At 40.5% G+C, this 72,089-nt stretch overlaps 1 protein-coding gene across 1 annotated transcript; it reads right to left on the reverse strand.

Moving 5' to 3' along the window:
* Positions 1–8,614: 8,614 nt before the first annotated feature.
* On the reverse strand, positions 8,615–60,367 carry USP26 (ubiquitin specific peptidase 26). Its single transcript, XM_004587788.2, has 6 exons — positions 60,277–60,367; positions 59,684–59,772; positions 58,375–58,462; positions 54,625–54,679; positions 11,646–11,702; positions 8,615–11,516 (listed from the first exon to the last, which is right to left on the reverse strand). Exon 6 carries the CDS (start codon positions 11,438–11,440, stop codon positions 8,723–8,725), a length of 2,718 nt encoding a protein of 905 aa, XP_004587845.2. The 5' UTR covers positions 11,441–11,516; positions 11,646–11,702; positions 54,625–54,679; positions 58,375–58,462; positions 59,684–59,772; positions 60,277–60,367; the 3' UTR covers positions 8,615–8,722.
* Positions 60,368–72,089: the final 11,722 nt, after the last annotated feature.

Consider the following 72,089-nt stretch of genomic DNA (forward strand, 5'->3'; position numbering starts at 1 on the left):
TTGCCTTCTTCCATTTTGCCTGTCATCATTTTATACCCCAGGTTTCATTTAGAGGAAACCTCTGATCTTATGAATATTAGAATATTATACCAACACCAGGATTGTCCCTTCACTGATGGGAACATTCCTGAATAATGTCTTCTTAATGGAAAATTTCAAGTGCTAGCAGAGGATGAGCAAGCTTTTTTTTGAAGAACAAGATAGTAAATATTTTAGGCTCTGTGGGCCTTTTCACAATTACTCAACTAAAGCTGTTATAGTTAGGAAATATGCTAGTGAATTGATGTGGTTGCATTCTAGTAACATTTAATTCACAAAATAGTGAGACAGATTGGCAGAGAGACCCTAATTTGCTGAATCAGGCTTACAGTCTTTTTCTTTAAGATTTATTTTTATTGGAAAGTCAGATATACAGATAGAAGGACAGACAGAGAGGAAGATCTTCCATCCATTGATTCACTCCCCAAGAAGCTTTAACGGTGAAGTAGAGGCAATCTGAAGCTAGGAGCCAGGAGCCTCTTCCGGGTCTCCCACATAGGTGCAGGCCCAAGACTTTGTGCCATTCCCAACTACTTTCCCAGGCCAAAAGCGGGGAGCTAGATGGGAAGTGGGGCTGCCAGGATTAGAACTAACACCCCTAAGGGATCCTGGACTTCGGCTATTGTGCTACCTCCCTGGGCCCCAGGCTTGCAGTCTTAATTTTGGGCATTCCTACTGTCTACAAAATAATACAAAACCAATGGTCATTTCTCTCCAACTATCATTCCCTAATTATCTGTCTATCTATCTATCATCTATCTACCTGTCATCTATTATCTATCATCTGTTTAGATATTTTGAATTTGAGTGGAAGCTTTGACATGTGCAAAAAAGGCATGGGAGTGTGTTTTTCCATCTTGAAACTTGGTTACAATTTTAACAGACTGGCCTGGCCAACAAAACTGCAGCGGTAAATTAAAGAATCACTAAGAATGGTGACTCAGAAATGGAATGAAGTTAAAAGTGTCACATAAAACTACCCCATTCTATGAAAACTTGTGATTTTATGCAGCACATTTTAAGCTGCAAAATTGGTATAAAACAATGACAGTTCTTGCAAAAGTGAAACTGGATAGACAATTGAGAATTTTACTAAGTAGTCTGAGAAACAGTTTCCTAAAGAATTGGATTTGTGTGGGTTTTTTTTTTAGTCCTTAGAGTTGTACAATTCAAGTTTTGTTCCTATGAATCCATTGCTTATCCTATAATGATTTAGGATCATAACCAAAAATACAGTGTGACTTAATAAAATTGACTATTTGGCCATGGTATTGTTAAGTTTTTGAGATTAAGACATGTGGTTACTCTTATCTGTACACTTGTCTAGGTTATAGTCCTTCACTATTTTTTATCAAATGTTAATCTAAATGTTGATGTGAAGGTATTTTGTCATTGTTGGGTAAAAGCACTGCTGGGACCACCCTTCTTTCTGTCCCCCTTTCCTACTCTGTGTAAGCCTGTAACTTTCAAATCAATGGACATCCCTCACCACCAGTTTGTCTCTGGTGTTTCTGCCGCAGAAGAGTACTGCCACCTGGCAACCCTCGGTGGTCTCTGGACCTGCCGGACAGAAGACCCCCAAGACAGAAAAACAAATGCTTCTAATGATTCTATACAAAAATATTTTCACAGAGAAATCTAACCATGTTGATAGGAGCTGAGCATAAACATTAGCAAAGTCTGTCTAAAGTCCTTGTCATAGACATGTGAACCTGCCTGAACACAGTAATCTCAGGAACCGTCAGTAGTCCCTGTAACAGGTTACATGTCTAACTGGAGTATTTTGATTTTCAATAAAATACAAATATTATAAAATACAAATACAATAAAATATAAATATTTTACATTAAAATCTTTGGATTTAGGAGAGCCTGGCTTTGAGCCTCAGCTCCTCTGATGCCAGCGTTCTGATTTGCACTCTCAGAATTAACTGGAGATTCTCAAGTAATTGATTTCCTCTCCTCACATCACACCTGTATTGAGTTCCTGGAGATTTGGTGAATAAGCCAGCAGATGAACGCTGTCTCACTTGCCTCTTGTCTCTCAAATAAATTCAAAATCCTGTAACTGTACTGTTATAGCTAGAGCACTGCATATGTTCAACCCAGTCTATCAGCCTGGTCCAATTAGGAGATTATTTAAGCAGTACATTATGGTAAGAACATCTAAAGTGCAAAATAAAAATTTGTATTGCATCCTAGTGCTCAAGGAAGGAAAAATTTGGAAAGGGGCCCTGATCCACAAAGCTAAGCTTCAGATCTTGTTGAGTGTCCAGATGCAGCCTTTTGCCAGCAGTAAAGCTTTCTAGTTTGCCTGAGCCAGACCTGATCAGCAGTTACTGAACAAACAGAAAGCAGCTGTCTGGAGGGCAACTGGAGTGCAGTCAGGAGGCCAGCAAGCCCTACCCAATGAATGGGTACATGACCCCGCAGATGTACTGGAGTTCACATGGGTAAGCTTCCAGAAACGAGCTACCTGGACAGATTAGGAGTGCCAGTATGGCATGAGGCCTGGAGAGTACCATATTGCTGTCTGCAGAGCTAGGAATTAGGATTACAAAATACAAAATCCAGACTGACAGAGGAACAGACCAGGACACTGGTGCAGGTCAGGGTCACATGAACACAGTATAGTGTCTGTGCTGACACAGAAACAGGAAAGTGATTACCTGACCAAGATGAAGCTGCAGACAAACAGGACCACACATTCTGGGTTCATGGTGGGACACTTCATCATCCAGATACATTTACAACTGTACGACTAATCAAAAATGAACTGGAAGCAGGAACAGTCCCTTCTACTTGAGAAAGCTCATGGTGTATTTATGGTAAAGATGCTACCTAGAGCAATTCTATTTTAATTAAAGATGTAATGAAAGGAGAACTTGACGCTGAAGAGCCACAATGGTAATCTAATGAGGTAGTGAGGCAGCCGACATCTTGTGTTGACCTAGATGAGCTAGCAGTCTTGTTCCCTGTGTGCGTATGGGCATGTTGTCCTCTGCACAGGTATCAGCAACTGAGGAGGCCCAGTCCTCATACAAGCACTCCAATTTCAGACCACACATCCTGTGATTTTCCCTGTAGCTGGGGTCTGAGTTCAGTGGTCCAGTTGGGGAGGCCCTCAAGAAACCTCACTTGGGGTGACCTCAAACTTGACTCTTGTGCCAACCAGAGCAGGTTCAGGTTCTGTCTGTCATCTACACCAGCCAAGACATATACCACTGGTGGATGCAGCTGTCTGTCTGGTCAGTTCTTCCCCCAGTCCTTTATCTCATGCAACCCAACGGGTGCTGTGGCCTAATCAAACCCAGTCCTCAGGCACACCAATACTGCAGCCTAGTCGGGGTGACCCCCAATAACTTCCACCAGGTCTGCACCATGCCCAGCCCAGCCCTGGCTTTTGTGCATGCCATCCTCTGTTGTGGCTAGCCCAGTCCAGCTCGCATCCCATCTGGTTCATAGCTCAGCCTGGCCTGCCCCCAACACATGCTTAAAGGTGTTGCTGCCTTGTCCAGCCTAGACTAGCCCTCCCCCAGCCGTGGTTCTCGTGCTCATCAGTGGGAGGTACTGGAGATTGCCGCCACAGTACTCGGCCAGGCATGGCCCTAGCACTGGATCTTGCACCTGCCAGGGTGTAGTTCAGTTCAATCTGGCATGACTTGCAACCAATGCTAGCACTTACCAGGGGTTGCTGCAACCTAGCCCAGCTTCCCTGTCTGCACTGTGGCTTTCTCATGCCAGTGGGCATAGCAACATAGCTCAGCCCAGCCTGACCTGAGTCCCGGTTTTCATGCTCACCAGAGGAAGCAGCGGCCCAGTAGAAGAGCCCTGGTGGTTCCCTTGCTAGGCCTGCTCCCAGCTTTGAGTCTTGGCGTGTGCCAGAGGATGCTACAGCACAGTCTTAACATGGCTTGCTCCCATGTTGGCCTTCACCAGCAGATGCTGTAGACTGGCTCAGCCCAGTCTGCCTCCAGTCCAGCTCTCACCAGTGGGTGCGGCGGGGTAGCCCAGCCCACTCCCAGCCCCAGCTGTCATGAGAACTGGCAGGTGTTGTGGTTCAAGCTGGCTTGGCCTGCAGCCCATCCTTTTGCTTGTGCCAGTGTGTACCATGGACTGGCTCAGCACCATCCAACCCCAGACCTGACCCACAAGTACACCGAAAGATGCTACAGCCCAACTTGGTCTGACCTGCCTCCAACCTCAACTCTTGTGCTCACCAGCAGGACCTAGCAGGGGAGTTTCCTAAGTTCCCCTACCAGGTCTGCTCCAAGTGAAGGATTCCACATGTGCCAGCTGATATTATCACACAAACTGACATGGAGGACTGCCAGTCTTGACACTCAACAAGTGAGCACTGTGGCTTAGCCAAACTTGCCCACACTCATTCTGGCTCTCACTGATGGGTGATAAGGCCTGACCTAGCCTGGCCCATGCCTCACCCAGATCTCATGTGACTTCGCAGGTGCCATAGCCTAGTCCAGGCTATACCATACCCATTCTGGTACATACTAGGGCCAGCCCTGTCAGGCTCACCCCCAGACCCAGTCCACATGCATGCTGATGGGAGCTGAAGCCTTGCTCAGCCTGGCCTGCCCTCAGCCTCAGCTTTTGCATTCACACTTGGAAGTTGCAGCCTAGCAATGGACTACCCCTGAATTCCCCCACCCTGCCCTGTCCCCAGGCCTGGGTCTTACACGTGCTGACAGGTGTTTGACCCAGCCTGGCATGGCCCACTCAATCTCAGCTCTCACTGCTGGGTGTTACAGCCTATCCCAGTTGGGCACAGCCCACACCCTGTCCTGTCCCTCTCCCCAACTTCCACTAAACCACTCCATCTCGGTTCCCTTGCCTAACTTCGAGTAGAGTGGAACAATCCATGGAAGACACCAGAAGTCATACCTCTTCTGGCAAACATGCCCTCAGCAAGCAGCTCCCACTCCAATACACCCTCGTTCCCTGGGCAATCTACAGTCTAAGCCCCGCCTGGGTCTGGCATGGCATTGTCCCAGCCCAATGTTTCACATCTTTCCCACATCTTTTTTTTTAAGGCATGCTGATATTAACACTAATTTGGCATTAACCAGGTCCAGGATGCCCACAAGCTACTGGCTGATTTTGTGCCAAGTGTTAACACTTGCTTAGGTATAAGGCAACCTAGGCAGTTTCCTACAGCTGGAGAAACCAATCCTTCTTACAAGTAAATTCTCTTCTCCAAAACTAATGACTAGGAATATCAGACTTGCATCCATTTTGGGCTCTTAATTCTTCAAATCCCGTAAGTCTCCCAGCTAATAGAATACTTAACTTCAAACAGTATGTATAATATGTATATATATATATATATATAATATATATGTATCTATAATATATATGTATATATAATATATATGTATATAATATATATACACACACACACACACATACACAATTGAAAATAAGGATCAGTCTACGGCCATACCACCCTGAACGCGCCCGATCTCGTCTGAAAATAAGGATCAGAATCTATGAAAATGAGGATTAGAGGGCATATACAAATTGATGCACGTATAACATGCAAAGCAACTACTTGTTTCTCTAATTGGCCTTAAGATCTGAGTGCTCCAATGACTAACAATTCCCCCCTCAATCTCTGCAAAAATTTCAGTAGCTTTCAGTTCTTTACATGGTAAAGTGACCCAAATGTTTATTTCCCATTCATCTGAATGCTGAACATCTTTTTTGTCATGGTGGTAGTTTTCCATCTTTACCATCGGACATGCACAACATGCAGAATAATGACACTGCAAAGATGTTCACACCCCAATCCTTACAAACGGATTATGCCATTTGTTTAAGCCCAGTAATAATCACTTTTGACTCCTAACTACTTCTAAACTATGAGAAAATTGTATTGTAATACATTTGTGATGTTATTTTTTTTTTACAGAGGCAACAGGATATTAACACACTGAGTATCAAATTTTTATCTCCATGTCTTAGCTGGGAACCTTAAAAATAATGAATTTAGGGCCCAGTGGCGTAGCCTAGCGGCTAAAGTCCTCGCCTTGAACGCCCCGGGATCCCATAGGGGCGCCGGTTCTAATCCCAGCAGCTCCACTTCCCATCCAGCTCCCTGCTTGTGGCCTGGGAAAGCAGTCGAGGACGGCCCAATGCATTGGGACGCTGCACCCGCCTGGGAGACCTGGAAGAGGTTCCTGGTTCCCAGCTTCGGATCGGCGTACCGGCCGTTGCGGCTCACTTGGGGAGTGAATCATCGGACGGAGGATCTTCCTCTCTGTCTCTCCTCCTCTCTGTTTATCTGACTTTGTAATAAAATAAATAAATCTTTTTTAAAAATAATGAATTTATACCCATAAGAACAATCACTGAGCCACTAAAGAATTTTACTTTTTTATTTGAAGTAACAACATGTAGGTAATTAACATTCACTCATTGTGCATCCAATACTTTGCTCACAGAATGATGATTCTCCTTGACACACCTCCACCTTCTACATTTTTCAGCTTGCCCTGCATTTGGAAGTACCACATGAGGATGTAAACTTTTACACCTTAACATTTTTTAGCTACTAGCACATTTTCACTTTTTTCAAAACTAGCAAGTCCTTTATTCTTACCAAAACTTATGTTCTGAGGTCTCAGAAGTAACTATTCTAAACAGGTCCAGCATGTAAAATCTTCTAAACAAAATACTTCTTCCTTACTCTAAATGCAACTCTATTCTTAACTATTCTTACTATTCTTAACTACTCTTGACTATTCTTATTATTCTTAACTACTCTTGACTATTCTTAACTATCCTTAACTATGCTTACTATTCTTAACAATCCTTAACTTATTATTCCTAACTATTCTTGACTATTCTTAACTATCCTTAATTGTTCTTATTCTTAACTATCTGTAACTATTATTCCTATTCTTGACTATTCTTAACTATCAGTAACTATTAATCATCCTTAACTATAACTATTCTTAATTATTCTTGACTATTCTTATTCTTGACTATTCTTATTCTTAACTATCCTTAACTATAATTATTCTTAACTATTCTTGACTATTCTTAACTATCCTTGAGTATTCTTAATATTCTTAACTATCCTTAATTATAGTTACTCTTAACTATTGTTGACCATTCTTAACTATCCTTGAGTACTTATTATTAACTATCCTTAATTATTCTTGACTATAAACTGTTATTATTCTTTACTATTCTTGACTATTAACTATGAACTATCCTTATTATTCTTAACTGCTAAAGTACTACAGAAGAATTCTCTCTGTTGTGCAACTTCTTCAACAACAGCAATTACGATCTAGAACATTCCCCTCGCCTTAATACCTAAACACCCCTCATAATACCTCAACAAACTTCGTGTCTTATTCAGAACTGCTTCTAGATGAAAAAACTAAAGCTTTGCAGTAAATTTTCCCCTTACAGGACACTAACTTCCCTATACCACTAAACAGAAATTCAGATCTTTAAAGGTCCGAATATGATCAAAAGCTCTTCAATTAACACAGTTGTACAAAGGAGGTAACACTTAGGTTCGTGAAAGTGGTCAATGAAAACCAATCCCTCTACGTGATATGATCATAATCTCTTCATACCAGTCACTTATTCCTTATAAAGGGTGCAAACCACTACACATTTACCAACTATGAGACAAGGAAAGGCTGTATTACAGAGATGGTGCATGTCTGGTATCAGAATTTCTATTCAATCCCTACAGAATTGGATTATCCAAGGACATATGCAGACTGCATCAAAAGTAGAACATCTACAATATACAATAATTAAGATTTCCGTCTCTAAAGGTATTTAGAGGATGTACTGTTTACTCATTAAGTAACAAGTCTATCATAGCATAAAGAGCAGAAATATTAAAAAATAGAGATTAGTCTTGTAATGTTGATTTCAAAGAATTGTTCGAAGTTTCACAGATACAGTCCTGGTAAGCAGACATTCTAAAAATCAATGAAAGTACTCTTCTCTGGAAAACTCAAATCAACTTCTCCATCTTCAAGATTCTATCCGATGGTTGATTTTGAAGAAAAAGAAGAGTCTAGCAGTTAATCTAGATACTGGACTTGATGTTCATTATCATCTAGGTAAGATTAAGAGGATTCGAAAGTTATCAACTTCACTTAATATTTCTTGCCTACTCTGGTTAGATAGAGTTACAGGAACCCTGCAGTCATCTGTATGAACTCAACTGCTCATCACTATCAGCAAAGTGAGGATTTGATTTTAAGAATCTCACAAAGAAAAGGTGTATATGAACATAAAAATACACAAAATGTGTTCTGTACTTTCACAGAATAAGAAATCAACAATAAACCAGCATACGCTACACATTTCAATAGTGATTTTTAAGCTGTGTCCATTATCAGTCCACAGTAGATTGCTGTCTGCCTACACCAAATTTCTGAGTCAGAAGCTAGATCCACAGTGGAACCCAAGATTTCCATTTTCAATTAAGTTCCTTAACGCTCCTGAGCACACTCTCAAAATGACCGCGGTAGAACATGAAAACCACACTTCTAATCTAGTAGAATGATCATACTTGAAGCATCTATGTCTGAGTTATAATGGATTTTCCTGTACTTCTGCTTGAACTTCAATCTTTTCTCTTCTGGAAAGTTTAGAGATATCCTTCCATGGAGAGAGTGACACGGAGGAAGTTAAGCAGATTTGTTTAACAGGGGGATGTCTGTTCCTCTTAGTTCTGGGGAGAGCTTTTTTGCCTCAGTAGTAGGAGGTTGGGGGGCCTCTCTTTTCAACAATTCTTCAAAGATATCATTATGCATGTAAAAGAAGACATACCCAGTGCAAGCCCTAGACTTCAGCATCAGGTCCTCATGGATATTTTCCACGTCTAGATCATTGTAACAGAACCAGGCTTGCCTCTCAAAGTCATAAGCATCACTGATATAATGACCTGAATCTGTGGACACCCCAACATGGCTGATAACACCAATAAGACGATAGGTGTGATCTCCTTTTCCAATATTTCTTTTTGGTTCCTGACCTTTAGATTCTGTCTTCCCACCTAAAACACCTTGCCCAGGGTTCTTACGGGAAGCCAATTCACTTGCGGAATTGGTACTAACTGCCTGAAAACTGCAATTGGTATATCTTGTGTAGCTCTCGGTTTGCCTCTGGGTTTTTACATGTTCAAGGACTGAAGGATGCACCAGTTGAAAGGCTTGATTGCAGCATCTCAACTCCTCACAATTCAGGATCCGTTTGGTCATTGTGGAGGATCCCTCTTGAATTCCGTTTTTATAATCTTCATCAAAATGTCCTGAAGTCTTGGTGATATGATCAGAACCTAATTTCCCAGACATATTGGTTTTCTCATGTTTCTGTAGCTTTTGATTTTCAGGTAGTTCTTTAATACAAGGTTCAAGACATACAACTGGGTTTAAGAGGTGCTTATCTCTATTGGTAAAATTCAGCGAAAGGGAGGCGTCTTCCAGATACTTCACTGGGCCAGCTAACAATGCTTTTTCAGAAGATGTCCCCTCTCCCAAATGTACCGATTCCAATTCTACTTTATTCAGTTTAGACTCTTTTCCAAGGTCTTTTTGCCCCTTTCTTCCTTTTGACTTTTTAGAAGCTCTTCCATAATTTTTAGACCCCTTGTATGTTGTGATGTGCAAATCCAGAGACTTTTTCAGTTTTGATGTCAAACGCTTTGAAGGTGATGAGTTGATTATTCTAGAATTAATCGTTTGAAAAATTTTTAAGATTTGTAAATCTCTAATATGTGTATTCTTGCTCAAGGGAAGGGGTGGTTTGGTGTTTCTATTGCAATGAGAAGATAACGTTAAATACCTGGAAATAACAACTTCTTGGTCATCCTTTGTTATTGACCAATAGTCGGTAAAGCTATAGCGTTTCAGATGAAGAATTAGGACTCTGGGTAGCCTACTGAATTTATGAAGTGCAACAGATCCCCTGTGATTGCATTTCTCACATTTGTAGTCAATATCTTCTGGTGCAAAGAAAAAATTCAAAGCAGACTGAATGGATACAGAAAATGCTCTCTTGCTTTGAGGAAGATTGATGGAAAGATAATTATTTGGTTCCGTCTTCATAACAAAATGGCCACATGTTTTACAGATAATAGAGCACAGCAGCTCCGATTCAAAATTGTTGGTGACAGGACAAGCAAGGAATGTGCTGGCAGTATCATCAGAAACAGCATTCTGAGATAAATTTCCTTTCCCAGATCCATTTTTACTCATGTTCATCATGTTTAACTTTACTACATTATCCTTAATCTCCTCTAAACAATGACCTAGAAACTCATGAGCATCATTCTGTTGGTCACCAGAGAATATCTCTGAAACTGTTGAAATCGTTTTTTTAATATTTGCAAGCAACTTCTGCTTAACTTTTACATTATAAATATCTTTCAAAATAAGCAGCTGTGCCAAGAACATGCTAAGACCATTAAGAGGAACTATACCCCATGGGAAACGCTGATTGACTAAGTCATCAGTAAATGATGGAATTGCAAACAAGGACTGTAAAACTGCATTCATATAGCAGGTGTTTCCCAAATTGGGGAGGCCTTGCCATATTTTTGCTGGGTGAAAATTAAAGGATATCTCAAATTCATCCCAACCTGGGAAAAAGTCACTATACTTTTGTCTCAACCTAAATGCCAAAAACATTTCCTGAGTCAGACTTTCAAGAATCTCACTGCCCTTTAGGCAAAGGGCTTCAATACTGCTGGTCACGAGTGCCATTTTCTTATTCTCTGTTGTCTTCTGATTCTTTGCCCGTGTCAAGCGATTTCTTGTGGATTTCCTCTTTCTTCTGGAGTTATTTTGTTTCACGGCATTCCTATTCTCATCTATTTCCAAATCAGACAGTATTCTTTTCCTCTTTGCATGTCGACTTCCCAACAATTGTTTGCAACTGAGTGTTGATTCGTTAGGTATTTCCTGTGAGATGGAGGATCCACAAGCTGAATTCTTAGAACCCCTCTGTACTGACCCTTTATTAGTTACATTCCGTATTGCTTTGCTGACACGGACACTCTTGCGTTTTTGAGCTCTCACGGGTGGTGGAGACTTGGTTTGATGGACTTTATCCAGATATAACTTCAATTGCTGGGCATCTGAGGAGGAATCTATTTCAATGAATATGAAGTTGTTATTTTTGAATGTCAAATGTAGGTGATTTTCATCTTCTTCATAGGATCTAAGGACCACATTTCTAATATTGCCACTTAGCTGAAAAGTTTTCATTTCATCCTTACGAAAATAAATCACAAGTTTATGTTTCTTTCTTCCTGGCACTGTTTCAATGAATGCTTCTCTTGACTTTAACATTCCAATGTTCCTATCCCATACTTTAACAAAACCGTGTACCATCATGGAATCCATCTTTTCTTGGCAAATGAAATCTATATATACTGGATCACTGACAAGACCGAAGTTTCAATTTGGTTGTCAAGTTCACCTACAGAAACAAGGACCAAAGAAACGAACCTTTAATTTTTATATTACATTATCGTGTTTCTGTTGTTGCTTTTATATTACATTGTACTTAGGTTCAATGGTATCTAGATCTCTAGTGACAGAAAAATACCTTTTGAGAGCTGTCTGCAATCAAATGTAAGAGGTCTTTATTCCACAGGTAAGACCACTATGGGAAAAATGAAGAAAAAGTTATGTAAACTTACAGATAAAGGCATGGATAAAACACAAACTAGGGGTAGGTATTGGGGTGCAATGCATTAAACCACCACTTGGATGCTCACATTCCATAATGTAATGCGAGTATTAAGTCAGGCTTCTCTGTTTCCCATTCAGTCCTTATTAATGCACCTGGCAGACAGTAAATGATGACTCTAGTACTTGAGTTTTGAGTTCCAGCCACTTGTGCGAGAAACCCTGATAGAATTCCTGGCTCCTGGTTTGGCTTGACCTAGCTCTAGCTGTTGTGACCATTTGGTGAGTCAACCAGCGGACAGAACACCACCCCCTACCTCTCTCCCCTTGCCTTTAAAAGACGTACATCTTTTTAAAAACCTTAAAATTGTATGCTTATGCATTAAATTTGCTTTTTGCTGCAGTACTGGACAACCCATTTCAATTAATTTCTCCACTTCAACTGAAATCATGACACACCAAGAAAATTCTCAAAACATGGTTGAAACATAATATGCTAATCTTCTTGTTACAGGATGACATCAGGAAGTAATCACAGAAGCAAATAAGGAAGTAGAGGCACTATACAACCTTCAATCCAGTAACAAATATCCTTTAGTGACTAGAGTATTTTGTACATAGGTTACTTTAAGTAAATCAACCTACTTTCTTAGAAATCTGGCTATTCCTTTCTTTCATTTGGCACCAAGGAATGTCTAGGTACTTTAGCCTTCTTTTGCAAAAGTTTAAGAAAAACATCTTTTTTTTTAAAGTCAAATGTGAGTCTCCTGCAGATAGCTCTTGATACAGAACCCACTCAATTTGAGCTTGCTGCCTGAACTTAAAATTAGTGGGAAAGGATAAAAACATCAGATTCTGAACATTAGAAAGTTTCTGAATAACTGAGAGGTCAATTTGAGTTAATGACTAGGTTAGCAGCTGGCATTACAAACTGTTGTCCTATATATGTCCAATAACTTGCTGGAGCTGGAGCTTCTCTTAAATAGCTGAATATTCCTACTGAATCTTCTCTGTGCTATTAACCTGTTCAACAAGCCCTGTCTTTCTGGATAATATTAATATAATAATATTATATTGAGTTTTCACAAAAACTCAAACCTGGTCATGCATAAATTGGTAAGATTTTTTGTTCTATAAAGTATTTCATCAACCTATGTTCAGTGAAATAGGTATTGCACCCATCCACATAAGTGCAGATGAATCCCAGTGAGAGAATGATTATGTTTATTGTGGTGTAAATGGGGCCATAAAATTCAAGTTCTTGGGTTTATATATGGTTCAATCTCTTATAAATGTTAACGATTTAAACTTTCTTCTCTACAAAAAAAAGACAATGTCTTACTTCTTCATTTAAGTTTCAACCACTTACACAAATCTCCAAACTCAGCACCCCTTATAGTTTGAATTGTTTAATACTGCAATCTCACCCATCTGTAAGAATTTATATATTTTAAAAAAAAAAAACGTTGCCGCTTCCTTCTAATGAGCTGAAATAATCCAAGATGATAATGGACCCATAGGGCAGCATGATAGCACAAATGTACAGTAAGTGGAAAAACCAGTGCGAGAAAATTCACAGGGTTTCCATGAAATTTCTAGCTATCTCTAATAATCACAAGGAGGAGGGTTTTTTCTTTTTGTTTTTAAACAAACAACTTCAACTCATCTTTGTAGAGTTTGAACAAGCCAATTCCACATAATAGTACAAATAAAAGGAATGGAAAAATGACCATTTAAGTTGTTGTTGAGCTCTCCATTTTGAGAATATACTAAATAAAATACTAAATCAGAACACTGGATATTTTATCCAACAAGTACATGAGATGCAATAAATATGGTTTAGAAACTGGTCACATACGTAAAATATGGAAGGGATGTTAGGTGACTATGCTGGGATTGGCAAATGAGAAGAGGGGTTACATAAAAATGCATGGACATCCATCCATCCGTTCAATATTTAAACAAATGTGTAAGAAATACTAGGGAACATGTAAAGAAACACAACATACACACACTCCTAAAACTTGCATTGTCTGGGGGACATAAAATGTATAGAGTACCAGAGGAAAACAGTCAAAGAAAACAGAATGTGCCACTAGTGAAGGGGACATGCTCACTGCCTTAAATAGGATTCCTGATGACTTTATGTAGCCAGGCCTTAAGTGAAGTTGAGGGAGCAAATAGTTATGTTCAGTGTGCTCCACGCTGCAGTAAGAGTAAATTGAAAGATTGTAAGGTGCAAACATGTTAGAAACAGAAGGCAGGCCAATGTGGCCACAAAATAGCAGAATCTATGGAAAAACATCCAAGTTTTGTACAAACAACTAATGGACCAACAACCTTGGTAAGCTGCAACAAAGACTGATTTAGGGTGTGGTTACTAATTCACAACATATTTTTTTTCTCCAGTTACATTTGTCTGCCCAGTTGTCACGGTGCAAGTGTGTAATAGGCAATGCTTTGAATTCAAGGCAACATTTTGTCGTTCTTAAGAAAATGAGAGCTACAGTTATGGAGAAAGGAGTGATCATACACAAGGAACCAAAAAAAGAGTGGAGTGGTGACAGAAGACAAGCACGAAATGGCATCATGTTGGGGTCTAGGCATTCAACTCTTGCTTCAGTGGCTATACTTTTGCTCCCTGATTCTAAGCAACTGTCAGCTCTTTGCAGACCTCCTTCTCCTATTTTCCTGCCACCTCACATTCTGTTCTTCTATGATTATCACTCTGGCAATTAATAGGAGTACGGTTGGAGAGTTCAATGTTAGGAGCATTAGATTTAGAAGCAGGTATTATATTGGAGATGGGGGTAGTTTTTAAGAAGGTGAGGATCAGAAGCAAGTACTATCAGATTGGGGGTTAGGGAGGTGGAGGTGGACAGAGGAAGAAACACAAAATCATTTCCTTTCCCTTTCCACTCTCCTAAACCTGGGTTAAAGATCAACATATCCAGAGATGCATTGCCCCTAAAACATTAGCAATCAAATCCTGTCACTTAGTTTGATCCCAGCATTAGCATGCACAGCTTTTCAAAATGATTGGATCAGGGTAGGCTCTTTTGTCCCTTTCTCTGGCTAAAAGGTGAATTTCTGCACTCAGCAAATGTCCAAAGTCTGTGCACAGCAAAGTAATGTCATTATTTTGCTACCTGACATACACTGCACAGAAATGCTTCCACATGAGGTCCTGAGCAAAACAGGAAGAATCCTCTAGATCAAGTTGTTCTCATGAACCATTCAAGTTTGAACATGTTTTGAGAGACAAGATTTGGCAGAACTTTTTCGTTCTTTTAAAATCATTATGCAAGTGTTGTTAATCACACACAGAGTTGATTAGGACAACAGAACACATAGAGTAATTTCCAAAAGTTAAATTAAGAAATACTGTTCTTTCACTAAAAATGTACTTATTAAAATGAAATTATGATAAATGAAACTTTCTGAAAATCAATTCTTTTTCTATTATTGCAACCTTTTAGTGTTTTATGGCCCTTTCTGTTAATTATTCAATTAATATTCTTTTATTTATTTTCTAAACAAAATATTTGAGTACACCTAGTCAGGTAGGAACAGTTGTTATGGGCCACACCTAAGGATGAAGTAAAAAAAATCCTGGCTTCACACAGTTTGTAAGCAAACAGGAACTCTAGCAGAACATAGAAAAATATATATTCATTAAGGTAAGTACAATTAAGTGAATATTATCTCAGAATCATGCATTTTCTGCCATCTCAGCTTCTTGTAGCATTTCCTCTGTGCTCGGGATTCCACAGCATTTTCTCTGTCTTGGTATAAGTTTCATTTTCCCTTTCAAGAACTTCTCCAGGTATTCGAGTATCCCTTCATTCGAATGATTTCCAGGTCAGAATTCACGATTTTTTCACTTTTTACAAGGCCATCACTTCACCTTTGCTACCTTTAACTGCTGCTAGAAATGACCCAACCTCAAAGCTAATATTTATTTCCCGTGTGTGTGTGTGTGTAAAGTGTCTCTCTGCCTAGAGAAATCATAAAGGCAGACAAGTAGGAGTCCTTTAAGAGTTAAGACCAATTAATTTTAATTTTTCTGGAAAAAACAATTTCCAAAGTTTTGAAAATATAGGCTTTTCGAGAAGGAAGCAATAAAATTAATGGGCTAGAACTGTTATTGAAGCATCAGACTATAAGAAGACCAAGTTAAAAAGGGACAGGAGACTACACGGGTCTTATATAGAGAGAATAATTTGTAAATTAAGCTTATTTTTTTCTATTTCTGAAAGCTAATCTGATAATCAACCTCTATCTATTGGGAGTTTTTGTCCTCATTTCCTTTTCTTTCATTGCCTTTTGCATAGGAGACATTTCAGTTTTACACACGATTTGGGGAAAATATCCATAGCTGTGGATTAGCAGATAAACAGTAGGTACAGACTCCAGAAAAATGTAAAACAATTTTGCCCCAAGGTAGAGAAGAACCGTGGCAGAATGGAAACCACCAAATTATTTCAGCTATACAGTATCAGTTGAAGAAGCTCATTATTTAAACGATCAAGTAAAGTTCCACCCTTTGAGGACACAATATTAACTGTCTTTTTTAAAGAGAGACACACAAAGGGAGGGAGATAGAGAATGAATGAATATAAAAGCGCTCCCCTATCTGTTGGTTCATTCCCCAAAGGGCTACAACAGCCAGGGCTGGGCCAAGCTGAATGAAGCCAAGAGCCTGGAACTCCATTCTGCTTTCCAGGCTCATTAACAGAATCGTATTGGAGCCAGTGAGCCAGGATGTGAACTTTCACTCCAACATGGAAAATCAGGCATCCCATGAGGAAGCTTAACCCTGGGCATCCCAATAGTAACTGTCCTTAGGCACACAGTAGCAGTGCCTGTTGCTGCTGTGGGTCAATAATGTCTAAGCAGGTGAACAGAAACACCACATTCGAGAGGCAGGAAGAAGACCCGGGACCAAGTTTGACAGTGAAGTAATACAAATGCTAAAAAGAATACAGTCCGGACCTAATGGGGAAGAGGACAGAAGATGGTCTCTGCTTTCATTCTGATTTCTAGAGTTCCATCAGGAATTGAGAATGCAAGTTAATTTGCAAGGGCAAAGTTGGTTTGCAGCCAACAATCTGATCAAGACAGTAAATACTTAATATAATAAGGGAACGATGATAGTTCTAGGAGCAATCAGGAAAATAATCAAATTGGAAGAAATTTTAAAAATTAACTTGAAGAGGCCAGACAGCTTAATTCCTCGCTTTGAACGCCCCGGGATCCCATATGGGCGCCAGTTCTAATCCCGGCAGCTCCACTTCCCATCCAGCTCCCTGCTTGTGGCCTGGGAAAGCAGTCAAGCACGGCCCAAAGCCTTGGGATCCTGCACCTGCATGGGAGACCTAGAAGAAGCTCCTGGCTCCTGACTTCCGATCGGTTCAGCTCCAGCCATTGTGGTCACTTGGGGAGTGAATCATCGAACTGAAGATCTTCCTCTCTGCCTCTCCTCCTCTCTCTATATGTCTCACTTTGCAATAAAAATAAATAAATCTTAACAAATCAATTTGAAGAAAGAAGATGAGGATTTTGAGAGGACACTGAGCTGGGAAGACCCATGCTGCATGGGAATTTCTGATCTCTAAATCTTCTGCAGGGGTGGCACCTGGCTCAGCAGTTAAGATCTCAGCATCCTGACTCGGAATGCCTAGGTCTGATGCCCCGCTACGGTTGTTAACTCCAGGTTCCTAGTACTGTAGATCAAGAGAGGCAGTATTAGTGGTTGAAGTGGTCAAGTTTCCTACAAACCACAGGGAAGATCCTGACTCCTGGCCTTGGCCCTGACCTTTCCTGGCTATTTAAGGAGTTTAGGGAAATGAATCAACAGAATGAAAAGAATTAACATCCTCACTCACTCACTCTCATGGTCTCTCCTCCTCACAAATAAAAAAAAAGTAGTAAAATGCCTTAATGAGAAAAGAAAGGTACGATTGCATAAAGTTTATGAAGACTATGGCAGGCCAATGATAATGGAGCTATCCCTATTGGAAGATTTGCCCTGAATTACTGCAACTCCATACAGAAAGCTCCACTTCTCCCTCCCAATGTATATGCAATATTATCTAATTATGACTTTGTCTAGCATAACCCTCAGCCTCATTGATATTTGATACTCCATTACAACATTTGTAGATTAGCAGAACTTCAGATCTTGACCTTGCTGTCCTGTGCTGTCTTTACTCACTGACCAATCAGTTTCTTAGTACTTCAGTGGCACCTCTGCTTGCAGTCCTGACACCTGACTAAAGGGCTCTGCCACAACAAATAGGCAGGGCTAGGGCTCTCCTTATCGCCAATGTTTCAAAGACAGCATTGCAAACCAAGACTACATCTCCATAAAAGAAAGACAGCATTAAAGGAAGCCCCACAATTAATCCTATTATTAAGTATGCATGAATTTTACTTGTAGATTTATTTTTAAAATCTGCGGCACCTAATCATTGAATAAAATTCAGGGGAAAACTACAATACTTTGTTCCCACCAGTCCATATACTACCCTCACATTCCTCCTTGAAAGAAATATAGTGGGAATTAAGATAAGGAAAACAAATCACAGACAGACAGGCAATGATAATAGAAATTACTTCTTGTTACTGGTTATTCTAGCAATCACTACTGCATTCAGGGGATTTCCATAACCACTGGTACACTTTTCAAAAGCGTAATGCCTTGTTCCAGTTACTGGTTAGTGCGTGAGCTCATTTATCAGCAAACAAAATGTGCTATCTTTGTAGCAGGAAAATAAAAATTCTTAAGATACACTTTTTTGCAACAATTGCTATCTTTATTACAGTAGGTACTCAATAGCATTTTCTTATTTTATAATATATATATATATTTTATATACTTTACGGCACTAACAGAGTGGGTTCCACTGCTATGAATTAGTGGGTTATTTTAACTTCACATAGCACAAGGGGGAGCTGTAGCGTTTTCCTTTCCAAGATAAAGAGCACAGCAATTTTCCAATACATCTTCAACTCAATTAAGGATAAATCCAGCACAAGTCTAGTAAGAATTGTGAAGGAATGTTACATGGCCATTTTTTCTTTTTGGAGAAATGAACTTGACATTCATTAAGTGCCAAATGCTGATATAAAAATTCTTCATAATGCCTTCAACTGAATATCAATCTGTCTTTTATCAAATGGAGTGTCAGTTCCTTGAATAGGCCAAATTCAAAGTTCCTTCAATTTGTCCATTTTTCTAAAACGTATCCTGAAATATCCATACTATTGAAATCCCAAAATGAAAATCATGCTTTTAATACCTATAAAATGTGATTATCCTTTGGTTTTGTCTCTTTGCTGCTGTGAACAGAGCAGAACACAGAACACAGACTCTGAAATTCCAATGAAGGCAGTGCTCACAGCTGCCTCAAACTTCGCAGCTTCTGCCTCCTGGGGTCTCTTCCAGCAGCAACCGACAAAAAGCAGGGCTGTGCTCTCAGCTCAGGGGAGCCTATAAAAAATCAGAGTATGAGCAGCTGCTGTAGATTTGCACACTTGAACAGAGTGCCTAAGAGTCCAACTAGCCATCCTACCCCTCTTCTTTCCCTGCTAATTTTTAATGATGTTTATAGGACGCTAAAAGAGGCTAGCCTCCAAGTCAACAAGGCGTAGAGCTCCTTAGCTCCGCTCCAACGTCCAACTTTCATTTACAAGGAACCATAGACAAGGACACTTGCTACCATGAGGGACTTCTGAAAAGAATGCTCTGCGCCTGTTGTCAGGAAGTAAACGTCAAGTATGTTATTTGGAAAATTAGGAGAAAAACATGAAAGGAAGTAAGGAGAGAGAAAAGCATGACTGTATTTCTTGGAATTGTAGCTATGAAATTCATGAAATTTGTTCTCTATAAGCTAACAGAATAATTAATTCAGAAATCATTTCACATATACTATGAAATATCCAAGTTAAAGTAGACACTGGTTATTTCAGCACATAAGACTCTAGAGATGTTTAACATTAGTTGTTTTAAAGGACCAAATTAAGAGGAAATTTTATGAAAAAAATCAGGAAATATATTCAATTTGAACTAGAGTTTCTACTTTGTCATTATGAAAACATAACTGACACAAATGCTGCCTATATCCTGCAGGCAAAAAAAATGTTTAAAACTATTTTAATCCTTTAATAAACCAAAACAAACTATGAAAATCAAGATTCTGATTGTTTCCATTTTCCCTCCATGAGATTATGGCTAAATTTACTTTCCCTGAATGAACCTTTAAGGAAAACATGACAAGTCAGGCAATAGAGAAGCATGAAATCGCAGGCTTCCACCCAGACTTTACAAATTCATGCCCAATAACTAAGGTTTAGTTTAAATGTTATCTACTCTGTGAGAGAACCTACTCTTGCCCCAACCCAACAGTGTATCTGTCTCCTCAATTCTTGCATCTTCGCTCTATGCATTTTAAAATATGACAGAAGGGAGTGGATGCTTAGCCTAATGATTAAGATGCTCACACTCTACATTAAGAGTAACTGGATTTGATTCCTGGCTTGGGGGCTGACTCCAGCTTGCTGCTAATGGAGACCGTGGGAGGAAGCAGTGGTAGTTCAAGCAAATGGGATCCATTCACTCACGTGGAGAGTTCTGAACTCTTGGCTTCAGTTCCCAGTCACTGTGGTCAACCGGGGAGCAAAATAGCAGATAGGCCGTCTCCCAAATAAAGCAATTTTTCAATGCCGAAATACTTGCAGAGCAGCAAGACACATGCTTTACAAGGCACGTTCCAGTCTATAGGTCCTGAGGACCCAAATCTGTTACACAACGGTTCATTGTCTTCATTAAATATATGTCTACTACTATTCCACTATATTCATCAATCTGACTTTACTATTCTGGAAGACTTTTGTCCAAGAAGCTGCAAGGTTGCAAACAGCTTTACTGTTCATCCCATCAACTGCTAAAAATAAAATGCAATGTATTACACAAATGTGCCCCAGCATACACACACACACACACACACACACACACAAATCCATATTGAAATCCTAACTCGCAGCATGGTTCTATTAAGAAGTTTGGCCTCCGGCGGCAGGTACATGTAGGAGCCTGGACTGGGAATGCCTCAAAGTTTTTTTTAGGGGGATTCCCCTGAACAAAATGGAGGAATCAAAGCATTAATCAAAAAAAAGATGGAAAATGGAGTAGATGAATCAACCACCTCAGCTTTATGCTTGCAGCGGAAAACTGGACAAGGGGAAACCCTAAGACGGACTATGTCAATCAGTGGACTCTGCACCAGCCTCATCATACCTGGACTGTTGCTGATGATATATTGGAGCTTCTAATTGATCGAGGTGACGCTCTGCTGGCTCTGCCTACAAACCTGAGAGGGCCTCCCTAAGAGGCCGTTGAACTTGAACTGGACAAGTGGGATGCTGGACTCTGTATGGTGTAAACTTTTAATTAGGGAATCTCAACGGAACTTGAGCTGTGGTTATGCATCAAGGTGAAGGAATTCATGATGGGGGAAGGGTTTGGGGTGAAGGGGGGGAATCCCAGTACCTATGAAATTGTGTCATGTAATGCAATGTAATTAATGAATAAATGAATATTAAAGAAAAAAAAAAAGAAGTTTGGCCTCTAGGAGGTGATTAAGTCATGCAGATACCTGCCCTCCCATCCATGAATTAAGGAAATCCTTCCTTTACATGAAGACACGGCAAAATGGCCTATTTCTGTGAACCAAGAAACTAAGCCTTACAAGACATCAAATCTGGTAAATTCCCTCACCACGAATTCTCAGCCATTTTAACTGAGAAATAAACTTCTGCTGCTTACCAGCCATCCAGTTTGAGGGTTTCCTACAACAGACAGAATAAACTAGACAGAAATTATTAAGTTTGTACTTTTAAGACTTCTTGAACCTCTTGCCTCCAAATCCCCATTTTGTCAGGTTCCCCAATTTCAAATTACTGTATCATGATCTCTACCAAATCCTTATCAAGTTTTCCACTTCCATTAAACCAGACCTCAAAGTCTTAACAATCCTAGCCTTGTAACTTACCCTCCTAAAATAATAACAAGCTGTCATGGCCGAGCTCTCTTTTATGGTGGTAAGCACTAAGCTCAGCTAACTTTGTCTTGGCAAAAGGTTATTCTAAGCAGCATTTTCAGGAACCAGTATTCAACAAGCCCATTTGATTCATGTCAAGTGTAGTAATTAGTTCATGGGGTGAAATGATAGGATAACTTTTGACTTGGCAGGCAGAGTAACTGCAAAAAAGAAGTTCGTTCTTTGGGTTTTCACTTTGAAGCCATGGAAAGGGATTTGAATTCAGTGGCTATCCCTATTTTCCTAATTATTCTTTTATGCATTTAAATTTTTTCTGTGTTTGAGTGGAAACATGACACAACGTATGACAGAACCTACAAATCTTAGAGCAGGTGCTAATTTAAAGGCAACAGTATTGGGGGAACAGTCACTTTCTTTAGTGACTTTATTTGCTTCTGCTCGACAAGTGAAACACCTTTGGAATTCAGAGAACCACACAGCTTACTTCTCTGAGGAGCTTCTTGGTAACTGCAGGCTGTGGCTGGACATGTCACTCACCATATGGGTATATGAACAGAAAGAAGGAAATAAAGATAGATTCATGAGAACTGGTCGATCAATAATACATTGATTTACTCAGTGCCTTGTGACAAGGGTTAGAACTCATGAGAATTTCCTTGGGAACTTGAAATTTTCTCACTGAAAGAGACAATGAATTGTAGTGCGGTTGCTTTCACCAATTTCTATTGTACTTTTTCATTTGTGCTGAAAGGTGACACATTTTAACTACTTCCTAACAACGTGGCAGGAGTATTTCCCATACACAATCATGAAATTTGTGCTGCCCACCCCCCAAAAAACTGTGCAAGTACTTCATTTCCAAATGAGGGGGAAAATCCTATGAATAAATGTCTTTCTGAAAGACACAAAGCTCAATCCCTTGTATTATTTCAATACCTGTGCATATACTGCCTGCCAAGGCATATGTTGCATCACAGTTAAGACCGGAGCTCAGATTCTCCACTGATCAATCACCTGTGTGATACTTTTTCAAGATGCACAGTTAAGGTTTTCATTTGTATCTTCTGGATATGTGAAAACAAATGCTGTGTATTTCTATAAGGATTCAAGATTTTTTTTCCCATCTATAGATGCTAATGCTGGCTACTTTCTTCCTGCTGAGGGCTTGTAAGCCACACACAGAGATGAACACAGAGACTGAATGGATCAGGGAAATGAGTTAGACAGTTTGATTTCTTTAGAGTAAATAACACGAGGGGATTGCATCTCAGTGTAATAAGCTAAGACTCTGCCTCCAGCGCTGACATTCAATGTAAGCGCCAGTTAGTGTCCCAGATGCTCTACTCCCGATCCTATTCCCTTTACCAGCCTGGGAAAAGAGCAGAAGATGGTCCAAGTATTTGGACCCTTGTCGCCCACATGGGAGACCTGAATGAAACTACCGGCTTCTGGCTTTGGCATCCTCCAGCACTGGCTGTTGCAGTTATTTGGGAAGGGATCCAGAAGATGGAAGAAGTCTCTGTCTTTCTCTATGTAACTCAGACTTTCAAATAAATGAATAAATAATCTTTAAAAAATCTGAACATGTCCAAATAAATACACCCATCAAGTGTTTGGTTTTCAGGGTTATGGGTTTCTCACTGTATAATGGGCATTCAAAATAAAGGCCAGGGACAAGTGGGTGATGTTTATTCCTCTGAGGTACCTTCCTCTCTTGCTACAGTTACCAGGCAATTAATGGTGTCTAATTGAAGCAACATAGGCAAGTCAGCTTAATTTGTTAGGAAACCACGAATAGCAGCGATAATCCAGATTGTGTACTCATAACTATTTTAAGCAAATAACAAAATTATATGGTTTAATATTTTCCATTTGTGAAATATCCCAGTGAAATAATGAGTGATCAAAGAAGACACTCAAGTGCAAAAAGCGCATTCGTATCTCTCCTCAAATTCCCACTTTCCTAACAACGTCTTTTCTTTTGCACACCCTCCCTACAGTCCCACACACTTAAACTAGTATTTCCATTTACACCTGAGTAGTGCATGGAATCCAGGCAATAACAGCCTTTCTCCCTTTTGTTGGTCTTACCATCTTCTTAGCTTCTGCACTTCTCTCTCCCATTCTAGCCCTTCTCCTGGCAGAGGATCTAAAAGGATTTTTAAAGGATAAACAACATTTTGTGTCTCTAGCTATGCCTCATTCATTTAAAAGAAACATTTTTACCATCTGGCTTCTTAAAAGGGCAATGTCCTTTAGCCATGACAAAAACTAAAACACAGAATAAGAGTTTAAAACTAGACTTTTCATTAGCACCAGAATTTGTGCCCACACAGAACTCACTTATTTGCAATCAATTAGACCCCTGTTGTTCTGCAATGTTAAGCAGCTCAGTGAATGAAAACTCTACGGATTATTCAAGTCAGTATTCTCCGCCAATAATATATAAAGGCTTATTAAAACAAAAGGGGGAAAGCTTCATGTATTTCTTTTTCTCTCTCTCTCACACACACACACTCGCACATATACAGTTTTTTCTTTTTTAAGATTTTGTTTATTTTTATCACAAAGTCAGATATACAGAGAGGAGGAGACAGAGAGAGGAACATCTTCCATCCCATGATTCACTCCCCAAGTGACCTCAACGGCCGATGCTGTGCCGATCCGAAGCCAGGAGCCAGGAACCTCTTCCGCATCTCCCACACAGGTGCAGGGTCCCAAGGCTTTGGGCCGTCCTCGACTGCCTTCCCAGGCCACAGGCAGTGAGCTGAATGGGAAGTGGAGCTGCCGGGATTAGAACCGGCACCCATATGGGATCCCAGCACATTCAAGGCGAGGATTTTAGCCGCTAGGCCACGCCGCCGGGCCCACACATACAGTTTTAAGAGCATAATGATAATTCAGACCTTACCATCTCTCTCTCCCACGCGCCCCCTCCTCATTGTTCTTATTTTAATTTTTACAATGACATACTTTCAATTGTTAACTTCCCACTAAAGATAGAACTCAAGAAATAGGAAGTCGAGAAACTACTGTACCTCAAGAAGTATAAATAGTAATCTAATCTTAAAATGTCAATCTCATTCATATCGATTACATTTTTTGTGCTATCAAAAACATTGTGAAGGCACTTTCAAAAGTTCATGTGTGGTAATGGAACTAAAAGTTATTTTTCCATGAACTTTTTGATATGCCTTAATACAACAGAACTTACTACCAACAAAAGGTATCATTTTTCTTTAAAGAAAAAAGAGTACTAAGTACAATAACAGGGATGTATTAGAATTTGTTATATACTTAAGAATTACTGAACATCTAAACAACAAATGCCTGCCTGATCGCCCGGTCTCTGTTATCTCTAAAAAGCTGTAAGAACTGGGAATTGTTATGTTCCCTGGCTTTATTTCAATAAGCAAAGTGCCATGCAACAGAACTCACAGGACCATGCAATAAGCACAGTACCGTGCAAAAGTACTGTATCTGCACTTTTAATGTAGTAGCCACCAGCCAAATGCGGTAATTGAACATTTGAATGTGGCAATAAGACTGAGGAACCCAAATCTGAAACTTATTTTTAATAGCTATTGAACGGCAAAGATCTAGAAAATAAGTTGACTACACATATATAACGTAGCTACACTGCCAGTTCTAGAAAATCTATAGTGCTACCTACTTCCTTATGACAGATACTGTAGATTGCCAGAACCAACCTGTATCTACCATATTTCCGTCCTCAACTTTGCAGGCAATGGTGGACATGTAACACAACTGTCAATACCCAGCTGTTTGTTTATACAGACATGCCTGGAAGGACTCTTTTTGCCATTTGACACTCACTATTTCCCATTTCATGAAATGAATTCGTATGTGACAGCTGGAATAAGGAAATGAAGTACCATGAGATGACAAGTATAAAGATGACAGAATAACGAAGCCTTCTGAGACTCATGAGATCTATAAAGACAAAATACAACCAGAACTGCAGAGTCAAAAATATTTCTTAAGAGTATGGTTCCTAGAAGATGTCATTGAGCCATTGCAATAACTGCCATACTTATTTAAGCTACTATAGCTGTTTTATTAGCTTGCATTTCAAAACCCAGGATCACATGATATGGAATATAACGACATTTAATTTCAAAGGATTGGAAATGAAAATGCATTTCAGATTACCTAAACCAGAAAACTAACAAGAGTTCAGAATGGTGGAGTTAAATGAAGCTCAGAAGAGCATTAACCCTTAATGATCCAGAGCTACTGTAAAAGGAATAACTTCATTACCAACAATAATTAATAAATAGTTGTTGCTTCTGTGATGAAACAACAAACTCTTACTTGAAACTGAGATCCTGTAGTTGAGAATACATGCAATAACATTTCTTAAATTTAGTCAAATATATCTAAATGACAATTTTAATCACTAATTCTATATTCATGTTTGAAAGAAGTCTAAAAATTTTTGAAAGCACAAGATACCGCTGTTATGGAAAAGTAGCTAAAATAATTAAATTCTTCCTGATAATTTTGTGTAATTCCCTATTTCATATCCATATTTGCTGTTCATGGGTAATAGGTGGAATTTTGACAAGCAATGACAGATTGGCAAAGAACAGAGATAAGAAACTGTAGAAAAGAATGATCAGCGTCAACAATAGCATAGTTATAAGACAGCATGAAGCAAGGTGCAAAAAGTTAGCAGCACTGTGAATGTACACTTTAGTGGCAAATGACTAGAATGTAGGTCCAAGGTGTGGTCTTGGATATGGAAGAAAAACTGTTTGTGACGGTAGGGTTAAATTCAAGACAGCTGCCCATTTAGGGAGTCCAGGCAGCACACCTGGTTAGTATGGAGCTTTAACATTCCAACCACAAGTAGCATCCAGGCTGTCTGCATGACCAACTGAGCACAGTGGATCTCAGTGGTTACAAGGCTTTGGAAGCGCTTGAGAAATCACTCTAACAGGCAGGAAATGGAGACAATGTGCTTATGACTACCAAAAAGGTGGCCAAATGTAAAATCTGATTTTTATTCTTATTTAAAGGCCAGTCATGTAACTAATTTCAATATTCAGGAAAGATGTTCCTCCCACAGATAACAACAGGGATACCAACTTGACTGCGTTTTTGTTTAACTTGGATAGAGATTGAATGTTCTTTGTAATAGAGTTTGAGGTGTAGGGTTATATGTTGATATGCAATCAGCACTGTCTGCCCATTGTGGTAATACACAATCCCTGTCCAGCGAGACTGACAGAACAAATGGGGCATCCAAGCCATGTGGGAACACTCAAGACCCTGACTGTGACCGTCTCTCCTTACACTGCAAGGGGGAGTATCAAAAGCTATCTTCCATAGGAAGAGGAACTTTCTGTACCAGAAATTAGCCACGACTTAAAGAGAACAAAGAGAAAGCAGAGCTGTGAAACAGAGAATATTGTGTGGAAAAATGGGTGCTATTATAGGATTTCTCAGCTACATTTCTATCACTTTCCATTCAAAGTGATTCCAGTAATAAATTATGCATACAAACAATCCAGTTAAGAAATGGGCTAATAAAATGAACAGGAGATGACCCAAGAGTTTTGGCTCTTGCTACCCAAGTGAGAGACTCAGATGAAGCTCCTGCCTTCAGGTGGGCCCAGCACTGGCCATTGTAGCCATTTGGGCAGTAAACTAATGGATGCAAGGTATCTGTCTCTCACTCTCTCTTTCAAAATAAACAATTATTTTTAAAAATTTCCTTTAAAAAAGAGCCATTGGTATCTACGGGACATAAGTTTCTTAGTCTCATGGCCATGTTTGTTCAAGGTCAAAGAGGTTTTAAGTGTTTTAGAAAAGACCAGAACCTAGGGCTCCTGTGTAGCACACATTCTGCTCCTTCAGTCTACCTTGGGATTGGGCAAAGCACTTGTAATTAACAGCATGAGACTCAAGAACTTCTGTTTTATTCTGATTTTTATTTCCTACTACAGAGAGATAGGATATGTTCCAGAGGCTCTTGCTCCACCTGCCAACCTTCCCTAGATTCTTCAAGAAGCAACTCCTTCAGAGTCTTCTAGACAACATTTAATTCATTTTAACTATAGCTGTGGCTAACCACATCGGAGTGTCATTGGTCTCATGGCTCCAATTATTTTTTTTAACCTTCTTTTCCACTCACTTTTAGATTTTCCCTCCTGAGTTGTAATGATGCAGACGGCACAGAGGCACCATCATCCGCCAAAGCTAACCGGCAAAGGATTCACTTAATAGTTTTACAGCACTGAGCATTCAAGTCACAGCTGCTATCTGGTTTGCCTTTCTAGACCTTAATGGCCAACAGAAAATACTCTGAGCCCTTTACAGGAAAGCAGAGATCTTCTTCACATAATAATAGCATCTTGGCAATTCACTGGAATGCCATATGGGCTTAGCTGGATTTAAAATTCTGTCCTTCTTCAAGCTTCAGATGTGCTTTTTTCTCTCACTGCCCATAATGAACCTCATTCTGCTCTCAGTCGCTCCAAATCCGAGTGATGTAAAAACTGAAAACCATTCACTTGTATAAATGATTTGGCATAATAATACCTAATGATACAACTTAAATAATCATTGTAAACTCTGCCCTCAAAATTGCATGCCTACATTCCATCACCACATAAGGTTATCAATTCAGCCAAGCCTAAAGAGTAACGAGTTCTTAGGTATTGTCCCTGAACTGCAACGTTGACAATAAAATTGCAGGTATTATTTATCACATAAAACATCTGTTACAGTCCCAGAAAACGATCACAGAAATGGCTGCTGCGTACATGCGGATGGCTGGAACTCTGTCTTCAAAGAACAAGCTCAAGTGCTGGAAGTAACTGAACAGCTCCAGTACTATGACATCTTGAAAAAACACATTTGAAATTTTCAACAGACATGCTCATGAATACCTGAAATAGGAAAAAAAGCCTAAAGTTTTAATGATTGATTGCACAGCCAAGTATACACTTACTGAAAAGGGAGAGGATAAGAAAAACACCGCTTTCCCTCAGTTTTAAGAGAAGTGATGTGGAGCAGTTGATGGGGTGGAGGGGGAAAAGGATGTAATTAATTACGCACAGCATCAGTTTCCTGATTGAATGGGATACCACCAGCTCTCAGAAGGTTGCCAGTGACAGATTGGAGTTGCACAGTCACAGTAATAGCCCTTGCAGTGGAAGTCATTATATTAGGTGTCAGGGGATGTAAATCACCAGCAAGGAATGCAAGCCACCCCCCCACACACACCCAGATTACAGTCAGCCATGCAGTTGAATTATTATGTGAGATGTTGTTGGGCCATTAAAACAGAGAGACTAGCCAAAGTGCCATTTGAACAACTGTAAACACCAAGCTCCCAACACAGGGGATTTCTTTATTTGTGTTTTACATATATATTCCATAGTTACTGCCCCCAGTGATCCTCCATGGCTAGAGAAAGGCTAGAGGATGTCATGATCTGCTCAAGAGGCCATAAAAAGATACCATACTCCAGGTGACTTAAACAATAGTTATTTATTTGCTGACAACCAAGTTGGAGGATGAAAGATTCATATCAAGGTCCAGCCGGGTTTAATCTCTGATAAGGTCAATCCTTCTGGCTTACAGGTATAGTCAATTTCTCCCCTTGTCCTCAAAATGGCCTCTTTACTGAGGTTTGGGGGGCCAGGCATACCTAATTTTTATCTCACCCATTTATTTTTATATTAACTGTTTTCTAAAAGCCCTAGCTCCAAAAATAGTCCCACTGTGAAGTATGCAGCGGTATTTGACAGCAGTATTTAACGATAGGAGCTGAGTAAATGTTGGTCATAGTAATCTAGGTGCCATCAAACTGGATACCATGCTCCTCCTTTCTAAATTATCTCAACACTACTATTTTCTACCACTCTCTCTCGCGCGCGCTCAAATCTGTGGATACAGACTAAGAAGGGATGGTTAATAGCTGGTTTGTGCTTTTGCATCCTCTCTCTGGATGCCCTGACATTCCCCACCCTCTCCTTTCTCTATAAAGATATATACATTGATTGGAAAGGCTGAGCGGCAGGTGTTGTGTGGAAGGGTGGGAAGTAAAGAAGCTGATCGTCTGGTTTTTTTTTTTTTTTTTTTCACTCACTACATGGCTGCAACAGCCACAACAGGGACTCCGACCAGCACTTTGATTTGGGATGCAGGAATTCCAAAGTGACTAACTTGCTGTGCCACAATACCTGTCACACCCTGCCTCCTTTCTAACTCACAAGCAAGCTTTATTTTCTGAAAATTAAAGTTGCAGATTCTTAAGAAGAACCAATTAAAAGATTTCTTTTTGTCAGGAGCTAGAGCAGCAGCAAGCCCTGTGACTCAGAGGCAGAGATTTGGGATAGAAACACAACAGCTGAAATTTCCTCCAATCATAACTTGCTTCAGGTGAGTCATTCAAAATGGATTTGTTTTTCTTTTTTGCCTTGGGATATACAGAAAGAACTCTAGCATAGGCAGTTAAAAATATATACTACTATTATTTGCTGCTATTATGGTTATTTATATTCTTTATCTTTTCATATAATCTCCTATTCATTATCCTTCTCCCATTATCTATCAAGGCCAATTTCCTCTTAAGCAAAAACAGAAGGCCAAGTCAAGTCTTGACCTTGAGAAATTTAGCTTCAGTTCTTGTGAAAACCTCTATGAACCGGAGTTTCTAAGACTGGTGAGGCTGATGAAGTAAGCCACACAAGTACAGTCATAAGTCTAATTAGGCCAAGCTCTCAAGTATTTTTGTCTCACTGTTCTTTGCAGCTTTAGCAGGAACACTGGTCCCTAAACTCAAGGCCTTTCAAAATCAATGTTTGCACACACTCTTTCATCTAATACAGAAGCCAATATGATTCAGAAAATACCTAAGTCATTCATTATATGATTTTAAATACTTTATTATTTTTGCGAAGTTTTAGATTTGAATATTTATTTGAAAAGCCAAATGAGAGAGAGAGAGGAAGACAGAGGAGAGACAAAAGGAGACAATCTTCCATCCACTGGTTCCCTTACCAAATGTCCACAACAGCCACCAATACACCAAAACCAAGCCAGGAGTCAGGAACTCCATCCAGTCTCAAACTGGCACTCTAATGATTAGTTTCCTGTGTCACAATGTTGGCCCCAGAAACTTTTAAGTTCAATGTGCCATGGATCAGTAGGAATGACCTGATTTTCATTTCTAACATCAGTATTTTGTATCTTCTTTTTTCTCTTGTGAGCCTGCCTAGAAATTTACGTATTTTATTAATCTTGTCAAAGAACCTGATTTGGGTTTTGCTGATTTTTTCTCTACTGTTTTCCTGTTTTTAAATTTCAAAAATTTCTTCACTAATTTTTTATTCCTTTTTTTTGCTTGCTTTAGGGTCCGATTGTTCTTCCTCTAGTCCTCCAAAGTGTAAAAGCATATAATTTAGACAAACTGACTTTAGATCTTCGTTATTTTCTAATACTAGAAATTTTCCTCTAAGCTCTGCTTTTCCTGCATCTCCAGTCATTCCAGTAGTTGAATTTCCTTTTTTTGTTTGGTTCACAATATTTTCTAATTTTTCTGGAGACTTCTGTTTTGGTACAGAAGTGATTTTGGAATGTGTTTTTAAAATGGATTGTTTTGGCACCATTTTACATTTTAACTCCATTGTGGTATAACAACATGGTTTAAATGACTTCTTTCGTATTTCAACAGGTGTTTCCTAAGTCCAAGAACCTGTCCCATGTCGTCAACCTGATTGCATGTATTCTGCTGCTGTTGGAAAAATCTATAAGTGCCAATTAGATCAAGTTGATTGATGGCACTGCTCAGGTTAAAAATACCTTTACTGATTTTCTACCTACTTGATCTATTAATTAAAAAGGAGTATAGCAGCCAACAAGTATAATAGCAGATTTGTCTATTTCTCCTCGTAGTTCTATCACCTTTTGTCTTACACTTGTTTGACAAACTGCAATTAGGTGAGACTTGCTAAATCTTTGTGGAAAACTGATCCATTTTTATCTTTATGTAATGTCACTTTTTGATGCCTAAAAATTACCCTTGTTCCAAGCCTGTATCATCTGAAAATAACAGCTATTGTAGAGTTCTTTCACTAAATGTCAGTGTCTTTCTCCATCCTTTGACTTAAGAAATACGTGCATCTTCACATTTAAAGTGGATTTCTAGTAGACAACATATTGTTGGGTCTTATCCATGCACTTTGATGATCTTTTTTAAAATAATACACTCAGATAATTCACAGTTGATTATTGATATAGATGAATTAATTTTACTGTTAGTAATCACTTTCTATTCACTGATTTTATTCCATTTTTCCTTTTTCTGTCTTCTCTCAGTTTAAATGAGTATTCTACATGATCTCATTTCATCTTCTTTCCCAGCAGTAAGAACAATATTTCTTAACAAATCATTTAATGGTTCCTCTATAGTTTACATTATACATTTATACCTACTCAAATTTCACCTCCAAATAACACTACGAAGCTTTATAGGTAGCACAGGCTCTTATATATGAGTCTCTCCATTCCAAACCCCACTGTTTATAATACTGCTGTCATTAATTTCACTGATCTACATGCAGGGACCACCCAATGCTCCTATAATTATTATTTGAAGTTATTCATTAAGTAAATTACATCAAAATTTTAAATTTACCTTCACTTTCCTTTTGTGATACTCTTCCTCTTTACATGTATTTTATTATCTAAATCATTTTCATTCTTTCTGAAAACTGTTTGTAAGCTTTGTTTCAGGGTAGGTTGGCTACCAATGTAAGATCAAAAAGTGCAGAAACTCCTAAGACTAATAAAAGTTAGGTGGGCATTTTGAGTGCCAGATTCTAGTGCCCTGGGTTTAAAACCCACCCCTTCTCCTATTTGTAGCTTCCTATTAATGAGCACCCTCAGAGGTAGCAGGTGGTGACAAAAGTATTTAGGTAACTTTACACATGTGAGACATCTAAATTTATTTTGTTCCCAGCTCTTGGTTTGAAGGTGGCTCAACCTCAGCTATTGCAGGCATTTGAGGGAATTAACCAGTAGACAGGAGATAGCTAGACATGTATTTCTTTCTCTGTCTCTGCCTTTCAAACAATATATTAAAACCTCAGTTTTTAAAAATTAAATCCTTCATCATTTCACTGTAGCAGGAGACACCACATGATACTCTAGAGTCTCATTCTCTATGTTTGAATCCAAGCTCCATACAATAAGCAAGAAATGAATTTCCATAAGGGTTAGTATCCTATCTCATATTTGTATAAGGAGATCTTGTGCCTATCTCACCAGGTATCTGTAAGAAATTAAGGTTATTTGTAGTCTAGTCAACACACACTAAACTTTCAACATATTCTAGTTTTTCGCTTTTTTCTGCTATCACTATTTCATAGAGGCAGAATATGAGGGTCAACTTGAGAATAGAAAAATAATCCATGAGTCCTAGATTTGGAGGCTCCTGTTATTACTGGAATAGCCCACTAGGTTAGTTCCTGAGATATCTCTTCTGTTTAAGCAGAGCTCTGGGATTGCCACTCTTTTGCAGTTTAAGATTTTGTTTTTTTGTGTGTGTTTTTTTTTTCACTTTATTATGAAGGGAACAGGGAGTGAGAAACAGAAAATCTTCAATTTACTGATCCACTCCCCCAATATCCTGCAAAAGCCATAGCTGACGCAGGTCATAGCTAGGAAACTGGAACTTAACTGCGTCTTCCACATTGGTGTCAGGGTCTCAGGTACTTGAGTCATCACTGTGTCACCCCTGGGGACACATTAGTGGGAATTTGGATGCAAAGAAGAGCACCTGGGACTCAAACCCAGACACCGTCCAAGGGGCAAATTAATAGCTGTGACAAATGTTATCAAGGCCCAAAAGCCAATATTACTCTGTATAAACAGGTCCAGAATAAGACCAGAACTTCCTACGAAAGTTTATCAAACACTGGCTAGCTTGTCCTCTACTCTTTCTCATATTTAAAATCACTGTTAGTCTTCAAGAGTTTGTTTAAAAGCAAAGTATATTCTTAGACTTTAAGATACAACAAAAATGCCTTTCCTAATATTCTACAGTTTCATTTGGTTGAAATGCAGCTTGCTTAGCAGGATAATGTAAGAGTACAAAGCTTAACAAAGGACCATCACCAATTCCTCCCCTGTAACCCAGCCTTTTCCAAGGTACATGAGATGAAAGCTAAACAGCAGAAAGCAGTATTACTCAAAAAGAAACAACAAAAGAATGCAATACTGTCATGGAACGAGGCAAGCATACAAGAGTAGAGTTTTTAGTGTTAACACAAGCGTATCTTTAAGAGCCGGAAGCAGTCTTCTGGTAGGGTAGATGACAACGTGACATACAGGAATCCTAATAATTTGCACGCTCTATCATTAGGTTCCATTGCAATGCACTGTGTTCAGCAGATTAGTGTTAACAGCACAGAAAGCTGACAACATCTGACAACATTCCAGACACTACTCTTGCCATGAAATCAGACAAAAATAAAGACTCCACTATTCGCCATAATATGAGTCTTTTCCTTAGATGTTGCCTTCCTAAAGCTAATAATTGAGTGACTTGCTTTTTCTTCTCTTCCTGAATAGTAAAACTCCTTCTTGTAGTTCCTTCTAATCATTTTATAGATTATTATTGCACTTAGAGTAGAAGCTGACAATACTTTGAAAGTTGCATGAATTCATGAGAAAGATGCTAATAAATGATCTGGAATACTCAAAATTACAGTTTTTCCCAAACCCCATGCAAGCTAAGTTTATTCTATGGCACAACCAGGACAATCTAAGAGTGAATTTCAGTATAAAATGAAAAGAATGAGTTTCCATATAGAATGAAAATATATTGTTGATTTTACTAATTAAGTCCAACAAAAATTTGTTGCTCTACTTGTAACTTTGACAAATGGTCAAAGGAAATTATAGAAAGAATTAATGAACTGGTTGATCTATTAAAGTTAGTATTTTCTCAAGTCCTACGATACTGTCTTCCGGAATGCCCTCTGTGTTAAATCCAGGCGTATAGGAACATTTTCTTTGAGTCTTTCATGAATGCCCCAATGGGGCAGAGTGAACAATTTGTGCTGAAGGTTTGATTCGTCTTAATTTCTAAATGTGGAAGAACTCATCTATAACTCCTACAATCTTTGTATGCTTTCACAGATTGTAAAATGAGAAATGGCATGTAGAACTTTTGCCCTTCTAAGAACAGCTTACATGATCAATGAATGAGGAAAGAAAACACAGGAAATAGTTCTTCAAAGGAATAGTGCCTTCTAGCTTTAAATTCTAAGATCAAACTCTAAGATCAGAAGCCTCACTTATCTCACAATCTTGCCCGAGAGCCAAGTTTTTTTTTTTTTTTCCTTCACTTACCCCATTGCCAGTATCAACTGACAATATGAACTCACTGTTCAGGCTGAAGGATTTGGTCAATTACCAGCCAGGAAAAACAGGAAGTTTACCTGTGCCAGAAATCCTGCAGCAAGTGGGAGGATGGATGAGCTCATTACCTGGGAAGACTCCATTCAGCACAAAACAGAACATTACACGAAATCAACAATTCGCATGATGTAGCAGATGCCAAACGTTCCAAGGAGTAAACTTAGGAGAAGCACTTGAATTAGACGACTTATTGATATATATTGAAACAAAAGCAATCAGGATTATCAAGGAAGAATTTTGGGAGCATTCTACCAATTAAAAATGAGTTAACTTGGGTTTGATGGCTCAGCTAGCTAATCCTCCACCACCAATAGCCAGGATTCCATGTGGGCACCAGTTCATGTTCCAGCTGTCCCACTCGCATTCAACTCCATGGTTGTGGCCTGGGAAAGCAGTGAGGATGGTCCAGAGCCTTGGGACTCTGCACCTGTGTGGGAGACCCAAAGGAAGCTCCTGGCCCTTAGCTTCAGATAGCCTCAGCTTTGGCTGTTGAGGCCACTTGGGGTGAGAACCGGTGGATGGAGGTTCTTTGATTCTCCTTCTCTTCATAAATATCCCTTTCCCAAAAAATGAATAAATAGAAAGAATGAGTTAACTCACAATAACAGAATGCTTATTATAGATCTTAAAATTTAAAATTTTCTGATACAGAGAGTCTATGCAAGTAACTTGCCTCTTTCCTCCATCTGACACCTGAAAACTTTTGTTAAATGGTATATTTGATGCAAAACGTTGTGTGCTTTACTCAGATTCCAAAGAAAGAAGTGCAGAAAGAAGCTGTGGTCTCTAGAGACACTCCCCAACGAGCCACAACAGCCAGAGCTGAGCCTATCTGGAGCCTAGAGCCAGGCGTCAGGAGCTTTTTCAGAGTCTCCCACGCAGGTGCAGGGTCCCAAGGCTTTGGGCCTTCGTCTTTCCCAAGCAACAAGCAGGAAGCAGGATGGGAAGTGGAGCAGCCAGGATTAGAATCAGTGTCCATATGGGCTCCTGATGCACGCAAGGCAAGGACGTTAACCACTAGGCTACTGTGCTGGGCCCTTATCAGTGAATTCTAAAGCATTTCTACTTTTATCTTGAAAATATTTTTAATTTAAATAAAAAAGAATAAGGTACCTTTATGGTATCTGTCATCTTAAATGTGCTAATATATTCTTCATCTAGCCACCCACCTTTTTACAATCTGGATACATCAGGCTCCTTCTCCTTACTTCCATGGACACCAGTGAACCTTGCCATTCATCACATCCTTTAGCCTTGTGTCTCTGCACTGTCTTGACAGTCTCTTGGATGCAGTCTTTAAAATGCTCTCGGCATGTCAAATATTTCTCTGCTCTTCTAATAGAATTCTTCCGCTATAACATTTAATTACTCTAATTTTCCAGTTGATCTGGTGTTTTAAAATGTGAGTTATATAAATTTTGCATATAAATGGTAGAATGCTGATGTTCTGATTTATCTTCCAGACATATTAAAACCAGCTAATTTTCTCTTCTCAAAACTTCTGAGTGTTTGGGTGGTATTTAATTATTATTGGCTGACCTATTTAAGCTCCAGGGTGAGTATAAAGATATTTTCAATTTAAATAGGTTTAAGATGTCATTATTCCATGCTGATGAATTTCTACTTGTTAAGAGAAAATCTCCCAGAATTAACGAACTTACTGGGAAATCCTGATACAGATTTGGAGCCTCAGTCATACAAAGCTAAACTATAAAATTAAATTGCATTGGCCAAAAACCAAAGCAGGAGTTGGCATTGCCCTACAAGTTAAGACACCATCATTCTGTAACACAGTTCCTGGGTTAAAACAGAACTTCTGAAATGTTTTCAATAGAAGCTGCAAAACTTCAGCTCTGATTTGAAAGGATTTGAGAGAAACTCTTATCTTAACTACTTTATAAAGGATACCATCTTGCTAATGTCCTGCTCTTCAGCAACACTAACTCAATCCATTGGACAGTTGTTGGAGAGGTGGGCATTTGGCACAGCAGCTAAGATGCCACTGGGGATGCCTTCATCCCATATATCAGAATGCTTGGCTTCAAAGTCTTAGCCTCTGCTTCTAATTCTAGCTCCCTGTCAATGCACTTGCTGGGAGGTCACAGGGGATGACTGCAGGAGCGGATTTCCCTGCCACTCATGCTCTGGGATTCATCCTGGCCCAGTCCCAGATGTTTGTAGGTATTTGGGAAATGAACAGTGGATGAGAACTCTCTGCCTTTCAAATAAATAAAATCAATAATTAAGAACATCTAGGTGAAAGTTATTTAATTGTAAAAGCTATTCCAAAGTAATATATTACAAGATACACAATAGCCCAAAAGGTTAAACATAATTATTATTTTAATATCAGGTGCCAAATATGAAGGCTTAGTTGGTGTGACAGTACCCTCACATTAAGACAGTTTCTTTGCCTTGTCTTTAAGCTACTTAATAGGAGCCTTTGTCTCATCCTTTAGCTTGGTCCTGGTCACCAGCCTACTATAGGAGATGCTTGGATTATACATTTCTTGTATTGTCTACAAGAGGGATGAGTAAACAAAGCAAGGGACTTTAGAGATCACAAACCATTAGAACACTCTGATTTTACATTACAGGCAACTTTGTCTTGGGGAGGGAAAAGGATGCCTCTTCAAGGTTACCTAGCTGTTTAGTAATGAGCTGGCACTTGTCCCACATTTAGCACAGGACCCATAGATCAAGGCAGCAATTAAATGCCTTATGATTAAATAAAGAAACAACTGCCTGGAAAACATTAGTAGTCATTCTTATCTTAGATAATACACTGAATTCTCAATTTGATCCCTGCACCCCTGGAGAACTGCAAACATTTATGTGTGTATATGAAATACAGTGTCAAAAAGCTATCACACTGATGTGAACAAAACCCAACAGGAATCACTGCTTCATAAAAAGTAAAATGCAAATCTAACAGTTGAGCGTTTGGCCTTACACGTTGAGTCTGCCATATGGTTACCCTGCTGTGTGTGCATACATTTGCACGTGTGCTGAGTGGAAATAACATTCCCCGCATACCCTCAATCACATCACCTAGAAATTTTCCAGTCATCTACTTCAAATATACTCATGCATAATATAACACGTGGGTTAGGTATGACAGAGCATTCTGCAAGTGATACGTACCGAAAAAAAATTTTCTTTAAATGATGATATGAAATTGGACATTACACTATTATTTTAAATTGTGTGATAAATGATAATGGATACTATCAACAGGAAGGTAAAGCTGTGTCCTTTGGCAACAATAATTTTGGGCTTTACCATCTCCAAGAAAACAAAGTAAAACCTTTGCCACTTGCAGATGATTTCTATGCTATCCACTACCTGCCTTTCAACAAATAGTGTACTCGGGAAACCTACAGATCATCTGGGCCAAATTTCCATCCCCTTTAGAAGACTCTTTCACAGCATTCCTGACAGCCTATAAATACAAAATGGCCTGTAATAGACATCAGCCAGAACAATAGATAGCCATTTGGTTCATAATTGTACACCCCTCTATAAAATGATTTAGAATGCAGTGTTTTCTTCAAAAATATGTAAGGATGCATGCTGTTTTACACAGAATTCCTTCAGTCCTAGGATGAGTAATTTCCACAGACGTATTCTTGGGGATGCTGTTGTGGTTTAGTGGGAATAGCTGCTGGTGCTGGTTTGCATTCTGGCTTCTCCACTTCCAAACCAGCTCCCTACCTCTTGGTTTAGGAAAAGCAGTAGTAGATGGTCAAAGCGTCTGGGCCCCTGCCACCCACATGGGAATCCCAGATGAAATTTCTGGCTTCTGGCTTCAGACTGGCGCATCCCTGCCTATAGCTGCCACCTGAGTGAACAAGCAGATGGAAGATATCTCTCTGTGTGCCTATCCCTCTCTTTCATAACTCTTTCAAATAAAAAAGTTGTATTGCTTGTAACTTATTAAAAAGACATTATCAAATTACAAAAGAGGTGAAATTTTGCTGCAATCAGTATGGCAACCAGTGAATGACTTTCAAATTAACTCCAGTTTTCAATGTAAAACCTGAGATTGGAAAATTGTTTCTAAACAAAGAAATTACAGTCCATCCACAGAGTTAACACTTGCCTTGCACTTCCCTCTCATTATTCATTTCAATATATATTCCTAGTAACTGTTCTATATAAAGTTAATAGTATAATTCTATAACACAGGTATCAACCTACTCTAGCAACATAATTAACTCAATGTTTGTTGTGTTAAGGAAGGGATGGTGGTCACTGGAAGTTATTTCACAGCATCTAAAGGGACTGTAGCCTTCTCTTCCAGTTTACTTGATGGTTCTATTTATCCTGTTTTTCTCAATGAAGACTCTCAATTTTACAAACACCATATGGTTAAAACACTTCCCGGGGGCCCAGCACACCATATGGTTAAAACACTTCCTGGGGGCCCAGCACGATTGCTCAATGACTTAATCATCACCTTGCATGTGCCGGGATCCCATACAGGTGCTGGTTCTTCTCCTGCCTCCTCCACTTCCCTTCAGCTCCCTGCTTGTGGCTTGGGAAAGTAGTAGAGGATGGGCCAAAGCCTTGGGATCATGCACCTGTGCAGGAGACCTCAAATAAGCTAATGGCTCCTGGATTCAGACTGGCACATCTCCAGCTGGTGTGGCCATTCGGAGAGTTAACCAACAGATAGATCTTTGTCTCTCGTTTTCTTTATAAATCTGATCTGCCTTACCAATAAAAATAAAGAAATCCTTTTTAAAAAGATATTCCTTGTGTCCATACCTTACAGTTAACACTCTGAATGCTTATCTAAAGTATTAGAACCTCTTACAACCTCAGTGTTTACTACTACTTTCTAACTGTCTGCTTACTAAATCATGCTGACCACGCATTATGAAGTGCCTAGAAAGTTCCCGATGGGGTTCACCTGTGTACGCTCACATCAACAGCCTTTTCTCTCATCTCATGTCTCTACCCTAATTGTAACCCAGCTCTGCATTTAAGAGCCATACAAAACTTTCCATTCTAGAAGGATATCAAAGTTTGTCTAATGGCTGAGGATTACTGACAACACCTTCCCAACAGCAAGTTAGAAAAAATTAACATTTATTTGTGAGGACCTTCTTCTTAAGTATGAATACAGTTATCAAAAAGAGTTGAGGCCACAGCATGGTGAAACAGATTCTTAAATTATTTCCCTTTCTATGAATAAATTATTTACAATCATTATAATTCTATTTGTTCATCTGGAAAAGGAGCTAATTTGTTCCATTCCTAAATGCAATTCAATTATTAAATTCCTTGAAATACAAGCTTGTAGTTCTCCAGAGTAGAATGATGCATAGAGGCATGTAACTACCAATATGCAGTAGGATACAAATCCTATTCTCAGCTCAATAACAGCCCATGTACAGCATGTGTCTAATGCACCATCACTTCAATTGTACAGTGGAGAGTAATTGCTAAAGCCTTCTTGACTTGAACAGTGTGAGACTGTTGGCTCAGTATTTGGGGAGGAGTACAGGGCAGCCCTTGACTATGGCCTGGTCATATTAGTAATTCAATACAAAGAATATAAATATTGTGATGTGTTCATCTCCCAGTACTAGATTCAATGCTTCTTCATTCATCTCCATTACATGCATACACCTCCCTAACTTCTAGATATTCTTCTCGTATTTCCAGAATGTGCTGTAATAGTCCACTGAACACTGGAATAGTCCCATTAACTATTCTGTTGAGAAATCTCTCTCTCTCTCTCTCTCTCTCTCTCTCTCTCTCTCACACACACACACACACACACACACAAAGAAAAACTCCTCTGAGCTTTAGATGAAATAGTTGGTCTCATTTGCACACTCAGGAAAACACAAAGTATGTGGCACAACAAATACTGATTGCTTTTCCAACCTTGCAAAATAAATAGTTACAATTATGCTTATATTTCTGTGCATGTATCTGTTAAATAAACTTGGACTATTTTTTAAAAGATTCATCTCATTTTTATTGGAAAGTGGAGATATACAAAGAGGAGCAGAGACAAAAAGGAAGATCTTCCATCCACTGATTCCCCAAGTGGCCACAACAACCAAAGCTGTGCTGATCCAAAGCCAGGAGCCAGGAGCTTCTTCCGCATCTCCCACATGGGTGCAGGGTGCCAAGGCTTTGGGCCGTCCTCGACTGCTTTCCCAGGCCACAAGCAGGGAGCTGGATGGGAAGCAGGGCTGCTGGGATTAGAACCGGCACCCATATGGGATCTCGGCACATGTAAGGCAAGGACTTTAGCCGCTACACCACCACGCCAGGCCCACCAACATGCTTTTGATCAGGCATTTTTCCCAGAGCAGCAAAGCATTTTATAAAGTTCAGTCCAAATGTTTAATATAGAAAAATGTTTCAAAAACAGGTCTAGAGATTATAGTTTTAAAGTTGACTTACTCCTCTACTCCATCTCTTCTTGTCTAAATGCATAGAGATTAATTTTGTGGTCAGAATTTTCAGTACTTTTGAGACATAATCGAGACAGAAGTTAAAAACAGAACACCATTATATTGTCAGGTGTGACTAACAACTATGGTGTTACAAATGTAATAATCCAATAAAGCCTCTATGTACCCAGGGCCAAGTGGTGTGACCACTAGGAGAAAAGTGAAATCTGCTGCTGTTACAATCAGACTTACATCAGATGACAGCTCCAGTTTCACCCTCTACACTTTCATCATTTACTACACACCTTTCTTCTCTTTCGCATCCTCCCCCATTTCTCTGCTCATTCCTATTCTTGCTGCATCACTGGCAAGCCAAACAGGTTAAATTCCACCACCAAGATTTTCAGACATCTGCATCTACGGTGCAATGTGTCCTTTTGTACAACCTGTCATACAGATTCAGTGAATCTAAGTCACTTCATCCTCTGCCTAGGCTAAAGATCATTGAGGGAAAATCTTTTCTTTGCCATATTTTCTTATTATCTGTTGTTTCTAGCCCTTGGCCTGAGTTTATTTCCAGTAATGTAATGTACTCTTTATTGATTTTACCTATCAAATGAGATGGCCAATTTCTGCGTACCTAGCCTTTGTGATCCCTCCCAGTTCTCCTATTGCATGCTGACACAAATTTGTACTCCAATGGTCCAATACTACGTTGCAATAAGGCTACAAATGATCAGATACCAGCAGCCAGGGACAGTTAAGAAGAGCAGTCAAGCCTGAGGAACTAGGATAAGCAAAAGTACTGTTAAAGCACCTGACAAACACAGAGAACAACAACAACAACAAAAGCACCAGAATGATGGCAGTGGTTAGGAGTCAGAAGCGAATGTTACAACAAACGGGTCACCCCAGTGTATCACCGGCATACAGAATTACGATAAACAGTTGTTTTCTTTTAAGCATTGTTGACTGATAGCCCTACTCCCACAGTAGAGAGAGAAATAATTAAACTCCATAGCAAAAAGGTATTTTTAAAAATAAGCCTAAAAAGGCAAGTCAGACTATTTTAGTATCTTTATACCTATTACCTCGCCTTTCTTCAGTCACATTCATTTATTGACTCCTCCGTGAAGTAAGAACCAAGGCATGCCAGCTCGAGTATTATTTACATTGTGCTACTCCTAGTTTTAGATAAATGCATAAATATGAGTACAAAGGCAGGAATTTTTTTAATTTGGTGAATTAACACAGGTCACTGGAAGCCTCACTTGATAGTTTCCAACTGCAAAATATTATATGTAATTAAGTGTCTTCAGTTCATAAAACCTTTCTAGACATGTAACACAAGGTGAAAAGCCAGCAAATGGTTTCTTGGTGTTGCAGATGCTTGAAAGCATTAAACTAGGTGATACGTTTCATCTAGCAAGAAAACAGAATGGATCAGTAGTTCTATGAATTTTCCTTTTTCCACAAGGAAACAAATTCTCATTGTCCACAAGGGGAGGGAAAAAGGTTACAACTTATGTGATGAATACAGGTTCACAGGATGTCATAATCCAGCACTGCTCATCACTGGTCCTCTGCAATAACTGCAGGAAGCAATGTCTGGTGGTCTATTTCTCACAAATAATGGAAAATTACTGTTAGAGTACTCGCAGAAGTAGCAAAACCCACCAGGCAAACAGGATAGTACAAGAGGAAGTTAAAGTACAGAAAGGGAAGGAGGAAAGTAAGTTGGGAACTTGGGCGACATCTGGGAAGACGGTACACCCCATAGTACACAGCCAATGAGGACTCAGGGGAGGAACCTGCATGCTTAGATAGAAATTGCTGGCTCTAACTGCTCCAGATACGCCTGCTCATGAGACACCTGGTCTGGCACAGCCATGAATAAAGTCTGACATTTGCTGATTCCAAAGCTGTATCTTGAATGGACAGCTGAGGACACTTCCCACAAACTTTCTGAAGGACTAAAGCAGTCAATGTGATAAGCAGTGTCTGCAGTGGACCCTAATGGGTCTTACTTTTCCGGTAGTCACACCTGATTTATTCTCCACCCTACGAGTTGTATGGTATTAATAATTAGTTTCTCTCAAAGAAAGTACAATCCATATGACTGGATGTTACTTTCAAGATTAAATATCAGAACATTACAGCTTCCATTTTGGACTGCTTCTTTCTTTTTTTTTTTTTTTTTTTTTTTTACTTTTAAATACCACATAATTTTAATTTTATACATCATAATGTGAAAGATGAAGAAATGCTGTACAACTTATGTGATGAATACAGCTTAATCTTTTTTTTTAAAGTCTTGTCAATTTATTTTTTTTTAATTATTTATTATGTAACTTCAGTAATTACATTGTATTATGTGACACAGTTACATAGATACTTGGGTTCTCCCCACCCCTCCCCAAACCCTCCCACCATGGTGGATTCCTCCACCTTGTTGCATAACCACAGCTCAAGTTCAGTTGAGATTTCCCCATTGCAAGCGTATACCAAACATAGAGTCCAGTATCTTATTGTCCCGTCAAGTTCAACGGCTTCTTAGGTATACCCTCTCTGGTCTGAAGACAGAGCCAGCAGAGTATCATCCCAGTCAATTGAAAGCTCCAACATACCATCAGCAACAATTTACATCATTATGGAATTAATTGACATAGTAATGAGTAACCAATATGTTAAAAATGAATGCTAGTTCTTAACCACCTTCTGTGACCACCTCACCTATACTTCAATTTTAGTTTATACACAACATATAACATACATAACATAACATGTTATACATAACATCATATCATCTTAAATCAAGGCGAACATGTGGTATTTAACCTTTTGGGATTGGCTCATTTCCCTTAGCATGATGGTTTCCAGTTTGGCCCATTTGGCCACAAAGAACTGCATTTTGTTTTTTTTAATAGCTGAGTAGTATTCCATGGAGTAGATGAACCATAGCTTTCTTATCCAATCCTCTGTTGATGGGCATTTTGGTTGTTTCCATGTTTTTGCAATTACTGATTGTGCTGCTATGAACATAGGAGTGCATGTTGGTTTCTCATAGAACAAGTGTTCTGGATATATTCCTAGGAGTGCTATTGCTGGATCATACGGTATGTTGAATTTGAGTTGTTTGAATATTCTCCATACTGATTTCCATAGAGGCTGTACCAGCCTGCAGCCCCACCAGCAGTGGAGTAGGGTTCCCTTTTCCCCGCAACCTCGCCAACAAGTGTCGTTGGTGCTTTTATTCATGTGGGCCAGTCTTACTGGCATTAGGTGGTACCTCATTGATGTTTTAATTTGGATTTCCCTTATTGCCAGGGAACTTGAGCATTTTTTCATATGTTTATTTGCCATTTGGGTTTGTTCCTTTGTGAAGTGTCTGCCCATTTCCCATGCCCATTTCTTGAGTGGCTTGTTTCACTCTCACTCAGAGATAACCCAGCTGCCATTTGAGGAGATATCTAATGGCAAAGTCTCCTGCCAGCAGCTGGTAAAAGATCCAAGGTTTGCCAACAGCCACATGCCTGAGCACAAAAGTACAGTTGAGCCAGAGAACAGTAGAGCACTGGCAAACTATCTGATCACGGCTTCCTGGAGAACCTGAGGCACAGCCACACAGTAATTTGCACTCACACTTCTGACCCATAGTAACTCTGAAAGGAGAAACAGTTACTGTTTGACGTTGCTGTTTAGTTTTGGAAGAATTTGTTAAAATCAACATGAGCAGATTTCATAAAGTTTGTAGAAAACAGAATTAAAAGACAAGTTTTTCAGTGCCAAAAAATCTTTCAAGGCCATATATAGGGTTTTTTTTTTAATATTTCCCATTAACTTTTTGAAAACCTCTCATACTGCTATGATGAGTTATCCATTTTGGAACAGTAAACTAATATGAAGCACTGGGCTCAATTTTTTACAACCATTTCTCCTCCACTCTACATACTTAAAAGCCCTTCAAATTTCATAAAGTAACATACAAGCTCTTGGTTACTAAGGAACCATAATGCACACCAAAGTACAATGCCCAATGTTGCTTCCTCGTGTCCATTCATTTTCTACAACAGCGTCAATACCATTAGGAGGAAATCACACCTATTAAATTAAGAAGACTAATCAATGATATTGATCTGATGTTTATGTAGCCCATAGATAAGTGACTTCAAAGCAATTATCTTCAGAAAAACCAAATTTTAAGTGCTAAAATATAATCTGTCCATGATATTTTACCTACATTTCTCAGAGGGTGGAGCAATGCATTCTCCACTTTGTATCGCAACAAAACTGGAAAAAAAAGCATGTCGACATATGATTTGGCTAGAGCTAGTGAAATCAGCATTAGGTCAAGAATGGAAGTTATACAGGAGAGACCTACAAAGATTTCATTTCAGATCAACTATAAAGAAATAAAAAGGCTGCCTTAGCTCAGCCAGATGTTTTCTTTCAGCAGTTTATATTCAGCAGAATATATCTGCTCCTAAATATTTTATCTCATTTGGCTGGATTAACTTCAATAAAAAGCCCTTTGTACCTGTCCTCCATTATCTCTTGTGATTAGCAACTTTCTGCAACAATGCAAGGAAATTGTGTAGTACTTACACACTTGACTTTTTCAAATCAGGCTGAGCCCAAGCATTGCAGGGATTTAAATGACATTTCAGAAGCTTAGTCATTTTGAATAAACAATCTCCTTCCTACTGAGTTTAAGAAAAACATAGCACGTAGAAAAACGTTTAAGAAGCAAAAACAAGGAAAAATACCTGCCTTATTAATGCTTCTACTATCATTTCTGAAGTACTTCTCAATTGCCAAGTGCTTTTGTATATTAAGAACTCCAAATATCTACTCTTATTTACAGTTCACTATCTACATTAGCATGAATTTATTCTTTAGTTGTCTTATCTAACATGATTTTATTATTCAATTTTATTCATATATGTGGTTTTACCATTCCAGGAAGCTCTCACCCAGGAAGGAAAAAAAAACTGCAAATACCTCTGCTGTCCATTCCTGAAACTTATGGGAAAAAAATCAAATGAGCAGCAAACAGGCTTCCAGTAGCTAGGATTAAAAACCGAAGCCACTTCCCTCAAAATCCCCCATAGGTGTTTTTCCCTAACCTACACTATTATATTAAAATCTTCAGTCCTAAACAACTTAGAGCAATCAAAGAGTCACCTTAAATCAGGCTCCGGAACCTGGTAAATGCCCCGACTTTGCACACACTTCTCAGATACAGCACTGAGACTTAAAGTAGTGCTCTTCCTTACCACAGTCAGGGGAAAAACACTTTTCCTTAACAACAGTTTGCTGCTGATACTTTCGAATGCCAAAATTTTCAATGACACTCTTATCTCTTTCTAGTCTCATAACAGTCCCTTTAGGAAGCTGGAGCATATCTGACAATCTCCATTGTAGGGAAAGCAAAAGACAGAGGAGCTGAGTAATCTGCCAAATCAAAAGGTTGTAAGTAGTGGAAGAATTTTACAAAAATGAAGCAAAACAGATTATACTTGAAATAAGAGGTTTTAGTACTCTATGTGAGATCTTCGCAGCCTCTGCAGATAGGGGGATGAGAGATCTTGAAGACCAAGAGGAACAAGTAAGAACAAAAACAGTAACAAAATACAGGCTTACAGTCTCTTCAAGATTCTATTTTGATGTTGCAGAGTGTTTAAGCGGTTAGAGATCACAGAGAGTGACCGGGATCCATGAGCTTAGCAACTGAAGTAAGACAAGGACTTTAAACTCAGGAGCTCCAAGATGGCTAGCAGGAAGAAACCACACTGACATCACCCACACTGGATGCACAAAGAAAGCAAAGGACAGATCCCATTTCCAGGGATCTGGATGACAAAGAAAAGGAAAAAGAAGAGATATGCATGCTGCTGAGGCTGGAAGTGGTCAGCCAGCTGCTGCTGGAAATGGCCATCCTCCCAGCCCAAGCCTGCAACAAGTTTCTCAGTAGCACAGCACCAGCAGCTTTAGCTGAGGGGAGAACCCCACAGTCACCCACTGACTTTAACTGCAGCCTGGGGAACTGACTGGCTTCTAAGTGGCTGCTTGACTGTAAAGGGAAACCCCAGAGCCACTGTAGAGCACCCACTGCACCACTCAGATAATCTATGCTGTTACTACGGAAGTGACCAGACAAGGAAACTTTCAGGGTAAAACACAAACTCTCTGCATCCTTCAACTGTGGAGATTCTTTTTGCGTAAGCCCAGAGCTGCACTCACATTACATGATCAGTGCAGGTGGGACAGTGACCCCTCACTTTCTTGGGGCTATCACCTGCAGAGGCAATAAACATCTGTACCCAACCTGAGAAAGTTCCCCCTACATTTCCTAACTCACGGTACTTGGAGACCTGAGTACAAATTTCAGGGATACTCCCTCACGGCTAAATGAGAACTGGCAGCAGTTTCATCCATGTCTTGAAATCCCACACTACTGGTGTTGGTATTGTAACATTTGGAGTAACTCATAATCACTTGTGGTATCTAGTGTACACCAGCTATATTGTTCTGCCTCACACACATGAAAACCACTATTCCTAACACCTGGCTCCTAGCCTGGGAGATCTGAATTATAACCCCACTGTACCCTACAATAGCCAAACTACAATAGACAGTACGGATTTTCTCAAACATATTTGAATCTACACAGTGGACCTAGGGAAGAAACTGCATTTGTTCAGCCTCTCCGGACTCACACCTACCAGGGAAAAACGTCCTTTATGCCTTGTAGTCAACCCTGTACACAAGAGTAGGGTTCAGAGCCCGGTGAGATAGCCTAGTAGCTTAAGTGCTCGCCCCGCACACTCCGGGATCCTATATGGGCACCAGTTCTAATCCCGGTGGCCCTGCTTCCCATCCAGCTCCCTGTTTGTGGCCTGGGAAAGCAGTCGAAGACAGTCAGTCCTAAGCTTTGGGACCCTGAACCTGTGTAGGAAACCTGGAAGAGTCTCCAGGCTCCTGGCTTTGGATTTGCTCAGCTCTGCACATTGCGGCCACTAGGGGAATGAATCAATGGATGGAAAATCTTCCACTATGTTTCTCCTCTTCTCTGCATATCTGACTGTCCAATAAAAATAAGTCTTTTAAAAAAAGAGTAGGGTTCAGTTCACTCCTAGTCCTACAACTAGGACAGAATTGGAGCTGCCTGCTGGTATAAGTCACAGAACCAGTTGCACTCCTCTAGCAATATCTGAGGAAGGGCCCATTCACATTATGTAGTCCTTCAGCTACAGGTGCCACAAAGCAGAGCATTATTCAAGCTTCCCATTAGGTAAAAATGAAAGCTTGCCTTGTTTCCATCATCACCAAGAACAAGGCCCTGGCTATCATAATCCCCAGTATAACTGACATTGAACTCTGTACAGAAGACACACACCCTACAAAGTTCACATTCACATCAAAGTCACAGTTCTACCCCCAATAAGCTACAAAGAACTAGAACACATAGATTGACTAAAGCAGAAGAAATCAGAAGCTACATTTCTGGACTGACCTAGAATCAAAAGCAAACAACAAACCAAGGGATACTCTGCATTCCATATAAGCCAACAACTCTTTCCCAGAAAGGCCTACTCCTTAAAGAAGAGGAAACTATGCCAACAGGTACACAGACATCAATGCAAGGACACAGGAAACCTGGAAAAGCAAAGTAGCATGATACCTCCAAAAGAAGTAACAGTCCCCAGAACTGGATCATAATCTGAAGGAAGCCTAGGAATGTCAAACACAACTTAAGACAATAATATGAAGGAAATTCAAAGCAATGCAAAAAATATAAAAAGAAAATTTGAAGAAATGAGGAAATCAATGAGTGACATGAATAAAAAATTCACTCAGAAATTATGACAAAGAATCAAAAGAGAAATCTGAGATACAACGTTCAATAGTGAAATAGAAAATACAACTGAGAGGCTCAACAACAGAACAGAACTAGCAGAGGAAGGAATTTATGACACGGGGGATAGAACTTTTGAAACAACTGAATCGGACAAAAATATATTAAAGAGAACTGGGACTGGCACAATGGCTCCATGGCTAAATCTTCACCTTGCATGCACCGGGATTCCATAGGGGCACCAGTTCGTCTCCTGGCTACTCCACTTCCCATTCCGCTCTCTGCTTGTGGCCTGGGAAATCAGTAGAGGATGGCCCAAGTCCTTGGGACCCTGCACCCGCATGGGAGACCCAGAGGAAGCCTCTGGCTCCGTATCACTTCAGCTCAGCTATTGTAGCTATTTGGGGAGTGAACCAGAAGATGGAAGATCTTTGTCCGTCTCTCTGCAAATCTGCCTTTCGAATTAAAATAAATATTCAAAAAGAAAAATAACAAAGAATGTCTACACGGAATAAGTAATATCCTTGAACAACAAATATTCCTGTTACTATTATTCCTGAAATAAGACAGGGAAGATAAAAACAGGAGCTTCCCCTAAAAAATTCCCTCAGCAGCTTTTGCGTGTGCAGAGGTCCAAGGACTTCATTCATCCCCCGCGCTTTCCCTGGCCATAAGCATGGAGCTGGATCAGAAGTGGAGCAGCTGGAACACAACTCAGCACCATACGGGATGCTAGTGCCACAAGCAGAAGCTTAATCTACTATGCCACAGCGGCAGCCCTGACTTTTAACTGACTCAACTTTTTATTTGGTAAAGGATTAAGCCTTGACTACAAAGTAAATTTAAAATATCTCGAAAACTAGGGCCTGGCGGCGTGGCCTAGTGGCTGAAGTCCTCGCTTTGAACGCCCCGGGATCCCATATGGGCGCCGGTTCTAATCCCGGCAGCTCCACTTCCCATCCAGCTCCCTGCTTGTGGCCTGGGAAAGCAGTCGAGGACGGCCCAATGCCTTGGGACCCTGCACCCGCGTGGGAGACCTGGAAGAGGTTCCTGGTTTCTGGCTTCGGATCAGCACACACTGGCCTGTTGCGGCTCACTTGGGAGTGAAACATCGGACGGAAGATCTTCCTCTCTGTCTCTCCTCTTCTCTGTGTATGTCTGACTTTGTAATAAAAATAAATCTTTAAAAAAATAATATCTCGAAAACTAAAGAACAAGGGGGGAGGAGGGATGGAGAAAGGGCCTATCATTATATTCTCAGAATTCTATCTATGAACTATACTAAATCTCAGTTCTTTATCTAAACATCCCATTAACCTGAAAAACTAAATAAAGTATCAAATGGTAGAAGAAGAATTTAAAAATCAGAGGCAGCTGTTTGGCACTCAGTTAGGATTCTTAAGTTGTTAAAGAGCTCCACCTCTACATCCAGTCTAGCTTCCTACTGGCAAGCACCCTGGGAAACAGAAGATGATGGCTTTCCTGCCAATTCTTGCTTTCCTGCCATTTTTTGGTGGGAGATGCGGAATACATTCCAGGCTTCTGGCTTTGACCTAACCCAAACAGAAGATATCTCTGTGTGTGTGTGTCTCTCTCTCTCATACACATAATTTTTTTTTTTTTAAGAAAGGACATTTTAAAGAAAGTATTAGAAAATCAGAACAGACTAATGCTAATACCCAGTCCCTGCAGAAGCTAAGAAAGAGGACAGCAATTAGCCACAAGAGGCAGCATTGCGGCATAGGGGGTTAAGCTGTGGCCTGCAACATCAACAGCCCACAAGGGCTCGGGCTAAGTCCTGGCTGCTCCAGAGCTAATGCAGCTCCCTGGTAATGTGCCTAAAAAAGCAACAGAGGATGGCACAAATGCTTGGGTCCCTGCACCCACGCCTGAGACCTGGATGAAGCTTCTGGGTTTGGCTGGACAAGCCCCAGCTGTTCTGGCCATTTTGAGAGTGAACCAGCTGATGCAAGTTTTGTCTTTGCTCCCCCCACCCTTTCACTTTACCTTTCATATAAATAAAAGAAATCTTTATTACATAAATAAACATATATTAAACCTGCATATAAAATCTACTTAAAATTTACTCCTTGTGATACAGCAAATAAAGCTACTGCCTACAACTCTAGCATCCCACATGCGCCAGTTTGTGTCCTGGCTGCTTTACCTGTGATCCGGTTCCCTGATAATAGCCTGGAAAAAAACAGAGGAGAATGGCCTAAGGGATGGCCTAAGTGGGAGACCGAGAAGAAGCTCCTGGTTCCAGCCTGTCCCAGCCCTGGCTACTGTGACCATCAGAAGTCAATCAGCAGATGAATGTTTATCAGGTAAATCTTAAAAGATGACTAAAAATCTAGATGGATTAGAAAGAATGTTCAATAATAGAAGCATCATTACAAAGACAATCTTCCATCTGCTGATTCACTACTTGGATGGCTACAATACCCACACTGGGGCCAGGCTGAAGCCAGGAGTTTTATATGGATCTCCTGCATGGATGCAGAGATCAAAACACTTGGGTCATATTCTGCTACTCTCCCAGGTATGTTACCAGGGAACTGGATCAGAAGTCAGGTAGTGCAGAGTTTAAGTGGTGCCCATATGGCATAAAACTGCTGCAGGTGGTGGTTTTACCCACTGCACCCCACACCAGCTCATGAATTCCTGTTTTAACTGTGTTTTTTTTTTCTTCCTACTACAGTAAATTTTATAAGAAAATTCTCATTTTTTGGAATTTCACATAAATATAATTTAAAAGGTCAGGAAATGAGACACATGTGGACCATGTTCAGGGATAGAATGTGCAGAAGGGGGAATGGTGAGAGAGAGATGTTTTGCGTCCATAGGGAGAGAGAGGCATGCTCTCTACTGCCTGGCCTCTTGAGACTGGTTACACGAACCCCAAGTCCCGGATAAGGAGGAGGACATCCTGAAGAAGGGTCAGTATTGAAAACATCCACACAGAACCCAAGCCTTCTTCTGTATTTTAGGGAAACAAACTTTACAGGGATGAGGCTTGTTCTCAGATTCCAGATGATCAAAAGATGATGATGACTTCCACTCACTGCCCTTTCCTCGTGACTCAGGAGCATTCAGTCTTTCTAGCACTATTAACTATACACAGATGATAGTGTTGGGAGCATGGCATTACCTGCTTCTTGCTCAAGTGCTTTAAAAATGGACAACAGATGACACCAGAGACGAGGGAAATATTTAAAGCAGCTAATACATCTCAACCTGAGAAGGCCTGTATGAGTACTATAACTAAGATCCATCTGATGGCTTTTCCTACTAAAAACTATGTTTAGATATTACTATTATTATTATTATTATTACTTTAATCCAACTTTAGGGCAGTTGGTATGAAGACACACGAAAGTTGAAAAACAAAAATAAGTGCAACAGTGCAGGATGTGTCTATGGAATATCTTTATCATGAAGTTGAAACCTTAGAGGGAGATATAGTATCTGCAACAGTGATTCTTTAATTCTGTTCACACACACACGCGCACACACACCCCAACCAACTTAGGCCACATAATCCAAGTTCCAGATCCGTCATTCACTTAAGTTGCTTGCCAAATCGGAGTCATGAAAATCACAAAACAGGGAGGGGAAACAGGACAGGGGACACCGTCCTGAACAGTGTCCATGGCACCTTTCACACCACAGTTTCTCTCATCCTGCCTTCTGTATCTTCACCCCAAAGAACACCTCTTCATCTTATTACTATCCATGGCTCTCTCCTTCATCTCTAGGCTGCTTGTCATTCCGTGTCTCCCAATCCACCCCCCTCTTTTATTTTTAAGCTCCAACTTCTGTAATAATTCTCTGCTCAGAAAGACAGTTAACACAAGTGATCAGAGAACTACATCTGATATCCTATTCAAGCCTCATAATTTTCTGAGCAACTTTCAATACCAATTTTTTTCTAACTACAGAGTCATATATGTCACTTCTGGATGAACATGGCAAATAGGAACTGGAGAAAGAGTGGTAGGCTGGCAAACTACTGCTTGCCAGTATACCTTCTGAAATTACTTGATTCTTGAAACTCTATTCATGAATTAGTTTCATAAAAATAAAACGCAAGTTTCAATTTAGTGACAGATTTGCATACCCAATGGGTGGCTAGCTAACCTATACCCTGAAGAGCCTGCATAGAGGGGAGTGCAGGTAACACATGTCTGTCTCACAGTGGGACAGTCAGTGACAAAGGGATAGATTTTGCTGTGCCACTTCTGACTTTCAAGAACAGCATAAATGTGCAAGTTCCGACAAATGCCAGCATGTATTCAGCAGTTTCCCATGGAAGTGAGATGGTAGGGTCAGTGTGCCACTAGAGAACCCCTTATTTGAGTATTCTGCTATTCCCTGATTCTGCTAAGGAATGCCAAAACAAAACTGCCAGAAGGGAGACAATGCTTCCCAGTATAAGGGCAGTATTTACAGCATTAGGATGCGCCAAGTTACCTTTCACTCTGGGTGTATGTATAACGAATCCACCCAAATCATCATGAAGCAACGGCTGGAAATGAGACAACATTGATTCCTAGAGTCAAGCAAAAGTTCAAGGCGGAGGGAGGAGCAGGTTTAGATAGAAAAGAAGTTATTATCAGCTCATCCAGAATACCAATACGTCTGTTTCATGAAAGCCATTTTTATGGAACTTCATAAACATCCCCCTGTAGTCCCTTGAGCTACATGTGCAAAAGGAAGACAGGTACACAGCACAGCCAAAAATATCTACTGAGCTGACAACATATAGCTGGAAAGTGATTTGTGCTTAATAGAGGATTTCAAAGTTCCCATGGAACTGAAGCACCTGTGTGGAGATTTTGTCTTAATCAGAAGTTCAAGTAAACATATCATTTGTTGGGTTTATGGGTTTCCTGAGAGCTGAGTTCCTGGCTTCAACTTATAAGCCTCACTTTCTCTGCATACATATTGAAATTAAGCAAGCACTTCTCACAGCCAAGGCTTCTCATTGGTTCAAATTAGCACTCACAAAAGCTGTGAAAATGTTCACAGACACTTTGTTTTGTGAATAAAACGATAAATTTCAAATACTTGTCTCTGACTATCACATATCCTTACCTCCACAAGGATCTTGAGAAAGGCAGACACTTGGCAGTCCAGATGGAAACAGGATCTGTTAGAAAGAGTCCCAGTTTAGAGAGGGGAAATACACAGTGCCAGGCCACACGTACCCTTTTGTGCAACTTAAACATTTCTTGCTGCTCTCCTTCCTTACCAGCTGCATCTTTCAACCGATCTCCTAGGATGGGGTCCTGGTCCGGACAGCAATCATTGCACTATCAGAAGCTGTAGGATTTAATCAAGTGGAGCAAACCTTCTGCTCTGGTTCTGGGAGGACAGCACCCGTGAAAGCTCACGGGTTTGCTGTTCAGGAACCTAGCAGCACAAGGTTGTGCTGAGGGGGCTCTTGACTATCCAGAGTCTCCATGCAGTATTCCACACAAGCAACGTTGCCTGATGCAGCTAAGAAATGGCAACTTCATCAACTCCTTCGAGACCTAAGGCACAGCTTCTTTTTATTATTATTATTTATTATTTTTAATTCATTAATTACATTGTATTATGTGACACAGTTTCATAGGTACTGGGATTCTCCCCACCCCTCCCCAAACCCTCCCCCCATGGTGGATTCCTCCACCTTGTTGCATAACCACAGTTCAAGTTCAGTTGAGATTCCCCCATTGCAAGCATATACCAAACATAGAGAACCGCCTATCTATATACAAACACACAGCAGTGCGCTTGGCCCCTTCTGAAGCCTCACGGGGCCCGATCCTTCAGTAGGAGGCAGTGTTTCCAAAACCGACTGCATACACTAGGAATATGAAGGTATTAGGACAGAAAAATCTCACTCTTATCTGTTTACTTCCGCATGAGTTGACTTGTTATTTATCTCCATCAATTCAGACAAGCAAACTGCACCTCTCCCTGTAGGATCATGGTCTTTTAAAAAAATATTTTTTGTTGTTGTTTTTGTTGTTGTTGTTGAAACTTAGATTTACAGAGAAAAGGTGAGACACTGGTTCATTCCCCAAGTGGCCTCAACAGCCGGAGCTAAGCTAATTCAAAGCTAGGAGCCAGCAGCTTCTTGTGGGTCTCCCACACGGGTGCAGGGTTCCAACGCTTTGGGCCGTCCTCAACTGCTTTCCCAGGCCACAACCACAAGCAGGGAGCTGGATGGGACGCTGGGGAAGCTGAGACATGAACCAGCACCCATATGGGATCCCAGCACACACAAGGCAAGGACTTTAGCCACTAGGTTACCCTGTTTGGCCCAGGTTCAAGTTCTTTTCACCATCACTGCCACTTCCTGGACCATCACTCTTGTCAGAAAGGAAAAGACATCTGCCTGAACCACATGATTTTTTAATGGCACATTGGACATTGCTTTTCAGAATATTAAGTGAAACAAAAAGTATAACCTTTTTTAAAAAGCTCACTGACTCACTATGTCCTCCCCTAAGCAGATATATAAAATTTCCATTTCTAAACGTGGAATGGAGTCAGACATCTGAATGAGAAAACATATATTTACTTACTAAAAACTAATTACAACATAGACATCTTCATTCAAAGACTAGTGTGAATAACACCAAAATGTTTACCAGTTACTGTAAAAACCAGTGTTGTGTACATCTCTCCCTATGTCTGCATTTATCAATGTTTTACTTGTAGATTGAAATTGGCCATTGTGAGAGTATTACACATTAGAAATTATGAAATGTTACATACTATGCTTTCTTTCGGAGAGCTGGTTATTAAAAAGCACACCTCTTTTTATAGTCTCTAGATTTTCATTATCAGCATGTATTACAGTGACAATTTGAAGTTATCTTTAAAGTAAAATTTGAGCATCTTAACCTTTGTGTGAAGAATGCTTTTTAATGAGGTACTATGAAAAATGGAGCAGGCATTTTGGCATAGCATATTAAGCTCCCACTTGGGAGAAGGCAGGTGTTGGGCCCAGCACTTCATACCATCCACGTGGGTGAGCAGGATGAAGGTCCTGGCTCTTGCACCAGCCTTAGGCATTGCAAGGATTTGAGTAATAAATCAGCAGATGGAAGAGCTCATTCACTCACTCTCTCCTCCCTTCTTTCCCTTCTATCTCACTTTGCCTCCCCAAAATAAATAATAAGCCAAAAAAAAAAAAAAAGATTCAGGGAAGGCACTGTGGTACAGCAGGCGAAGTTTCCACATCAGTGTTCTGGTTTGTATCTCAGCTATTCAGTACTTCTTTGTTTTCATTTTTGAGCCAGCTTCCTGTTGATGTTGACTGGGAGGCAGCAGATAACCCACAAAGAAGACCTACATGGAGTTCCTTGCTCCTAGCTTTGTCTTGGTCTAGCCCCAGTTTCTACCCCAATCTCTTCACAACGCATGTGAGAGTCTGTGTGATTTGTTATTCAAATAAATAAATCCTTTTAAAAGACCCATGGTCCTTACAAGCTTGCCCAAAAATCTCCATTGCAACCCTGTCGCTTTTCACTACCCACATGAGAACCATGAAAACTCATTCAGACAAATCCAGATTTGAGGGGTATAAATCACACCAATGATTAATATAGCACATTGATTTTCAAAGTAAGTGATGGGCATGTGGCATAATAGTTAAGGTGTAACTTTGAGGGCCCAGTGTGAAGACTCAGTAGCTAAACCCTCACCTTGCATGTGCCGGGATCCCATATGGGCACTAATTCTTGTCCTGGCGGCCCCACTTCCCATCCAGCTCCCGGCTTGTGGCCTGGGAAAGCGGTAGAGGACGGCCCAAGGACTTGGGACCCTGCACCCGCATGGGAGACTTGGAAGAAACACTGGGCTCCTGGCTTCGGACTGACTCAGCTCCAGCTGTCGAGGCCACTTGGGGAGTGAACCAGTGGACAGAATATTTTTCTGTCTCTCCTCTCTGTGAATTTACCTCTCTGTGAATTTACCTCTCCAATAAAAATGAAACAAATCTCTAAAAAAAATTATGCCACTCTGGACATTCGCATCTGATACTAGACTAATGGGCTTGAAATACCGGCTCTAAACTCCGGGCTCTTACTAACACACATTGTGGCTGGCAGGCAGCTGGTGGTATAAGCATTAGGGTTCATGTCATCCACATGAAACACCTGTATTTTGCTCCAGACTCCTGACTTCAGCCTGCCCTAGCCCCAACTGCTTGAAGTGTTTGGGGAAGTCACATGCAAATCAGAGCTCTTTTTCCCTACCCCACCTTTCCAATAAATTAAATACAAATTTTGAAAAATAGCAAAATTTCAAAACCTTAGTAGTAATGCAGACTATGCCTACGATGAGAAGAAATTTGTTTTATAATCAAAAGCCAGACCCTAATTTCAGTTCAGAATAGGGTCATTGTCACTTCGCCTAGGTTTCAGAAATTTAAGGCTACCCAATCAAATAGAAATGTAATCTTTGGGATTCCTCTGAACTTAAAAGGCAAAGAGAAAGGAATAGACAGGTCTTAATTCTAACAGTTCACTCCCCAAATGTCTGTAATTGTTCGGGCTACGTCAAGTTGTGGCCAGGAGCCCAGCATTTAATCCTGGTCCACCATGAGGCTGGAAGGGACTGTGGTATCTGGGCCATATTCTGCAGCTTTTCCAGGCACATTAATAGGGAGCTGGATCAGAAGTCGAGTGGCCAGAGCTTGAACCCACCATTTATATGAAATGACAGCATCACAGGTGGTGGTTTGAGCCACTGTACTACAGCATCAGGCCTGTGACTAATTTTCAACTCTAATCAACTTTCAACTTGCTTCACATCCACATCCTGAAACCTGAAACAAACACTCCATACCTGAGCCGGCCTCCAACACTCAGCCTCCAAGTTTCCTGAAGTTTGTTTGCGACGATCCACTCCTCACCTTCCTGCTGTCAGTTCCTGGCTTCCCCCAAAATGAAAAAAAAAAAAAAATTAACATTTTGGTGTTCAAAAGTCAAAACCAGGTTTCTTTGAAACTGCAGCAGTCTAATTACATCAACATGTATATAATAATGTCACCCACAATATAAAAGAGAACACAAGTATGGTGGAAAGATGAAATGACCACTAAACCATTCAGTTCAGTCTTGCAAAGCCTCTCCCAATAACCAACAGACCCAAGAGAACAGTGAAGGGAAGCAGACACAAATACATGCCAAAGAAAGATATGTCACAATTACAATTTAATTTCACGCATATTTTTTTTGGACTAACAAATACACCAAGGTCACCATTGTCACCTGATAAAGGAACTTGCTTGGCTTACCCTCACTAACCAGCTTTGGGTAGTTGTTCCTAAGCACCTCTGGCCTCAAGTTTCCCACTGGATGGAAAGTAACAAAGACTCCCACCTCCCAGGCATTTTAAGCCATTTAACACAGTAGAAGGACCAACCACAGGCTCTAAATGTTAATATCCTTGATCACCACCAATTTAGTTTTTCATCTTACCTTCTGTATTTAATTTTTGGAACGCAGCAGCATGACACAGCAATAGAGGGGCAGAAACAGACAGAATCATCTGCTTGTTCACATTTTCAGGGGAAGTAGCACCAAATGCATTGGAAAGCTTAACAAATCAGGCCTTGTGGTTCGGTGCTCTAACTTAGTTGGGAACAGTCACTCTAACCTGGACAGGCACATTTATTGTACGGGAGCATCCAATATAACACAATTAACAGTAATGTTTTTTTTTTGTCATGATTAATTTACTCAAATATATTTATCCCATCCATTACATTGTACAAATCCCAAATCCTTGTTCAAGCTTCCAACATCTGAATCCACTGACACTTAATAGTGCAACAAACCAGCAGAGCTGCTAAGACTACTGCTTTCAGAGTGAAAATGAGTTGTGTTTCACACCACAGCTCTATGATCCCAGCAATGTCTGCAAAAGCAATGAAATACATATCAATATAGCCAAATGCAGACATGTCAACTAGCAGTGACCCACAGATTTCACCACTAGCCTATGCTTTCAGGACACAAACGGGACACTGCCACACTGCACTCCTTGCCACCCTCTCAGTACACGGGTTCCTTAGCTTTTCCTCTTTTCCATAGGGCTGGCTTTCAGCTTGCTTCACATCCACATCCTGAAACCTGAAGCAAAGATTCCATACCTGAGGCTGACTCCAACACTCCCTCGACTCCTGCAATTTGTTTGCGACCATCCACTCCACACCTCCTGCTCTCAGCTCCTGGCCCCCCCCTTAAAAAAATAAATAATTGATCAACATTTTGGTTCAAAGGCAAAAACCAGATTTCTCTGAAACCGAAGCAGTCTAATTACGTCAATGTGTATATAATAATAATGGCACCCACAATATAAACAGGGAAAACAAGTATGGTGGAAAGATGGCCCTGTCCAATTAAAGCACAGGTGCAGAAACAGGCTATACCTACTATGGAATCAACAGCAACTCGCAAAGAAAGAACTTTGCCACCCCTGGGGATCCCCATCCCAGGGTGTCCATACTGTCTGCAATGACAGTGCGTGGGACACAAGCAGAAGCTGCCCTCCACAAAACATCTGTCACTTCATACCATATAAAGGTGTCCTGAACACATCCAGAGAGTCCTGACAAAGATTCTGCTTCCAACCTCTTCACATTTCAGGCCCACAGACTGACCAGCCAAGCATTTGAAGGTCGTGAAGACTGGGCAAATCTGCATTTTTCCAGTGCTAAAGGAAAACTGTAACTTGGAAAGTCACTTACCTGAGGGGCTGAGGCACAGATCTCTTTATCTCTTGGTCCTCTCTCACTTGTCTAGAGGAAAAGTGAGGTTGGTGGGCCAGGGTACCTAACCAAGCAGAGCAAACGACAATATTTAATTTAAGACAGGACCGCATTCATCTTGTGTTTACAAAAGCAGGTCAAATTACTGTTTCAGAGGTTTGACCATCCCATCAAAATCAACTATATATAGTTCATCTGCTTTGAATAATCCTCACAGCAAATTACCATTAGCTGATACGCAATGCCCCTTCATTTCCAGAAGGAGGAGCTCAAGAAAGTCAGCCTTGAAACGCAAAATCACAGATATTTGACTTTTAAAATGGGAGAGTGTGATGCTTACTATGCTGTATAAGAGTACCTTTAAATCTTCGTGGAATTGAAATTGAAAGATATTTAGGGGCCAGTGTTAGAGCATGACATATTAAACTGACACCCATCCAGCAACCCACATAAGTGCAGGTTCAAATCCCAGCTACTGGACCTCAAATCCAGCTCCCCGCAAACAAGCCTGGAAACACAAGGAAAGGTGGCCCAAGTGCTTGGGATCCGCCACCAAACAGAAAACCTGGATGAAGCTGAAGGCCGTCTCCCCTGACACCATACAAACTCTGCCTTTACTTTATGTCATTGCATTTAATTTTTTTTTTATTAATTACATTGCATTATGTGACACAGTTTCATAGGCTCTGGGATTCCCCCAACACCTCCCTGTACCCTCCCCTCATGGTGGATTCCTCCACCTTGTTGCAGTATTACAGTTCAAATCCAGTCATGCTTCTTTCATTGCAAGCATGTACCATGCACAGAGTCCAGCATCTTACTGTCCAGATAAATTCAACGGTTTCTTGGGGAGACCATCTCTGGTCTGAAAGCAGAGCTGGCAGAAGTCATCCCGATCAATTAAAAGCCCCAACATAACATCAACAACAATCTACAACATTATGGAGTTAATTGACATGGTACTGAGTGACCCATGTTAAAAAATGCAAGTTCTTAACCACATCCTGTGACTACTTCATTGACATTTCAATTTTAGTTTATACACAGAACCGTCTGCTATACACCTTAAAATGGCGATAGGGTACTATTCAGCTGTCTCGAGTCTATTTTCATTTTAGTATTTAGCTGTTTATAGTGTTGAAGCATAATTTTGCTGAACTTGGCAAATTTTAGGATAGTCTAAACTGGCTTATAACTCTAATAAGTCATATATCCACAGTTGAGGTACAGAACAGTTTTAGGAGGGGTGTGCAGAGAAATCTTCAATACCTTAGTGAGGAGTAACTAATCTTTGTGTCCTGCCTAGTAAGGTATGTGTGAGTCCACGCTGACCGAAACTGTGTTACATCTACTCCCTGGAATATTTAACAGCTATTAAGAAGAATGAAAGTATTCTATTTACAACCAGGTGGTCCCAACTATTGATCATTATGCTCAGTGAAATGAGTCAATCACAAAAGAACAAATACCATATATTCTCTCTCATATAAGGAAGGCAACATGGAAAGTATAACTCCAATAGTACAATCTGTACTGGCTTTTTTTGTTTGTTTTTGATTGTTTGTTTGCAAACTCTGCCTTTAAAATAAATAAATCTGAGCCCGGCGCGCCTCGCGTTGAATGTGCCAGGATCCCATATGGGCGCCAGTTCTAATCCCAGCTGCTCCACTTCCCATCCAGCTCCCTGCCTGTGGCCTGGGAAAGCAGTCCAGGACAGCCCAAAGCCTTGGGACCCTGCACTCGTGTGGGAGACCCAGAAGAGCTTCTGGCTACTGCCTTCGGCCATTGCAGTCACTTGGGGAGTGAATCATCGGACGGAAGATCTTCCTCTCTGTCTCTCCTTCTCTCTGTATATCTGACTTCGCAATAAAAACAAAATAAATCCTTAAAAATAAATAAATACATACATACATAAATAAAGAAACCTTGGGGCCTTAATACAGAAGCTCAATTGGCTAATCCTTACCCTTCAAGTGCTAGCATTCCATATGGGCGCCGGTTCTAATCCCAGCAGCCCCGCTTCCTATCCAGCTCCCTACTTGTGGCCTGGGAAAGCAGTCGAGGATGGCCCAAGGACTTGGGACCCTGCACCCGTGTGGGAGACCCGGAAGAGGTTCCTGCCTTCAGAGTGGCTCAGCTCCAGCTTTTGGATGCTGTTGGGGGACTAAACGGATGGAAGATCTTGCTGTGTTTTCTCTCTGTAAATATGCCTAATAAAAATAAATAAATGTTTAAAAATTTTTGGGACCCGGCGCAGTAGCCTAGTGGCTTAAATTCGTTCTGGGCACCGGTTCATGTCCCGTGGGAGGAGGGTGGAGGGGGCCGCTTCCCATCCAGCTCCCTGTTTGTAGCCTGGGGCAGCAATTGACAAAGGTCCAAAGCCTTGGGACCCTGCAGTGGCAAGGGAGACCCAAAAGAGGCTTCAGGTTTTGAATTGGCTCAGCTCCGGCTGTTACAACCGCTTGGGGAGAATAATCGGATGGAAGAACTTCCTCTCTGTCTCTCCTCCTCTCTGTGTATTTGACTTTTCAATAAAATGAATAAAATCTTTAAAAAACAAAAATAAAGCAAAACAATAAAAATTAAATATCTCCATTGTAGATATTTTGGCGCAAAATTTTTTGAGTGGCCAGCATTTTAGCACAGCACTAAAAACCACCACCTACAACACCCACATGTTTTTATGGGCGCTGGTTCATGTCCTGACCGCTCTACTTCAAATCTAGCTGGCTACTAAAAGCCAGTGAAATCAGCAGAGGATAGCCCAAACGCGCACATAGGAGACCTGGCAGAAGCCCCTGTCTTCCGGCTTCTGCCTGGCTATTTGGGAAGTGCACTAAAAATAGAAGATCTAGCTCAACTCTCTCTTTAATTGCATTTTCACCCTAATGAAAATAAAACCTCTTGTTGTATAGTTGGCTTATTTGGCCAACTTTTCGTAACTCTTTCCAAATAACTTGTTTTTCATTTTTTTGTTTTTGAAACACACATATCAGCAGTCTCCCAAAAGTTCATAGGAAATTATGGAAAACTATGCATGGATTTCAAAAGAATGTAGTAGCATCAAAATAAATTTTTCATTTCATCTTCCTATGAACTTTAAAAAAAAAGATTTACCTACTTTTATTGGAAAAGCAGATTAGATTTACAGAGATAGAAATGGGAGAGAAATATCTACTCCTCCAAGTGGCTGCAATGGCCAGAGCGGAGCGGATCCGAAGCCAAAAGCTTCATTAGAATGGAGCTATTAAAGTAAATAAACAGACGTGGCCGCCTACACTACAATGGCCAGCTCCCTGCATTACTGAAGGCTGTTAGCACACCGTCCACTACCCTGTCAAAATGTTAATCTGGCAGGTCACCACAGTTTACAAACCACATTCAAGATGGTTTGTTCCTAATCACCTTGCCTACTCTACCCCCCTCCCTTAGAGGACTAAAAATGTTTTTAAATTCTCATAATTGGTGAGTAACACTCCATTGTGCCGTAGGCAAAACGACTTCCAAGGACAGGTCACTGCTGAAAAACACCTTTCGTCTTCAAGCCAATGTCTTCATTAACCTGCTAAAAGGGTCCCAATCTAACTATTCAAATGACACTTTTTACACCTAATTGTGGGATACAGAAATTCCCAAAGATTTTACCTGCTGGCGATTTTGAGCATTCATCTTTTCAAAAAACAACTGCTCAGTGTTGATGCATACATATGTATAATGAAAGTATCATAAAAAATAATTACTGAGCTAGAAAATCCTTTTCCTTCTCTAGGAAGATAGCATGCAAACATTTTTATATGAAGCTAATGAAAAGGACCAGAACCATATTTACTGGAAGGAAATGCTACCAATTGTCCAGTTCCTCTGTAAAATGTTGCAAACCCCAACAAATCTTCAGTGTATTCTGACACAGAACATCACAAGAAAAACCACATGATTTAATCTTGCATTTGTAAATTCAGAATAATCCAATATGCTGATATTTTTTCAAGATTTTATTTATTTTAAAGGCAGTCAACAAAAAGAGGGAGGAAGGAAGGGAAGGACAAAGAAATTTTCCATTTGCTGGTTCACTCCACCAGTGGCAATGGGAGTCAGGAGTGTGGAACTCCCTCCATCCAGGGTTCCTCAGGGAGACCAGGTTCCAGGACCTTCTACAGCTGCTTTCACAAGGGCATTAAGCAGGAAACTTATGCCAAATAATCCAACTAGACAATAAGAGTTGTTGGGGTTTTCTTTTTAGTTGAAAATGGAATTAAAAGGTAAGTTTGTTTTGGTGTAAAAGTTTTTGAAATACAGGAATATTCAGAAAGCTCATGGAAATGTGTACTGTGAAGCTACACATGAATGTATATAAAAGTTTTGCAATAAATAATCTATCTTTTTAATTCCACCGCCAAGAAATTCTTACAGCCGTTTTTAAAAACTCATATAAAGTGAGCCAATTTCATGTACTTTATACTACAAATGAAGGAGCATAGTGATACTGTGCACCCAATCTCTCCGCAGTGCAACCTGCACACCAACCACTAGATTAGATTTACAGAGATAGATAGATATATATATTTAAAAAAAAAAAAAAAAAACAGGAAAAACCCTACTATTCCTCTAGCCACATTTTTGGTGCTGTTTGAGAACTTTTTGAAGTACCCAGATATTATAAAAGGTACACAATTCAACTATTTTTTTCCAATATAAACTGGCACTTTAACAAAACTTTCCTCAGAAACCTACAGAACCACCAACACAAAAATTACGCTGAATGCATTTCTGTGAGCTGAATGCAATGATGAATAAGCATTCTTCTTTCAAATTGAATCTCTAACATCGGTTGAATAGAAGCTTAAGAGCATTCACCGTCAAAGGTCCGTTACAAAATAAGGTCAGAGTGTTAGAGAGAAAATCGGGAAAAGCGTCAGGACCACGGCTGGTTTAAAACTAAGATTACATACACAAGCATACTGTATAAAAACGTAAAACACACATCCTGCATCACAGAAGGGCGTCCGAGAACTATGCCTGCGCTGACCCCAAGGCTTTTTAAGGCAAAAAATAATTATATATATATATATATTTTTGTTTTGTTAACGCATCTGCGAGACAAGGCAGGGAGAGAGCCTGAGCCAGGGAAAGAGGAAACATAGCGAGTGAGCAGGAGCGAGCGACAGCATTCCCGCGCTTGAAACGGCTTTCGCGCGCCCGACCTGCACAAGCGGGACACGGCGTTGGCGCGGGAAACGGCGCTCCCGGGCGAGAAAACAGCGTTCTTGGCCTTGACCACCCTCCCAAAGGCCACAACGAACGGACCCGGGAGTGCCTGCACTCTCCCCCACCGCGCGCCCCCGTGAACACCCGAGACCCGCGTAATGGAGCCAAGCCCGCTGGAGAGTGCATTAGCAGGTAGCCAGGTTGAGAGCAGGGCCTGTCTTGGAGTAGAGGACCCCGTGAAACGGAATGGACGTGTCGCAACCACTGCCTCCGCAGCTTGCCCGCTAAACTGAGCCTAAGCTACACTAAAACCCGTGAAACTACTCCCACCCCAGATGGCAAACTTTTTAAAAGTGTGTTTTGCACATCAGCGAATAAGGAACGTGATTCCCAAAAGTTAAAAACACTGTAAAAAGTTAGACTACAGTTCACTCAAACGCGGCTAAGCCAAACTAATCTCTCGCCCATACACACAGGCCTCTGTGGTGAGATTCTTCTCCTTTCTGAGTGAAAAATCCCAGAACTGGAGGGGCCAAAACCTTTACACACTTTAGCAATTTAAATGACGAAAACCAGCCACCCGAAAATATAACAGAAGAAAATCTACTCCCTGCGAGCCACTGCACCTGCTCCAACTGTACCACCTATTCACACATTTTTGTGTTAAAAATGACGTTTTTTAGAAAGACATAAGAGGGTCCCAAAACCAATATTTAAGTGAAATACACTGTAACGTTAAAAGCACAATTTACTGCTAACTGGTTGATAAAAACCCACAGTACGTCCAACTTAACACATATTAATTATAAAATGAATATTTCATCCCATACAGCCGCATATAAAAAGTGCACTACAAATATTTATCGATAATACTTAGAAACGAAAGCAAACCAACCTTGGGACGTGGAAGACAAACGAAAGGACACGTCGAAGACCCGCACCAAGAGAATCTCCTTCTGTTAGCGGCTTCTTTTTGTGGTGCTTCTGGCTCTGCCTCCCAAGATCCTGATTGGTTGCAGCCAGAATGATTGACAGGAACACTGTCTACTCCTGGCTTCTCTACAGCAGGAACCACATCCTTAGTGCTTGCTTGCTATTGGTGGAAAGGGTTTGCACGTGGAGTTTTGGCGCTCAAAGCCAAGTTTCAAAAAAACATACAAAGCACAGAATAAGCCAGCCAGGAAGTAACTTGTGCCACTCTTCCTAATTGGCTGTGGCAGCGGATAGTACTGCACCCTGTAAAGGTTTTTGCGTGTGGTTGTTTAGTAAAAGGCAAGTAAATTATTTCTTGCCGTTTCTGCCATATTGAATCTCACAGAAGCCCAGTTGGTCTCTAGAAGGAATAAAACCACCACCACCATCCAGCCCCCTTCCCCAACACCTATGTTTCATGAAGAGAATAAGAGCAATGTTAGGGCTGGCGTCTGGAGCGAAAAACTAATGTAGAGTTTCACTTATAATTACATTTATACATCACGAGGAAGGAAGGAGTGCTGCAGGCTTTTTAGTCCACATGCTCAGAATGAACCAATGCCCAATCACGAGAGGTTGGAGTGCTTTTCGCCGAAAGAGAGTGGATGTTGTGGGGGCAGTGGGGCGTGGAAACAGTGAAATCACGAGAACTGGAAATCACGCAGGACAAAGTGCAAGCCCACCACCCTGCAGCACCAATAGCCCTGCTTGCCGCTCTTCTTTGGGAGACTTAATACCCTTACGTGGATTCTGCCGACTAGAATATTATTTCCCTCCACCTCTACTCACTCACGAGAGGCAGGCCCCAAAACAGCCGCCGCTAAAAAAGAGAATTGTGTGCAGCCCTAAAAAAAAAGTGTTGTTTTTATACGAATCAAACAGGCATAGTTACTGAGACATTAAATAAATTGAGAAAAAGACTAAACCAAAGACAGAGAGAATTTGAGGCCCAACAAGGCTGATTCGAAGGAGTATTTAACCGCTCACCCTGGCTGACTACCTTAATCTCTTCACTACTAGGACCACTCATCATTTTATTTTTACTCCTAACCATCGGGCCATATATTATCAATAGACTAGTACGGTTCATGAGAAAAAGATTGTCAATAATCCAGACTTCTATACTAACAAACCAGTATCAAGCCCTCAGGCCAAAAAAAAAAAAAAAAAAACTTGAGTCAATGATTTGCCTCATACCCAAAAGAAAAGGGGGGAATGTAGAGCCCAAATTCAGCTCCAGCAAAAAAAAAGGGTCAATAGGATGCCTGCAGGCAGAAGACCTTGTGAGATAAGGAGCGGTAGAAGACCTTGCAAGATAGAGAGCTAGGAGCCGTTGGGTGCTTTCCAAAAGCTTGGAACAGTAAGTTTCAGTTTCCCAAGTTTCTATTTTACAAAAGAGAGATAAGTTTCCATTTCTCAGACACTAAACCATTCTTGAAGACTGCTTTGAGCAAGGGCAGCTCCTGTACCAATCATAGCCTTGTGTGACTTAAAGATGCCAATGGGATCCCTGTAACTATGCATCTGCTTCTATAACCCCGCTTCCTGCTTCCCATATCCTATAAAAAAACCCAGCTTGTGCTGCTCGGCGCGACTCCTTACTCAAACGAGCGGAAACGCCCACGGGCCCGTGTAAAATAAACCTTGCCTCATGCGTAATTGCATCTCTTGGTCTCCTGTCTCGTGTCGAGGGCTCCGTTCGTCGTGGGGTGAGGGGCCCCTGCCCATCGCCCCCTCAGGTTTAACACGCTGAGCCTCCTTTCCCTGTCTGATACGGGTCTCTGGAGCTGCTACCTGGTGCACACTATCAAGAACCACTGGCACCAGAGTGTGCGGACCTGCTGTACGCTGCGTTTGCACTAGAATGCATTTGTGCCGAGGAGTCCAATTTGTCAGAAGTGTGCACATAATATAAGGTTGCAGAAATTCTGCAAAGTCCAGCGCAAATAATAGTAACAAATAACCCGCAGGCCTGTATCCTAAGAGTCGGAGCAGCTGAGACCTAAAAAAAAAAAAAACAAAGTTCTGCTCAATGGCTCAAATCCTCACCTTCCCTGCACCCGGATCCCATAAGGGCATCGGTTCAAATCCCGGCAGCCCGGCAGCTCCCTGTCTGTGGCCTGGGAAAGCAGTTGAGGATGGTCCATAGCCTTGGGACCCTGCACCTGCGTGGGAGACCCGGAATAAGCTCCTGGCTTCGGATCAGCTCAGCTCCAGCTGTTGCAGCCATTTGGAGAGTGAACCAGCAGCCAGAAGATCTACAATAAATGTCAAATGACAGTGTCTAGTATCTATAACACTGAGTGATATGCAAAATAATGGGGGAAAACAAAAGCCACTTAAGCTTGGGAGCCAGCCTTGGGGTATTTGCCTCCTAACCCACTACACTTCTGATCTAGCTCCAAGCTAATGACCTGAAAAAGCAATACGGGGCAGACATCTGCCACCCACATGGGAGACCTAGGAAAGCTCCTGGCTCTTGCCTGGGGCCTGGCACAGCCCCGGCAGTAGGGAGTGACCAAGCAGATAGAAGTTTTCCCCTCCACTTCTCTCTGTCTACCTTTGTCCCTCACTGTCCACCGCTTCCCCTCCCCAAACACATTCAAAACTAATAAATATTTTTTTTAAAAGATCATCTGATCCATCATAGTTTCAGAAAAAGCTGCTGATGATATCAAACCATTCAAAACATTTTTAAATATCTTAGAAGCATGAAATACATAACTTCTTAAATCAATGGGAGACATTTAACAAAACTTTTGAGAACACATCAAATGGCAAAATCTATTAGCATTCCCACTAAAAGGAGGAATAAAACTAAGTTAATTTCTCTTCCTACTAATACTCAACATTACATTGGTGGGTGCTTGCTATGAAATTGAACACACACCAAAAAACAAGGGTACAAACTCGGAATGCTGAGACAATTTTTCTGCCAATCACAGGTAACATGACTGCTATAGAGAAAACCAAGAAAAATTAAATCAAACTAACTTAAATAATAAAAGGCTTCTCACTCTGATTCTTACTGTATTTTTGCTAAAATATATTTATGAAAACAAAATAAGGATTATTTGGAGTTAATTAGCCTCAAATTTCAGCTCACCAGTATGTTTTCTAAAAATGAATTTAGAAATCTTTGCCCCTCAAGTGAAATACTTTCTAAAATGAGAAAAATCTGCTATTCATCAGTTCGATGCTCTATTGAATCCATTTTCCTTTATCAGATATTGTCACTAAGGTTGGAGGCTTTCAAAAATTTACTTCAAATTGCATCTTCTTACTTTTGTGTTCCCATTCATGTTCGATAGTTCCTTAAATTTCAAAAATGTCTTTCATTTTTCCCCTACTTACTGTTCAAAGATTTACTTAAGTGTGAATTAGATGGTAATTTTATTCTAATAACATCAATGTTAGAGACATAACCACTTCAAAGTTCGTCTAACCAAATTTGTAAGTGCCTTTACACTTTGAATTCTTCCCAGATGCATATTTCTCATTTTTCTGAAGACTACCACATACCATGCCATATTTTTCTAATAACAAATTTGAAAATCTTTCTTAGTGATATAATATTCAATGAGAAAATATATAATGGATTTGAAACAAAGATGTACACATAAATTTTGCATTGAAAATAAGTTAGTATAACACAGCAGAAAATTACTCAATAGGTCTATAAGCAAATAGGTTTCTAAGCAAAAGTAGTACAGGACCTGGCGCAGTAACCAAGTTCCTAGCATCCTCACTTTGCACATCGGGATCCTATATGGGCACCCAGTTTGTGTCCCAGCTGCTCCACGTCCTTTCCAGCTCCCTGCTTGTGGCCTGGGAAAGCAGTCAAGGACGGCCCAAAGCCTTGGGGCCCTGCACCCATGTGGGAGACCCAGAAGAAGCCCTGGCTCCTGGCTTCGGATTGGCGTAGCACCGACCATTGAAGCTACTTGCTGAGTGAACCAGAGGATGCAAGACCTTCCTCTCTGTCTTTCCTTCACTTCGTAAATCTGACTTTCCAATAAAAATAAATAAATCTTGAAAAAGAGTAATACAAAATAAATTGGTGCATGAAAAAGCAAAGAACAATTTTAACTGAATTAATTTTGAATGAAGCTGGCCCGGCGGCGTGGCCTAGCGGCTAAAGTCCTCGCCTTGAAAGCCCCGGGATCCCATGTGGGCGCCGGTTCTAATCCCGGCAGCTCCACTTCCCATCCAGCTCCCTGCTTGTGGCCTGGGAAGGCAGTTGAGGACGGTCCAATGCATTGGGACACTGCACCCGTTTGGGAGACCCGGAAGAGGTTCCTGGTTCCTGGCATCGGATCGGCGCGCATCGGCCCGTTGCGGCTCACTTGGGGAGTGAATCATCGGACGGAAAATCTTCCTCTCTGTCTCTCCTCCTCTCTGTGTATCTGGTTGTAATAAAATGAATAAAATCTTTAAAAAAAAAATTTTTGAATGAAGCAGAAGAGATTCCTAGTAACTTTACTAGTCTCCTGCTTTAAAAAGCTTTCCCTAAAATTTTGATATTTGACTGAAGTTCACTTACAAACAGTAAAACATTGATAAACCAATGTGTCTTATCTAATTTCTGCTAGCAATATTTTATTGCATTTTAAAATTTATTTTGTTTATTTGAAAGCAGATTTTCAGACACATACAGAGAGGAATGGAGACAGAATTTCCTTCCTTTCGTTCACTCCCCAAATGGCTGCAAGGGCCAGATCTGGACCAAGCAGATACTAGGAGCTTCACCCAGGTCTTCCATCCGAGTGCAGGGACTTAAGGATGCGGGTCATCCTCCACTGCTTTTGTAGGCGGTTTAACCTTGGAGTAGCCAGATTCAAGCCAGTTAATTTCGGATGAGGTTTAACCAAATTGTGTTGCAACCGTGGCCTCCATATTTCTAGTACAGTGAAACAATATGATTTACCCTATATTACTGTACATTTACCTTCTAAGCAAGAGGAAAAACTGCCAGCTTCTAAGTCAGTGATGTCTGTGTAAATTCCGAAACAGGAAAAGGTAAACGAAAAATTGAATCTGCTAAAAATTGAAGCTGGAAGCTCAGTGCGTCACAGGAGTTAAAAGCAAACCCTGGAGAATTCTGAACAATCTCATCACCTTTGTGGCCCCATGTACCATCCACCCTGGGACGAGTCCAGCTCCTACTGCTGGCTGTAGTCTGTGGGCCCTAGGCACTATCACTGTAATTATGACCTGGAAGGCCCAAATTCAACAGCATCATTCACTGTCACCCCAGCCCCAACCTTTACCCCCAGGCCAGTGTGCTGCGGCCCACTGCCCTTCCCTCAGTGCCCTGGACACCAAGCCAGCGGCAGACAGTGGCGTTTTACGTGGCCTCATATCCTCCTGGGGCAGACCATGGGAGCCAAGGTCATCAACAGAGAAACAGTAAAATATGTCAACAGAGGATTGTCAGAAAAGTCAGAGTGGTGCAAATAATGAAGAACTGGAGCTCAACAATTGGCACCCCAGTGTAGGAGGAGGTTCCCAGCTTCACATGAACACGCAGAGGCTCTGTGGGCGAGATCGGAATATCGCACGCTGAGCACAAAGAGAAATAAACCAGGGTGCCCGAGAAAAAGGCAGAGGA

Source organism: Ochotona princeps, chromosome X (genome assembly GCF_030435755.1).
Source record: "Ochotona princeps isolate mOchPri1 chromosome X, mOchPri1.hap1, whole genome shotgun sequence".
In the NCBI taxonomy this organism is placed as follows: Eukaryota; Metazoa; Chordata; class Mammalia; order Lagomorpha; family Ochotonidae; genus Ochotona; species Ochotona princeps.

Coding starts and splice junctions, on each gene's coding strand:
- USP26 (XM_004587788.2), bottom strand. CDS start 11,440: ATGGATTCCATGATGGTACACGGTTTTGTTAAAGTATGGGATAGGAAC.